At 40.9% G+C, this 72,089-nt stretch overlaps 4 protein-coding genes and 1 long non-coding RNA gene across 5 annotated transcripts in view; 2 read left to right on the top strand and 3 right to left on the bottom strand.

Annotated features, from left to right (window-relative positions):
- The window catches only part of LOC115129558 (protein SPMIP2), a 5,682-nt gene extending 3,226 nt beyond the window's left edge, over window positions 1–2,456 (top strand). The window contains exon 5 of the mRNA XM_029660036.2: window positions 1,277–2,456. Coding sequence (XP_029515896.2) covers window positions 1,277–1,285 — 9 coding nt within the window. The 3' untranslated portion in view covers window positions 1,286–2,456. The remainder of the gene's footprint in view (window positions 1–1,276) is intronic.
- A 10,943-nt stretch (window positions 2,457–13,399) lies between these two features.
- ppid (peptidylprolyl isomerase D) lies at window positions 13,400–23,077 on the top strand. Its single transcript, XM_029660017.2, has 10 exons — window positions 13,400–13,570; window positions 14,027–14,167; window positions 14,813–14,919; window positions 15,084–15,272; window positions 15,441–15,563; window positions 16,795–16,901; window positions 17,090–17,234; window positions 21,563–21,649; window positions 22,239–22,281; window positions 22,602–23,077. Exons 1-10 carry the CDS (start codon window positions 13,486–13,488, stop codon window positions 22,688–22,690), a joined length of 1,116 nt encoding a protein of 371 aa, XP_029515877.1. The 5' UTR covers window positions 13,400–13,485; the 3' UTR covers window positions 22,691–23,077.
- Window positions 23,078–23,105: 28 nt separating this feature from the next.
- Window positions 23,106–43,262, bottom strand: etfdh (electron transfer flavoprotein dehydrogenase). The gene is made up of 13 exons (XM_029660015.2): window positions 43,034–43,262; window positions 40,516–40,668; window positions 38,529–38,758; window positions 34,387–34,468; window positions 34,107–34,225; window positions 33,489–33,566; window positions 33,072–33,218; window positions 32,752–32,892; window positions 32,308–32,451; window positions 30,694–30,862; window positions 30,169–30,351; window positions 29,731–29,952; window positions 23,106–23,610 (listed from the first exon to the last, which is right to left on the bottom strand). Exons 1-13 carry the CDS (start codon window positions 43,062–43,064, stop codon window positions 23,447–23,449), a joined length of 1,863 nt encoding a protein of 620 aa, XP_029515875.1. The 5' UTR covers window positions 43,065–43,262; the 3' UTR covers window positions 23,106–23,446.
- A 1,377-nt stretch (window positions 43,263–44,639) lies between these two features.
- On the bottom strand, window positions 44,640–48,823 carry LOC135571737 (uncharacterized). Its single transcript, XR_010463887.1, has 5 exons — window positions 48,225–48,823; window positions 46,580–46,742; window positions 46,316–46,432; window positions 46,099–46,216; window positions 44,640–45,848 (listed from the first exon to the last, which is right to left on the bottom strand). It is a non-coding gene; the product is annotated as an uncharacterized LOC135571737 (long non-coding RNA).
- An 11,646-nt stretch (window positions 48,824–60,469) lies between these two features.
- Window positions 60,470–72,089, bottom strand: part of LOC115129553 (relaxin receptor 1-like) — a 23,821-nt gene continuing 12,201 nt past the window's right edge. The window contains 4 exon segments of the mRNA XM_065018722.1: window positions 60,470–60,962; window positions 60,965–61,102; window positions 62,238–62,456; window positions 64,962–65,372. Of these exon segments, the coding sequence (XP_064874794.1) occupies window positions 60,799–60,962; window positions 60,965–61,102; window positions 62,238–62,456; window positions 64,962–65,372 (932 nt within the window). The 3' untranslated portion in view covers window positions 60,470–60,798.

A 72,089-nucleotide genomic window follows, 5' to 3' on the forward strand; every position in this document is an offset into this window, starting at 1 on the left:
CCTCATAAAGAAGGGCAGTGATTGATAGATGGGTAACAATAACAAATCAGACATTGAATCTCTCTTTAAGCATGGTCAAGTTAATAATTAGGCTGTGGATTATGTATTAAACCACCCAGACACATAGTTACAGTCCTTAACTGAGCTGCAGGACAGGAATGAAACTGCTCAGGGATGTTACCATGACGCCATTGGTTATTTTTTTAGAACAAATACAGGGTGGGTGTGATGGGAGAACTGTGGATGGATCAACAACATTGTAGTGACACTACAATAATGACTTAAAAAGAAAATAATACAAAATACATGCGTCTTGTGTACAACAAGGCACTAAAGTAATACTGCAAAAAAACATGGCAAAGGAATATACTTTTTGGCCTAAATGCAAAGCATTATGTTTGGGGCAAATCCAACACATCACTGAGTAACTGCCTCCTCATTTTCAAGCATGGTGGTGGCTGTGTCATTATATGGGTATGCTTGACATCGGCAAATACTGGGGAGTCTTGCAGGATAGAAAATAAGTGGGATGGAACGATGTACAGGCAAAATCCTAGAGGAAAACCTGCTTCAGTCTGTTTTACACCAGACACTGGGAGATAAATTATCCTTTCAGCAGGACGATAACCTACAACACATGGCCAAATCTACACTGGAGTTGCTTACCAAGAAGACAGTGAATGTTCCTGACTGGCCAAGATACAGTTTTGACTTAAATCTGCTTGAAAATCTATGGCAAGACTTGAAAGTTGCTGTGCAACTGTGATCCCCAACATCTTGACAGAGCTTGAAGAATTATGAAAATAATAATGGGCTAATATTGCACAATTCAGATGTGTAAAACTCTAAAAGAACCAAGAAGACTCACAGCTGTAATCGCTGCCAAAGGTGTTTCTAAAATGAATTGACACAAGGGGCTGAATACTTATGCAACAGCATTTCAGTTATTTAATTTATATATTTGAAAAAAAATTATTCACTTCCACTCACATTAGAGTATTTTATGTAGATTGATGACTTTAAAATATATATATATTTTAATCCCACATTGTAACAATAAAATGTGAGGAAATCCAAGGGGTATGAATACTTTTGCAAGACACTGTATATGAAAGGACATAACTTTGGTCGGTGAATGAACCCATTCAAACCACACATCATGCTTGACCATTTCTGTATGTGGTGTTTTTAGTGAACAGTATTCAATAGGATTATGATATTTTTGCCTGACGTACCTATAACTCACAAATGCTTCTTTGTGTATTTCCCTTTCTAGAGAGATTAACTCGTTCAGAGAAACGCTGAAGGTGCTTCACAAATTAGTTCCTTGAAATAGTTTGGGTGAAGAACGGATGATGATACAATCAGCTGTGTTGTCCTGAAGACCTGACCAATTGTCTGAACAAATATCACATTTTCACCTACTGTAGTGTGTATACAAAAGTTAATCAAACCATTTTACTCTGTCAGTACTCAATTACAACTCTCATTAGTAATTTGCATGACCTATTTCACTGAAATGGTTTAGGAGCACTGCAAGTAGGCTACTATACCACACCCTTACACTGGTGTATTTTGCAGTTAGTTATGCAGCAACGTTTACAGTAAATTAGGAATCCTTTAAATCCTCAAACAAGGATTTGATGAGATTAAAATATCTCCAAGTTTTGTCTGAAAGATGAAAGTAAAGCTAAGTGTAAACAATACATTTTTTTGTTAAGTCCATTGGCTTTACTTTAAAATCTTTTTTTTTTTTTGCCACTTATCTAAAAGTACTCATGTTTTCTGCTCTGCTAGCTCTACATGGGGAACTGAGAATGAAAATGTCAATTCACCAAGGATGTCTCGGACACCAGTATTGCATTCTACAGGTCCAGGACCCAGGTCTTTCCTGTCTTGTGTCATAGATTCAAATTTTCGATAACAAGTGTGTGTGAAGATAATCCATCCCCTGAGCAAAAGCAATTACATTTGCCAAAGTCAAGCTCAGGTAACTGCTGCCGACTCAGATTGGGAGAGGAGTTTTTACTGCACCAGAGATTTCCAATTGTCATGTAATGAGGCACAGCAACATATTCTTGTTAGCTCAACTTCAATTTGGTGTTAATCTTGCCTCCATTTAATATCTGACCCTATCTTAGACCTCTTGTGGCAATACAGAAATTACTTTTTTTTCATCTATTTTTCTACAGTGATTTTCTATCAATACATGGCCAACATACTATCTTCCTCTTCAGCACATCCAGAAGAGGACTGGCCATCCCCCATAGCCTGGTTCCTCTCTAGGTTTCTTCCTAGGTTCCGGCCTTTCTAGGGAGTTTTTCCTAGCCACCGTGCTTCTACACCTGCATTGCTTGTTGTTTGGGGTTTTAGGCTGAGTTTCTGTACAGCACTTTGTGACATCAGCTGATGCAAGAAGGGCTTTCTAAATAAATTTGATTGATTATTCACATGCACACCTTTGGGACATATCTACTATCATATAGGTTATAGCAGTGGTTGATTGGAATGGGATTAGGCAAAAGGGTCCACTCTTTTAGGATTGGGGACAGAACACGGGATAGAAAATATATTTTTTGAAAAATCTACTAATTTTGGGTGCAGTAGACAGCAGTGTTGTTCCATGTTTTAAAACGTTTCAAAGCGTCTAAATATAATCCATTAAATATCGCGAGATTTAACGTGTATATAATAAATTAAATATCGCGATATCCAGAACTTGAATATCCTTAGCATCACGGCAGCAACATTATCATGCCGGTAGCAGCATTAAGACTTCCGTTTTTGGGATTTTGCCATCAAAATAACAGTCCACTGTAAAAACGCTAATTGCAGGATGATATTTTTTTTTGCATTATGTTTAATTATAGCTACACGGAGGAAACTGAACGAAAGATAATGACTTATATAAATAAGAAATAATATTATAAGGTAGAACAAATAAATTTGCATGGGGCCCCTGGACACTATACACAGGGGTGGTAATGTAAAGGATTACAAAAAACGATAACTGTAATCCGTTACATTACCAGCAAAAATATTGTAATCAGATTAGATGCTTTTGAAAAACTAGATGATTATTTCGAAGATTACTTTTAAATTCAGAAAGGATGCTTGCGATAAAAAAAAATATTTGACACTTCTGTTTTCTCAATGACATTCAAATCAGGGTTTTAAAAAGCGCAACTTTAAGTGTGTTCGATGTGAGTGAGTCTGACCACCAGTCAGAGACCACTATGATGAATCACCAAATGTGTTCGATGGATCTCGGGAAAATAGCAGGAATAGGTTTTGTAGGCTACAGTCCAAGCTATGTCTTCGAATAGTGCGACTGCCGTCGGCATCCATAGATGATCCAATTTGAATAAACGCTTGGAGGTAAGGATTACAGCAGTAATCGATCCGGATATCACTTATTATTGATATCTACATAGCGCATTGTTGTGAATCCCACTGCTGTTCTCTCATTTAACTATTTGCGCCTTACAGATTGTGGTTGTTGTGGATGGCTGTTCACAAATCTAAGTGCATTTGAACCCAATAATGGTTCAATTCAAGAAGTTTAAACTGCCTATCAATCATCGTTTTTGAAACCAATGAAAGATGTGCTATTGCAACAGCTGCATAGTTCGGATCCCAGCCTATGGAATAAAAGTTGGTATTTTATTGCTCAATCTAATTCATGCTGATAAAAATAAAAATAAATCCATAGGCCTAATGGACACATGCTCAAACTCGCACACGTTTGATAGACTTAAAAAGGGTCCGTCTGTCGCTGCTATATCCATTTAAAAAAATATATTAATGTAAAGATATAACTTAATCATATTATTGTATGTAATAGAAAGCGATGGTTTAGATTAGATAAAGCCTACATAACCAACCCATAAAGTAAAATGTAACATCCATATATGGCCAGCTATGTAAACTTTAACATTGATTTATCCTACAGTAGATGTAGTTCAATTGGTAACATACATTTTTGTCTTCTAATGCCTCTTAAGGGGAAATTAACTGAATGTAATCAGATTGTTACTGAGTTGAGGTAATCCAAAAGTTACATTACTGATTACAATTTTGTACTGGTAACTGTAACGGATTACATGTAGAAGTAACATACCCAACCCTGGGTTCAAATATAGCACTGTACAGGAAAAACGATCAATTGTATGTCCATAAAATCAGGGTTCAGTCTATTCACTAGAGTCCCTAGAATCCAAAACAGGTGAGGCTGAACAAAAATCAAGGTCATAAGTGTTGCTGGACTTTTAAATAGAGTCATGGACACCATATGGTACAAAAAAGTTAATTCAAATAACCAAATTCAACCTAGCTAATTTCCGATTTGTACCAAATTGTTTGACTACAGAGGTAGCAAAACTGTACTTCAAATCTATGATAATCCCCCACTTAACATACTGCTTGACTAGTTAGGCCCAAGCTTGCTGTACAACATTAAGACTTATTCAGTCTGTCTACAAACAGGCTCTCAAAGTGCTTGATAGGAAGCCCAATAACCATCATCACTGTTACATCAGACACGTCAGACACATCAGAAAGCATGAGCTCCTGAGTTGGGAAAATCTTGTGCAATACAGCGACGCATGTCTTGTATTCAAGATCCTAAATGGCCTGGCTACCCCTCCACTCACTATTTTTGTGAAACAGAAACCCCAAACATATGGCAGCAGATCCACAAGGTCTGCCATGAGAGGTGACTGTATAGTTCCCTTAAGGAAAAACACCTTTAGTAAATCCGTTTTCTCTGTGAGAGCTTCCCATGTCTGGAATACACTGCCATCAGACACACATAACTGCACCACATATCACACTTTTACAAAATGCTTGAAGACATTTTGATTTGTGAATATAATCCCTAGCTGTGTGTTGCCGCTTTCCATGTTGTCTGTAGCTTGTGAGGTGTGGAAACACTTTTATGAATTTTGTCTTGCTGCTTTTTGTTCTATGTTGCTATGTCTGTATGCTACGTCTTGCTTGTCCTATGTTGCTCTGTCTTGCTTGTCCTATGTTGCTATTGTCTATATTGTAATTGTTTTTAATAACCTGCCCAGGGACTGCGGTTGAAAATTAGCCGGCTGGCTAAAACCGGCACTTTTACTGAAACGTTGATTAATGTTCACTGTCCCTGTAAAAAATTAACTCAAACTCAATATAGCACCGTACAGGCAAACAATCAATTGTGTGTCCATAAAACCAGGGTCCAGTTTACTTTTACCTGGTGAGCACAAGGCAATAATGTCACACAATCAGAAAAACCCCAACCCACATCCCTGCTACTTTCAGTCCAAAATCCCAAATCCAATATGCGAACCTTTTGATTAATTGCGACCAGGATGGGTTGAAGAAAAGTGCTGTTAACCTCCGTGATAACCCTTGATAGGCTATAGGCATAATTGTGGTGATACTAACCTATATGATCTTACTATGATACTGCCTAAAAAAAAAAGAGATCTTTGCCTAGCCAAATCGCTTGACCTGATGCATGTTTTGCTATGTAAATGTATAAAGCCTGCAGCCTGCTCATCATCATTAGGATAATGTATGTCATTTACAGGTATGCCAGTCAGTTAACACCCCATCTACTGATAACATACAGCAGTTGCCATTGTTTCTCTGAAGCAGTTCGTTCTCACCTAATCACGTGCTAATAGTCTGAATCTTTCACCTACATTATAGGGCAAGCTATGGAATGCAAGTCTGGTATGGAATGATGTTTTATTTCACACTGGAAGCAAAACAAAGAGAAAGCTAGAATAGTTTATGTATTGTTTTGACATTTAGATATAGCCCTGAATTAGTCAGTCAGCAGTGAGTTAAAGTGACAGTACAGCAGTGCATAAGTACGATTTAGACTCGACGAGAGTTCACCGTCCTCATAGCGTCAGAGTAGGTGCTATTAACGAGCCTTGCTGTTCTGGCCTTGATGAACCTCATCAGTTTACTTGAAGGGAAAGGCTTGAAGAAGGGATTGGCTGTTTTGTATTTGAGTGATTTAAATGTATAAAAGGTACAGCTCATCATCATTAAGTTCATCTAGTTCATTATCAGTCCATGTTTTACATTGTGTCTTTAAAGTAACTAATCACCTATAGGCCTACAGTGTATTGCATTGCAGTGAATGGAGTGGGTGGAGTAGAAAGTGTTGCTGGGCATTTAGACCGCAGTCCACCATGGAATAACACCATAAATTCTACAGACCCTAGTGAGTAATACAAACCCCAATTTAACTTTGGCACCTAGTCATTTTCGCTCTATAAACCCATATGTATATGTAATTTATATGCCTATAGTGTATTGCATTGGGACCAATAGAGTTGGTGGAGTACAAAGTGTTGTTGGTCATATAGTACCTCCAGGTACCTCCAGGCTCTGATCAGGCCCTACACCCAAACAAGGGCACTGCGTTCATCCACCTCTGGCCTGCTCGCCTCCCTACCACTGAGGAAGCACAGTTCCCGCTCAGCCCAGTCAAAACTGTTCGCTGCTCTGGCCCCCCAATGGTGGAACAAACTCCCTCACGACGCCAGGACAGCGGAGTCAATCACCACCTTCCGGAGACACCTGAAACCCCACCTCTTTAAGGAATACCTAGGATAGGATAAAGTAATCCCTCTCACCCCCCCTCCCCCTGAAAAGATTTAGATGCACTACTGTTCCACTGGAGGTCATAAGGTGAATGCACCAATTTGTAAGTCGCTCTGGATAAGAGCGTCTGCTAAATGACTTAAATGTTAAATGTAAATATAGACCTCAGTCAAAAGAGAGAAATTTATTTTTAAACTATACAAGCTTCAGTGGTTACCTGTCATTCAGGGCCTCTGCCCCACCTGTTTAGCAAAAAAAAAAAAACTGTTTTTCATGTTATTTTGACATTCATATGTGTCATATATCAGTTTGCAAACTATGTAAATAAAACGGAACAATTGAGTTAATAAAGCTGCATACAAACATAGTCTCCCCTTGGGCACTGCCATAGAGTTACATTATAAGTGCCCATCCAAGAAGTCTCAAGGTCATTGGCCACAGATAATATGACGTCAAATCAAGTTATATCTACCGTAGCTTTGATTGGACTGATCATGTCAACATACTTTCAAAATCTCAGATAGCAAGGTAGACAAGCATTCATAATCATGACTCAGCAATCAGCAATCTACTGGCAAATCCTTTTCAATCCTTGTCATATGAAAAAATAAATAATGGATAAAACCTATCAGTGCTGATCGGCCATAAACATTACACAACAAGTTGGAAATCGCAAATTCAGCAATGAGGGGTTTGGAAGGAATCAGTGGCTAACTGCAAGCAATGCATAACAATCACTAGCTTGCTATTCAGTGGAGTGGATCTGGGTTTAAGGGTCTCTTTCCCAAGCTTAAAATAATAAACATTCATGCTGTCAATCCAGCATGACTTCTGCCGTGTTCAAAATAACTGGAAACTCAGAAATCTCAGACTTTAGTTAGTTCAAGACAGCTCGGAACTCTGAAAAGAATTTGCTCAAACTGGGAAAATACGTTTTGAACCGTCATCAAACTCGGAATTCCAAGTCGAGAAGTCGGGTCTCTTTCTAGAGCTCCAACCTGAAGATCACTGACGTCATAAATTCCAAGTTGTCTTGAAAGCAACATAAATCCCGAGAATACAACACTTTGATGACAAAATTTGCCCACAAGGACCGGCGCGCCACCTTCCTGTTTTTGTGACCACAGCACAAGGTGAGTCCAAAAATGTATTGTATGCTGCTGCATTAATTATATAATATGCTAGGGAGATATGTATCCTGTAGCTAAGAAACTAACAAGTGCACAGTGCATTTGGAAAGTATTTAGACCCCTTGACTTTTTCCACATTTTGTTACATTACAGCCTTAATCTAAAATGGATAAAACTTTTTTTTCCCTCATCAAATCTACACATAATAAACCATAATGACAAAGCAAAAAGTTTTTTAATTGTATTTTTTTAAATGTCTAAAAAATACAAAACTGAAATATCACATTTACATATTTACGTTTTCAGAGCATTTACTCAGTGCTTTGTTGAAGCACCTTTGGCAGCGATTACAGCCTTGAGTCTTCTTGAGTATAACACTACAAGATCGGGTCCAAGTCTGGCCTCTGGCTGGGCCACTCAAGGACATTCAGAGACTTGTCCCGAAGCCTCTCCTGGTAGTCTTGGCTGTGTGCTTAGGGTCGTTGGAAGGTGAACCTTCACCCCAGTTTGAAGTCCTGAGCTCTCTGGAGCAGGTTTTCATCAAGAATCTCTCTGTACTTTGCTCCATTCATCGTTCCCTCGATCCTGACTAGTCTCACCTGCCGCTAAAAAACATCCCCACATCATGCTTCACCGTAGGGATGGTGCCAGGTTTCCTCCAGATGTGACGCTTGGCATTCAGACCAAAGAGTTCAATCTTGGTTTCATCAGACCAGAGACTCTTGTTTCTCATGGTTGGAGAGTCATTCAGGTGCCTTTAGGCAAAATCCAAGTGTGCTGTCATGTGCCTTTTACTGAGGAGTGGCTAGCGTCTGACCACTCTACCAGAAAAGCCTGATTGGTGAAGTGCTGCAGAGATTGTTGTCCTTCTGGAAGGTTCTCCCATCTCCACAGAGGAAATCTGGACTCTCTGTTACCGACCATCAGGTTCTTGTCACCTCCCTCACCAAGGCCCTTCACCCCCGATTGCCGAGTTTGGTCGGGCGGCCAGCTTTACGAAGGCTCTTGGTGGTTCTAAACTTATTCCATTTAAGCATGACAGAGGTAACTGTGTTCCTGAGGACCTTCAATGCTGCAGAAATGTTTTGGTACCCTGCCCCAGATAATATTTTTGCTCTGACATGCACTGTCAACTGTGGGATCTTGTATAGATAGGTGTGTGCCTATCCAAATCGTGTCCAATCAATTTAATTTGCCACAGGTGTAATCCAATCAAGGTGTAGAAACACCAAGGATGATCAATGGAAACAGGATGTACTTGAGCTCAATTGAGTCTCATGGCAACGGGTCTGAGTACTTATATAAATAAGGTATTTCTGTTTAGTAATTTTTATAAATTTGCTAAAATTCTAAAAACCTGTTTTCGATTTGTCATTATGGGGTATTGTGTGTAAATTGATGAGGAAAAATGTAATTGAATCCATTTTAGAATAAGGTTGTAATGTAACAAAATGTGTGGAAAGTCAAGGAGTCTGAATACCTTCTGAATGCACTGTATGTTGTGTAGTAAGTTGTTAGTAGCCCATGTGCCTCACACTAATAATTTGGTCCCTTTACCCCTCATATGACCCCTTTATTTATCATATGGTTTGACTTGGTGTATAGGGAAAATACTGTAAGAACAGCCCATGTTCTGAATTCTGTGTGCTGAACAAATAGTCGATCCAGCTTGCTCATTAATGTCTTAATCAAAATTACGGATTGCCTCTCCTCTGCTCGCCGTCCCCTTATGCCATAGTTTGTACATCTCAATTGTCAGTAGAAACCAATTTTTTAAAGCAAGTCTGCCATATCAGTTCTTTTTTTAAAGGCAGTAAATTAGGCTGAATGAACTATTTCGCTGGCAGACAAGATTTTGCTGGTGTAAGCAGTTGTAAGTATTCACTCCATGGTGCTGAAAAGAAAGCTCTGCTGTTGGGACAGCTTTATGTAGGCCCCTGTTGGGCACCATTTGTAACTGTTATAGTGCAATGAATGTATTGTTTTGTGTTGTGTTGTGGCTTTGCCCCACCAAGATGTACATGCTAAAATCATCACTGGCAAGCTTACTGAGACGAGAGCCCAAACATTTATATTCAGCACAGGAGATTCAGAGAGAATTCTACTCCCTTGGGACTTAACCACCACCATAGTCCCAGAGAAGGAAACACTGGGAGAGTATGAAATAAAATAACAAAAAAACTAAAAGAGAGAGTAATTAGCTTAGAGCTCCACGCCAAAACGCTCAGCAAATACTACAACAGTAGAATCCCACGAGGCTAAGGTATTCAAAAAGAGCCTTTGCAGACACTGGTGAAATATATTTTATATATATATATTTTATATATATATTACTGTTCATCGGATCAAATGCTACACATCATTGACCATTCCTCTAGAGAGTGTTCTACTATAAAACAAGCTACAAATGAATGCAAAATTGACATTGATCAGACATACAGTACCAGTCAAAAGTTGACACCTACTCATTCAAGGGTTTTACTTTATTTCTACTATTTTCTACATTGTAGAATAATAGTGACGACATCAACACTATGAAGAAACACATGGAATCATTTAGTAACCAAAAAAGTGTTGAACAAATCAAAACATATTTAAGATTCTTCAAAGTAGCCACCCTTTGCCTTGATGACAGCTTTGCACACTCTTGGCATAAAAAAAATGCTTGATGACATAACGAATGATAACTCGATTAATATACAGAGATCAGATAAGGGAGGTGGGATTGTGATTTCTAATACCAACATGTTTATCGGAAAAAATAATAGAAAATGTTACAAGAAATTGATTTTCGATCCTACCTCCAACTATAAAATTGAAGTGAATAAAGCCCTCGATAAAGGACTACAAAATAAATTGTCGACATTACAGGAATATAAATATCTTTCATGTGTGCTAGCCATACTCCCAACATGCTTTATCTTCCCTTAACCTTGTTCTGACCCCCCACACCAGTGTGATTACTACCTCTGAGCGTTTCGGTAGTTTGAGGTAGTCACCTCATACAATTGGGAGTATGGTTAGAAGGTACACTGTCCTTCTCTCAGCACATATCCATTAATACAGGTAACGAGTGGAGGACAGAGGAGCCTCTTAAAGAAGAAGTTACAGGTCTGTGAGAGCCAGAAATCTTGCTTGTTTGTAGGTGACCAAATACTTATTTTCCACCATAATTTGCAAATAAATTCATTGAAAATCCTACAATGTGATTTTCTGCATTTTTTTTCTTCTAATTTTGTCTGTCATAGTTGAAGTGTACCTATGATGAAAATTACAGGCCTCTCATCTTTTTAAGTGGGAGAACTTGCACAATTGGTGGATGACTAAATTATTTTCTGCCCCACTGTATGTAATGGGGAACTGATAAAAATAAACAATCAAAGGGCAAATAATTCACACAATGAATGTGCAATAATTGGCAGGAGACAGTGGAGCACATTCTGGAGAGCTGAGTGCATGCATTCTGGAGAGAGATTCCTATAACTTTGCTACACACCCCTCCCCTCCTTGTTTTACCACTAAATTATACTCAAGACAGATTATCGTCACACATTTTAGATGGTTTTCACTGACAGCTGCAACTCAATCATCCGCTAGGCCTATTGCCACGAGTGCTCCCCAAATTGCTGGCTTCCCAAATAGGCATAGGCCTCTACACTTGTGATTTAAAAGAATCCAGAGTATTTAAAAAAAGAAGCTAATGGTCCTCTGTGGCTAAATCAAGCTCTCTGGTAAAGTATTTTGAATGATTTAGACAGGAGAAACAATATCATTTTGGCAAAATATCAATTTACTTTAGGTGAAGCCAACTTCCGAACAGGGCACTGTGCGCTCGCCAACTGTACTTTCTAAATAGCAAGTGCTGAAACCAGAGATCGGACAGAGAGGAGGTAAGGGCCCTGGGAGTGTGGTGCCAGGAAAATAACCTCTCACTCAATGTCAACAAAACAAAGGAGCTGATAGTGGACTTCAGGCAACCAGCAGAGGCACCACACTCCTATCCACATCGACGGGGCCGCAGTGGAACAGGTGGAAAGCTTCAAGTTCCTCGGCGTACACATCACTGACGATCGGAAATGGTCCACTCACACAGACAGTGTGGTGAAGAAAGCGCAACAGTGCCTCTTCAACCTCAGGAGGCGGAAAAAAATGTGGCTTTGTGAAGGTTTTAGGTGCCAAGCCTCCTGAGGTTGAAGAGGCGCTGTTGCGCCGTCTCCACCACACTGTCTGTGTGGGTGGACCATTTCAGTTTGTCCGTGATGTGTACGCGAGGAACTTAAAACTTTCCACCTTCTCCACTGCTGTCCCATCTATGTGGATAGGGTGGTGCTGGTTCCTGAAGTCCACGATCATCTCCTTTTGTTTTGTTGACGTTGAGTGAGAGGTTGTTTTCCTGACACCACACTCCGAGGGCCCTCACCTCCTCCCTGTAGGCTGTCTCATCGTTGTTGGTGATCAAGCCCACTACTGTTGTCGTGTGCAAACTTGTTGATCGATTTGGAGGCGTGCATGGCCACGCAGTCATGGGTGACCAGGGAGTACAGGAGGGGCTGATCACCCACCCTTGTGGGGCCCCAGTGTTGAGGATCAGCGAAGTGGAGATGTTTCCTACCTTCACCACCTGGGGGCGGCCCGTCAGGAAGTCCAAGACCCAATTGCACAGGACCCCCCCCCCCCCCTCCCCCTTATCTGAGATACCTACTGCAACCCTCATCCTCCACATTCAACAACCGTTCTTGCCAGTCACATTCTGTTAAAAGTCCACAAAGCACACACATCCCTGGTTTGCTCCTCTTTTCAGTTTTCTGCAAATAGCGACTGGAACGAGCTGCAATGAATACTCAAACTGGACAGTTTTATCTCCATCTCTACATTCAAAGACTCAAACATGGACATTGTTACTAACACTTACTTATTGTTGTCTCTTCCTTTTTGCCCTTTGTGCTGTTGTCTGTGCCTAACAATGTTTGTACCATGTTATTGGCGCAGCGGTCTAAGGCACTGCATCTCACTGCAAGAGGCATCATTGCAGTCCCTGGTTTGAATCCAGGCTGCATCACATCCGGCCGTAATTGAGATTCCCATAGAGCGGCGCACAATTGGCTCAGCGTCGTCCAGGTTTGGCCGGGGTAGGCCGTCATTGTAAATAAGGATTTGTTCTTAACTGACTTGCCAAGTTAAATAAAGGTTAAATACATTTTTAAAAGTAGTGAATAATCCCAACCCCGCTTTTACTTCGGCACCTAGAATCGTTTTCTCTTTAACCCAATATGTAAATTGTAGTTTATATTTAGTTTAGTTTATATTAACAGTTTATTTCATTAATGGAGTATAAAGTATTGCTGGCCATAAAGACCTCAGTCCCGCATGAAGGAACACCATACAGATCCTAGTTAAGAATCCTAACCCCACTTTTACTTCAACACCTAGAATAGTTTTCTCTCCATAAGAGTACTGCGTTGGGGGCATTTATTTGACCTTGGAACATGCTTTAAAACCCACATTAAATGCAAATGTCACTTAAATATGAACAAATATTCATCATTATTAATGTGTAGACAATGTTTCATATCGTGAATAAATACAGGTTAATGATACTTTTGTACTATTACGTGAGGGGGCTTTTATTTGTAATTTTTCGGAAATTCCGTGACCCGGAAGTTCTTTTTGAGTGTTGCTGACGAGGCGCTGATAACTAGGAGTATTGTGGAAGTAACTTTAGCTAGCTGACGTTTACACAATTTTAGAAATGTCTAACGCAACACCCGTGACCAAGCCTTCAAACAAAGAAAACCCCCGTGTCTTCTTTGATGTAGACATTGGTGGTGAAAGAGGTTAGGATATTTTCAATAAAGCGCTGTTAGTCATTCAACTGGACACGCTAGGCTAATGGCTAGCTAGCAGCGCCGGGTGGTTTCTAGAAAAAGCACATTCATGCTAGCTAGCATGATCTTAAATTAACGTTACAGCGACCAATGTATATTAAAGTACACATTTGTAATTCCTATGCTATTTTGAACCATATAGGTACTTGTATTGTTAGGTATTTCTTTACTGTCTAAATATAACAAGTTAGTCTAATTTGTGAATATCCATTCGCCTGATACATTAACGTTCCATTCGAAGCAACAAGCACGTGCTGTCATGTTTTTCGTAAATATTCTACACGCCAGTGTCTACCAGATTAGCTAGTTGAGGACTAAAAGGCTTGTTTTTGAGTTACATCTACTTTGAAATTGCATTTTTTAAAGACCAACTATCCACATAATGTCATGCTATGTTGTCACCAGTTGGCCGAATCGTGTTCGAACTGTTTGCTGATGTTGTCCCCAAAACCGCTGAAAACTTTCGAGCACTCTGTACTGGAGAGAAGGGAACTGGCAAAACCACAGGAAAACCACTCCATTTCAAAGGATGTCCTTTCCACAGGAGTAAGTATTGTGCATTTCCACTGTTTGTTAGCCAGCAGATCGTACCTGCTTGCTTACAGCCTGACTAGGGTCTAGTTAAGCAATAAGGCCTGAGGAAGTGTGGTATATGGATAATATACTAATGCTAAGGGCTGTTCTTTAGCACGACGCAACTCGGAGTGCCTGGACACAGTCCTTAGACGTGGTATATTGGCCGTATATTGAACACCAAAGGAGCCTTATTGCTATTATAAACTGGTTACCAATGCAATTAGAGCAGTAAAACTTAAAATTGTGTCATACCCGTTGTATATGGTCTGATATACCATGTCATTCAGCCAATCAGAATTCAGGGCTCAACCACCCAGTTTATGATGATCAATATGGGCTATTTATCAATGTTTTGTCAACAGGAGGAAGCAGCAACGGCATAATTTTCTAATTACGTTTTTGGACTATAAATAGAATTTTAAACATTAATTTCCAGTGCTATTGTACTTAATCGGGTAAAGACTGCTGAATGAGTCCAAAAACGTGTTGTGATTTATTTTGATGATATACCAGAAATCACCAAAACTGGTTTGCCCTGCCTACACAAAGCTATATATAGATCACATCTATATTGCGGTAATGACCACAAACATGTACGCTGTCAATCAATTTAAGTTATCAAGCAGTTCATGATCCAGGGAGGAGATTTCTCCAACCAGAACGGCACTGGAGGGGAGAGCATCTATGGGGAGAAGTTTGAAGATGAGAACTTCCATTACAAGGTAAGGATTTTCATAATGACTTGGAATAACATAGGAGATTTTCTTGACCAGTATAAAGTCTGGGCTTTAGTCATAGGAATAACTCCTGGCCCTTAGCATGACAAATTATTTCTGTTTTCTTGGTCATCATTGAATTAACATGTGGGTGTCTGTGTCCTCTCCAGCACGACAAAGAGGGCTTGCTGAGTATGGCCAATTCTGGACCCGCCACCAATGGCTCCCAGTTCTTCATCACCACTGTGCCCACTGCTCATCTAGATGGCAAACACGTTGTCTTTGGACAAGTCTTGAAGGGGTTAGGGCTGGTGAAAACACTGGAGGCCATAGAGACTAACGAGGACACACCTCTCAAGGTCAATCAATGAGAATAAATACTGCCACATTCAATAACATTAACGCAGCAGCAAGCTGTATGTTTTGCCTTGCAGCAGGTAGATTACCTAGTATTTTTCTGTAGTGTGTGACACTTGTGAAATGCTCATAGTGTATTTACAGTTTTGCTCTTGATTCTTTCCCCATAGCCCTGTGTAATTGCCGAGTGTGGTGAGCATAAACATGGAGACAACTGGGGAGTAGCCCCAAACGACGGCTCAGGGGACACCCATCCAGACTACCCAGAGGATGCCGACGTTGATTTAAAAGATGTTAGTAGTCCTACCTCATTTTCTCTCTAAACGCTTCTCTGAAGATACCCATGCTGACGTTCTATTTTTAATTTTGGTTATTGTCAGTCTCAAAAGGTGATCTTATGAAAAAATATATATATAGCTCCATTATCTTTTCCACGTACATTTATATCTGTTTTTAGTTTACACTGACATTTTACAATCACGGAAATTATAACGCCTCTTCATATCTTTTGGAGTGGCGGGCCGTCTGCCAAATTTATGTAGGGGAAACACTGGTTGCACCTGTATTACTGTACCTCGATTCCACCTCGCAAAGTTTGCATTTCCTTCTAAATTAACTTCTCAAAGTATTGCCATACAGTACTTTGCTGCTGTCGCTTGCCTTTCTCTGCCTTTTTCCCAACTGTTAACGACAATAATGTAGTGGCGGAGAGTCCACTCTAAAATAATACTGTCCTCAACTCCTTGCACGTCGACTCCCATTTCTGAGTGTCAAGATTGGATTCCGCTAGGAATCGACTACAAAGATTCTGTATTTTTTGGAACGGAGGAGACAGATTAGATGCCGAGAACACAAACACTTGCGTCTTTCATAGTGAGCTAGCGAGAGAGGGGAGGGGCACAGTATAGGCAGGTCGGCCACTAGCCAGACATTCAGAACCGTGCACTAGGCCTATCTAGAGGCAATTAAAAGGTGTATCTCGCAATGGAATGCTGCATTTCGCAATGTCTTGGCTTGCAATGTCTCGCAACTTCAGTAGGTTTTGATGTTCTTCATTAGCAAAGCGCAGGTGAGCCAGCGTGCGAGAGTGGAGGGGGCAGGCTGAAAGAACCGTACACATGTCTTGGTAATCTGTATCTCGAAATGACTTGTCTTGCATGTCTCGCACATTCACAAAAAATTGCAGAAAGTTAGCCTCTTCCTCTCTGGTTCTATTTAAATTACACAACTTTCTCCAGGCCTTTATAGCCTATTGTCTAGTTAGGCTATGACTAGGAAAAGAATATGCTTTGTGAAAACTGCACTGTGATTTTAATTTTATGGATTTTTTATTATTTTTTGGTTAGGGGTGTTAACGTTAAGGATCCCAATTTCGTTTAAATGTTCACACCCCTATTATGTGGATTTATTTATTTAGTCAAAATGAAGTGTGACATGAACTGCATTTCTGTGATTGTGAAATGCTGATGCAGCACTGATTGTGAAAATAGCATAAAAGTCTCATACTTGTTGTTTTTTGGTTAGGTTGACAAAGTCCTATGTGTTGCTGAGGATATTAAGAATATTGGGAACAACTTTTTCAAGAACCAAGACTGGCAGTCTGCAATCAAGAAGTACTCCAAAGCTCTCAGGTGAAATGTTTATCCAGGGTTCCTCCGCTCGCACTGTGATTTACAGTGTATGTGTGTACTAGGCCTGCTTGTGTCACAGCATGACATGCATTTGAATGCACAATGACCATAGGAGTTGTCCAAATGGCACAAACCGATCTGGGACCAGCCTAGCAAAGGACTAAATGGTGAAACGTGTCACTTGCCAGGTATCTGGCAGTTGCCGGTGATGAGCAGGAGATTGAGAAAGCCCAGGCGAAGCTGGAGCCCACTGCGGTGAGCTGCATTCTCAACACCGCTGCCTGTAAACTGAAGATGCAGCTCTGGCAGGAAGCCATGGACAGCTGTGACGAGGTAAGTAATTTAGGCCAATATGGAGTATTGCACAGTCCTGTGCAGACAAAAATAGCATATAAAGCCAACAACTAAAAACAGTACAGCCTGCAGGTAAAATAATATCCTAATAAAATAAAAAATCCTATAAATCACATTGGCTGTGCATGGCCTGTCTGAAATGAACTTAAAACATTGTATCAACTATGAACTTGGATCCGTCTGAAGATCCATGCAACATCGTATAACATATTCTGGGCACTCATAGTTTCCCGCGCCAGTGACCTCAGGACAGACACAGCTCTAGGCTATGTCCGCAAGGGATAAGTAATCGGGTAGGCCCATTTAATGATGTTCCCACTGGATCAGAGCATGACATTTCAGGCTGAGTGGTTATCGAAAGGGAGAGGGCTGGAAAGATTTTTCAAATACATTGAGGAATTGTCAATGTCTGTAAAAACAGACTGTTTGCTTGCTGTTTGAGGCGAAGAATACATTAATTTGAGAAGCTCTACAGCTTATTAGTGGTGGTGCATTAAGCCGATCATAAATACTATCAGATCTCCAAATGGGAGCATTTATAAGGCTACATTTGTGTGCCCTAAAAAAATATATATATATATATATATATATGCTACTGCTCGACCCAAAAAATCTTGGTTGACCAACAGCTTATCGACCAAGCAATTGACCAGTCGAATAATTGGTGTCAGACCTACTCAGTCACAGGAGAGGTGGTATGGTTATGGGATTTCTTTTTTTAAATAAAGTGGATTAGAAATTATGCAAACAATTTAAAATTGAAAGAAAAATATTTTAGGCCAGCTGAAATCCTAGATGCCAGCCCCATCACACTTCCACCACTCGACTACGGTACAACTGTTTATTAGTGGCAAAGATTCAAAGGCCATTCATGGTCAGCACTATAAAAGTCTTTATGGAACTCATTGTGAATGCAACTGAGGATATGTTTTTGTAGAGTACCATAATATTTCTAGTTAAATCTGTAGATAACATTCTTATTCAGTATTTATAGCGCCGGGGGGGTGGCTGCCGTTTTACTTGCTCCTAACCAATTGTGACCTGTTTCAGGAAACTAGGCGTATGTCGCAAGTCACAACTTCACAGGAGAGCCATTTTTTTGTAATTTTGTAATTTTATTTTTTACCCCGTTTTCTCCCCAATTTCGTGGTATCCAATTGTTTTTAGAAGCTTGTCTCATCGCTACAACTCCCGTACGGGCTCGGGAGAGACGAAGGTTGAAAGTCATGCGTCCTCCGATACACAACCCAACCAAGCCGCACTGCTTCTTTAACACAGTGCGCATCCAACCCGGAAGCCAGCCGCCCCAATGTGTCGGAGGAAACACCGTGCACCTGGCAACCTTGGTTAGCGCGCACTGCGCCCGGCCAGCCACAGGAGTCGCGATGAGACAAGGACATCCCTACTGGCCAACCCCTCCCTAACCCGGGCGACGCTAGGCCAATTGTGCGTTGCCCCACGGACCTCCCAGTCGCGGCCGGTTACGACAGAGCCTGGGCGCGAACCCAGGGTCTCTGATGGCACAGCTGGCGCTGCAGTACAACGCCCTTAACCACTGCGCCACCCGGGAGGCCAGGAGAGCCATTTTAACGTTATTTTATTTATCAAAATCCGTTTTTTGGCAGAAATGCCTTCTGCAACATCAATTTTCATGTGCCTTAATAATATACTTGTATGCCATCTGTAAATATGAATAAAATTGTTAAATTACTAGCCTTGTTGGTTAAGCCACAGAAGAAAATAAAACCTTCCTACTAGCCATGATTGGCTGAGATGAGTGGGCTGGACTTGCCGAGAGAGGAGTTTGGATTGGTCTGCCAATTTTGTCTATTTGAGCTGGTCAGTCTGTGTTGGTAATCCTGTCGAACTGTCGAACGCGGCTTTTTATAACAATGTGTAGTGGAGCTGTTTAAGTGTTGCTCTCCACTTTCTAGAGGATCAAGTTTTGAAATCAGTGGAATTAGAGTATGATAGCTAAAGAGATGGAGAAACAACTCCGGATTACATATTCAAACTAAGGGAAACCGTGGCATGGCATCCGTGACAGGGAGACACATCCATCATGCATGATGATGTATAAGATAAGATAGTAAGATAGTCTAGCGCTAGTTAGATACATTTTCAGATATTACACGTGTCTAATTTTGACCAAGTGGTTTCATTTCAAGTTAGTGTACTGTTAGCTAGCTAACTAACATTAGCTGGCTGACTCCCTAGCTAACGTTACGTGTATGACATTATTATTTGTATCCCAGAACTGTTTGCTTTGCTAGTTAGAGCCTAATGTTAGCTAGCTAACATTTGAACCTGGTTGGTTAGCTCCCAGCAGATTCATGCAGGGTAGTAACAACATGATTTGGCACTATTTCATTGTTGTTTAACTAGCTAACGTTAGCTGGTTGGCTCATTAGCTAACGTGACGTGTGTGTAGATGGACGTGGTACCTTCAGGCGTTTGGAAATTGCTCTCAAGGATGAACCAGACTTGTGGAGGTCTACAATTTTTTTCTTTTGATTTTCCCATGATGTCAAGCAAAGAGGCACTGAGTTTGAAGGTAGGCCTTGAAATACATCCACAGGTACACCTCCAATTGACTCAAATGATGATATCAGAAGCTTCTAAAGCCATGACATAATTTTCTGGAATTTTCTAAGCTGTTTAAAGGCACAGTCAACTTAGTGTATGTAAACTTCTGACCCACTGGAATTGTGATACAGTGAATTATAAGTGAAAGTTATAAGTTGTAAGTTGGAAAAATTACTTGTCATGCACAAAGTAGATGTTCTGACTTGCCAAAACTAGGTTGTTAACAAGACATTTGTGGAGTGGTTGATAAACAAGTTTTAATGACTCCAACATAAGTGTATGTAAACATCCGACTTCCAACTGTACATGTTTCAAGCAGACCACCATAGCCCGTTTCCAAGAAAGCTAAAGTAACCTACCTTAATGACTACTGCCCCGCATGGCTCACATCAACACTATCATCCCGGAAACCCACAGATGACGCAGTCACACTCCACACTGCCCTTTCCCACCTGGATAAAAGGAACACCTATGTGAGAATGCTGTTCATTGATTACAGCTCAGTGTTCAACACCATAGTGCCCTCCATGCTCATTACTAAGCTAAGGACCCAGGGACTAAACACCTCCCTTTGCAACTGGATCCTGGACTTCCTGACGGGCCGTCCCCAGGTGGTAACGGTAGGCAACAACACATCTGATTCTCAACATGGGGGACCCTCAGGGATGCGTGCTTAGTTTCCTCTTGTACTCCCTATTCGTCCATGACTTTGTGGCCAAGCACGACACCAACACCATTAACTTTGCTAACGACACAACGGTGGTAGGCCTGACCACCGACAATGAGACAGTCTCTATAGGCAGGAGGTCAGAGGCCTGACAGTGTGGTGCCAGGACAACAACCTCTCCCTCAACGTGATCAAGACAAAGGAGATGATTGTGGACTACAGGAAAAGGTGGGCTGAACAGGCCTCCATTCACATCGGCGGGGCTGTAGTGGAGCAGGTCGAGAGTTTCAAGTTCCTTGGTGTCCACGTCACCAACAAACTATCATGTCCAAACACACCAAGAAAGTTGTGAATAGGGCACGACGATGCCTTTCGCCCTCAGGAGACTGAAAAGAGTCGGCATGGGTCCCCAGATCCTCAATGTTCTACAGCTGCACCATCGAGAGCATCCTGACCGGTTGCATCACCTTCTGGTATAGCAACTGCTACAGAGGGTAGTGCGTACATCACTGGGGCCAAGCTTCCTGCCATCCATGACCTACTTGGTTGGGTCAGAGGAAGGTCAAAAACAATTGTCATGGACTGTTCTCTCTGCTACCACATGGCAAGCGGTACCGGAGCACCAAATCTATGTCCAAAAGGCTCCTTAACAGTTTCTAAGCCCAAGCCATAAGACTGCTGAACAATTAATCAAATGGCCAGTTGGACTATTTGCACTGCTGCTACTCACTGTTTATTATCTATGCATAGTCACTTTACCCCTACCTACATGTCCATATTACCTTGACTAACCTGTATCCCGGCACATTGACCTTTTACCGGTACCACCTGTATATAGCCTCAATGTTATTGTACCTTTTTTTTTTTTCTTAACTCTATTTTCTGAAAACTGCATTGTTGGTTAAGGGCTTGTCAGTAAGCATTTCACAGTTTGGTCTACACCTGTTGTATTCGGCGCATGTGACAAATATAATTTGATTAGGAAGGGAAAGAAACACTGAGAAGCGCAGTCACTATTTCGTTTGATTTATGTATGTTTGCTTGTTTTTTTTAGGCACTGGAGTTGAACCAGAAAAACACTAAAGCTCTGTTCAGGAGGGCCCAAGCCTGGCAGGGACTGAAGGAGTACAGTAAAGCCATGGTAAAGAAAAAAAGTTTATATACACTCTTATCATACCAATCATGACTTCAGAATGTGAACCATTTGTCCCAGCCTAACAAAAATGGGCTTTCTGGACTGGAACCCATGCGACAAGGATATTTTCCCCCACCGATTCATATGGGTTTATTTGCACTAAAACATTGCTTCCAAAGAGTTGGGGCGAAACAATGGTCACCCGGCCTGTGTATTGGTATAAAACTGAGGAATGGGCCTGGAGAAATATAACCACTCAAATACAGACAGAGCTATAAATTTACGGACTGACCATCCATGATATCATTTAACCATGTTCTGACGCTATACAGTGTTTTACATTGGTGTAAAACAAGCATGTATTTTGGGTTCTGATGGGGTATGACTATTGAACTAAGCTCATGAGGCATTTATAAATGATATTCTTCAAGAATGAAATGGGTATATCATTCTTTTGTAAGTCCAAAAATGGATGTAGCAACTGAGGATTCCAGCTTTAAATCTGGAATTGGAGGAAGTGGTCAATAGCTGGATCATTGGAGTTTGACTTGTCTGTCAACTCACTAAAATATTTCTCACCTTTTGCCATTTGCAGAGTGATCTGAAGAAAGCTCAAGAAATAGCACCAGAGGACAAAGGTTGGTACTGCTTCTTTATGGTATCAATCAATCCAGGGGATCATTTGTGTCCTTATGGCAGCATTTACACAGTCAGCCCAAGGATAATCTATTGCCCAATTAGTGGAAAAAATATTAATAATTGGGCTCCATGTGTTCTTTTGAATATTCTAAAGGCTAACTAGAACTTAGAATAAATGGTCAATAGTGAGAGCAGTATGATGCTCAAAGTAACTTATTTACAAAACTCCTTCATGACATATGCAACAGTTTTGCCATTTCGTTGTGATACGTTGTTTTCCTTGCCTGACAAGTGAATTTACTTGTTCATCCTTTGACAGCGATTGGAAACGAGATGAAGAGAGTCCAGTTGAAAGTGAAGGAGGAAAAGGAGAAAGAGAAGCAAATCTATGCAAAAATGTTTGCATGAAGATCAGACAATCATTTGATAAAGTCCACTCGCCAATAATGAGTTATTTCTGTAAGGCAGCTAGCTTCAATCAGGTCCCAATTGAAAACCACCAAAGTATAATATTGGCTGTTGTTGAAAGTTATTTGTGTGGCACACAAGGGTAGCTGAAAATTAAGTATGGAGGCAGCTTAACCCTGTCAGCATTTTGTCTTGAGTATTTCACTGTATTCATTTATTTGGAGTGTTATGTCAATGATACTCATGTTTACAAAGAACTACTGTAATATCCCTTTGTCTGAATGTTTAAGATAAGCCATAAAATTGTGGTTGGTTAGTTAAGACTCATTCTGGAATTTGCCTACTCCACCTGTATGCGGTGCAATTAAATTCTACCTGAACATTCAATGTGATCTGTGGATTAAGCTGACACGAGGCATGGCAAATATTTATTCACCAACATACATTTGTCCCACTAATGACATTATGTACAGTATCTCTCAGATCATACGCTGTTGCAAATGGTACCTGCAATAGCTAATACATTTAAGTGGGTTAAGTTAGTCTATTTTGAAGTTATGTCAATGCAGCTTTCTGCTTATGACGGGCATTATTCAGGACACCATACATGAACCAAAGCCTCTTGTTTTATAACCATTTTACAATTCCCATATTGAAAGAATATGGTGACATTCCATTTCATATCTAGGCACACAGTATAGTATTCTGCAAGCCCCAAATGTGTTTTTGCAGCCACCTCAACGAAGAGAATCAAAATCACAATCCGTTGTAGGCTGGTCCTCCACTGCCTTCGGGCACCACCCAGTTGATGTTCTGGCTGGGGTCCTTGATGTCACAGGTCTTGCAGTGGACGCAGTTTTGAGCGTTGATCTGCAACCTCATACCTTCTCCAGTCTCAAGGGGAACGTACTCATATACACCTAGTAAAAGGGGGAAAGAAGGGCGTCATTCAAAATGGAAACAGCAAGCAAAGATGTATTCCATCCACTGTACATTTAAATTGTTACAGGAAAGATAGAAAATAGGATGATGTTTGTGTTGCACCAGAATGCAAGGCCAAGCAGTTATGCTTCGTAGGGGACCGATTTTTTTATTTTTAGATTGGGGTACTCCATTAGAGATTCTAGTCTTAACCCAGTAGCTCATTTGGCAATGATGATTTAGTCTCCCTTGCATGCTTTTAAATTTCTTCCCATTCTGACTTGGGTATTAGGCTATAGGCCTAGTGAAGTATGTACAGAAAAAATTGAAGTTGTAAATGCCAATTACCATATTTAATTCAAATATAACTTGTACTTTTCAGGTTAATGAGAACGTATTCACCTCAAAGTTCTTGATTTATTAATATATAATTTGTCTGAGTATCATACTGTATATGTAAGACTAAATGCCATTTGTAATATGTTTTAGTGCAGGTATGTAGTTAATATACATTCCATAGAATTCTACAAAAATACGACCGTTCCCTAAAACTGCTATAACTCATTCAGTTAAATGTATTTCTATTCGGATTTCAAACCTTACAAAATAAGGAAGACTTAATATGCTCCATCTTCATTAGGAAGTGTGGGAAATGTGTGTTTTCACCATGTGATGCTATTGTGTGCCCTATCATTTGAAAGGGCTGTTTCTCAGCTTTCAAAACATGTATCATGTTTTAATTTGGTTCGACACCAGCACATTTGGCTCATTAATGCACAGAGTTCATGGTCTTACAGTTTTGTGATTCAGATATTTTTTGGGAAAATCTTGCCAGTGATGCAACAATGGCAATATGGCGATTTACAGTTAGCTGATATTCGTAAAGCCTATTGTTTACATACCCCTTTAAGAAAAGCAAATTGGACACAACCCTAACACGGAACCGCACGTACACTATCGTGCATCAATTTATTTTGTCCCCCCACACCAAACGCGATCATGACACGCAGGTTCAAAATATCATAAACTCTGAACCAATTACATTACCGTGTTTCCAGCCAGCTTAACTACTCACAGGACCCCTATGATCACTCGGCTACGCATGCCTCTCCCTAATGTCAATATGCCTTGTCCATTGCTGTTCTGTTTAGTGATGGTCTTATTTCACTGTAGAGCCTCTAGCCCTGCTCAATATGCCTTAGCTAAACCTTCAGTTCCACCTCCAACACATGCGGTGGCATCACCTGGTTTAAATTATGTTTCTAGAGACAATGTCACTATGTCTAGGTTTACATCCACTGTATTCACATCCTACCATAACTTTGTCTGTACATTATGCCTTGAATCTATTCTATTGCGCCCAGAAACCTACTCCTTTTACTCTGTTCCGAACGTACTAGATGACCAGCTCTTATAGCGATACCCCTATCCTACTCCTCCTCTGGTGATGTAGAGGTTAATCCAGGCCCTGCAGTGCCTAGCTCCACTCCCATTCCCCAGGCGCTCTCATTTGTTAACATTAGAAGCCTCCTCCCCAAGTTTGTTTTATTCACTGCTTTAGCACACTCTGCCAATCCGGATGTCATAGCCGTATCTGAATCCTGGCTTAGGAAGACCACCAAATATCCTGAAATTTCTTTCCCTAACTATAACATTTTCCGACAAGAAAGAACTGCCAAAGGTGGCAGAGTGGCAATCTACTGCAGAGTTCTATCATACTATCCAGGTCTGTGCCCAAACAATTCGAGCTTCTACTTCTAAAAATCTACCTTTCCAGAAACAAGTCTCTCACCGTTGCAGCTTGCTATAGACCACCCTCTGCCCCCAGCTGTGCCCTGGACACCATATGTGAATTGATTGCCACCCCCATCTATCTTCAGAGCTCATGCTGCTAGGTGACCTAAACTGGGACATGCTTAACAGCCCGGCCATCCTACAATCTAAGCTTGATGCCCTCAATTTCACACAAATGATCAATGAACCTACCAGGTACAACCCCAAAGCTGTAAACACAGGCACCCTCATAGATATCATCCTAACCAACTTGCCCTCCAAATACACTTCTGCTCTCTTCAACCAAGATCTCAGCGATCACTACCTTATTGCCTGCATCCGTAATGGGTCTGCGGTCCAACAACCACCCCTCATCACTGTCAAATGCTCCCTAAAACACTTCAGAGGCCTTTCCAATCGACCTGGCCCGGGTATCCTGGAAGGATTTTTGACCTCCTCCCGTCAGTAGAGGATGACTGGTTATTCTTTAAAAGTGCCTTCCTCACCATCTTAAATAAGCATGCCCAATTCAAAACATTTTGAACAAGGAACAGATATAGCCCTTGGTTCACTCCAGACCTGACTGCCCTTGACCAGCACAAAAACATGCTGTGGTGTACTGCATTAGCATCAAATAGCCCCCGTGATATGCAACTTTTCAGTGTAGTTAGGAACCAATAAACACAAGCTGTTAGCTTTCCTAAGGCTAGCTTTCTCAAACAGAAATTTGCATCCTGTAGCACAAACTCAAAGTTGTGGGACACTAATGTCCATGGAGAATAAGAGCACCTCCTCCCAGATGCCCACTGCACTGAGGCTAGGACATATTCACCACTGATAAATCTACAATAATCGAGAATTTCAAGAAGCATTTTTCTACGGCTGGCCATGCTTTCCACCTGGCTACCCCTACCCCGGTCAACTGCCCTGCACCTCCCACAGCAACTCGCCCAAGCCTCCCCATTTCTCCTTCACCCAAATAGCTGATGTTCTGAAAGAGCTGCAAAATCTGCACCCCTTCAAATCAGCCGGGCTACACAATCTGGACCCTTTCTAAAATTATCTGCCAAATTTGTTTACAACCCCTATTAGTAGCCTGTTCAACCTCTTTCGTATCATCAAAGATTGGAAAGCTGCCACGGTCATCCCCCTCTGCAAAGGGGGAGACACTAGACCCAAACCGCTACAGACCTATATCTATCATACCCTGCCTTTCTAAAAAGGTATTCGAAAGCCAAGTTAACAAAACAGATCACAGACCATTTCGAATCCCACCGTACCTTCTCCGCTATGCAATCTGGCCATGGGTGCACCTCAGCCCCTTTCAAGATCCTAAACGATATCATAACTGTAATCAATAAGACAATCCTGTGCAGCCGTATTCGTCGACCTGACCAAGGCTTTCGACTCTGTCAATCACCACATTCTTATCGGCAGAGTAAACAGCCTTGGTTTCTCAAATGACTGCCTCGCCTGGTTCACCAACTACTTCTCTGATAGAGTTCAGTGTGTAAAATGGAGGGCCTGTTGTCCGGACCTCTGGCAGTCTTCTATGGCGGTGGCACAGGGTTCAATTCTCGGGCAGACTCTTCTCTGTATACGTCAATGTCGGCGATTCTCTGAACCACCTCCACGCAGACGACACCATTCTGTATACTTCTGGCCCTTCTTTGTTAAATGTGTAATTAGGGGACAGGTTAAAAAGCATTAATGTAATTGGTTCAGAGTTTGTTTTGATATTTTAACCTGCATGTCGTGATCGCTCGCATTTGGTGTGGGGGGACAAAATAAATGTATGCACGATGGGGCACACGCACAGCCGGTTTGGGTTCCGTGTAATACCTTTTTCTACTACTGTAGGTCTGCTCTCGAGTGACTCATATTTGATTATCAATGAACCTGGTTTTGCAAAGAAAGGCCACTCCTTACATTCCTGATCCTACATGCACAACATGATCAAGTATGTGGACATCTGCTCAAACATCTCATTCCAAAATCATGGGCATTACTATGGAGTTGGTTCCCCCTTTGCTATAACAGCCTCCACTCTTCTGGGAAGGCTTTCCACTTGATGTTGGAATATTGTCGCAAGGACTTGCTTCCAGAGCATTAGTGAGGTTGGGCGATTAGGCCTGGCTCGCAGTTGGCATTCCAATTCATCCCTAAGGTGTTCAATGGGGTTGAGGTCAGGGCTCTGTGCAGGCCAGTCAAGTTCTTACACCGATCTCAACAATGGACATCGCTTTGTGCACGGGGGGATTATGCTGAAACAGGAAAAGGCCTTCCCCAAACTGTTGCCACAAAGTTGGAAGCACAGAATTGTCTAGAATGTCACTTTAATGCTGTAGTATTAATATTTGCCTGAACTGGAACTAAGGGGCCTAGCCCAAACCATTAAAAACTTTACAGTTGTCACAATGCATTGGGGCAGGTAGCGTTCTCCTGGCATCCGCCAAACTCAGATTCATCCGTTGGACTGCCAGATGCTGAAGCGTGATACATCACTCCAGAGAGCGCGTTTTCACTGCTCCAGAGTCCAATGGCGGCAGGCTGCTCGGCCATGGAAATCCATTTCATGAAGCTCCTGATGAACAGTTCTTGCGCTGACTTTGCTTCCAGAGGCAGTTTGGAACTCGATAGTGAGTGTTGTAACTGAGGACAGACGATTTTTACACACTTCAGCACTTTGCGGTCCAGTTCTGTGAGCTTGTGTGGCCTACCACTTCATGGCTGAGCTGTTGTTGCTCCTAGACGTTTCCATTTCACAATAACAGCACGTACAGTTGACTGGGGCAGCTCTAGCAGGGCATACATTTTATGAACTGACTTGTTGGAAAGGTGGCATCCTATGACGGCCATTCTACTGCCAATGTTTGTTTATGGCAATTGCATGGCTGTGTGCTCGATTTTATACACCGGGTGGCAACGGGTGTGGCTGAAATAGCCGTATGCTCTAAATTGAAGTGGTGTCTACATAATTTTGTATATATAGTGTAGGTTAATGATAGATTTGTGAATATAGCTATGCAGCCAGAATCATGATTGTTGTGTGCAGTGCAGCCCTCCCAAATAGCCATTCTGTGTCCCTACTTATTATCCATCAGATTACCACCCATTTGAAAATGTCAAGTTCAACAATGTATGTAATAGTTATATTATGGATGGAAAACCATAAAAGAGATGAACAAAATAAATAACAGGTTCTCTGATATAGGACACTTAACCCTTTTTTTAGCCACTAAACTACTTCCATAAATACTGCCATTAATTTTCGAACTGGTACTGGGCTACCTTTTGGCGAGGCTTGTGGGCGTCCTAGAGCAAAACATGTACGTGTCCATGAGAGAGTCACCTTTCTATAGAGGGATCATATTAGTGTGTAGCCCAAACTGTTGGGACGCTACAGACAGAAGTTGGCAGATCAGCGGTACCGAGTTCAGACGAGTCCCGTGACGCTTGTGGGGGTTGTAGAGCAAAACATGTAGGTATTCGTAAGAGTCTCACCTGTCCATAAGTGAGTCGTAATAGTTTTTAGGCCAAACCATTCCGACGCTACAGACATTTGTGAGAGAACCGATTTTCGGGATGTCTCATGGTCTGAAACACAGCTGTAGCTCTGCCACTTTTCACCGCCAATGTGTTGTATTGAGCATATGCAAAACAGATATCTCTAGCTTAAAACAGAGATTTTTATGGGGATGTTTTTATGCTAATTTCATTTCAGCAAGGCCGCGTAAAATAACTAGGGTTAATCACGATTGCTGCTGACAGACATGATGGTCTATCAATCAATGTAGCCTATGTCAAATTGGCTAGCTAGCTAATAACAGATCACATCTCTTAACAAGCCAACTTTCAGGGGATAAACTAGATGGCTATATCCAAATATTGTTTGATTTGCTTGCCATCTATAGTGGTGATGACAGTAGTCCGACTGACAACTTTACCAGGACGAGGACTTGCCGATGTCAAGCTCTTTTCAAAAGTCTAATCCGATGAAGCAACTAAATGCACATATCTGAAATGACATGATCAATTCATGTTTACTGATCATAAAAAGCACTGATGTACTAGCTAAATGTGGAATAATCGGAAATGTGTAGTTCTGACTATGCTCTTCGAGGTGTGACTATATTAAAGTCAAATAGTTGGCTAGGTAGCTATAACATTTATTTAACAATCCCTTAAACTACGCGTAATTGTCAAAGATCGAATGCTCTGCACTGTATTGTAACATTTTATTGATAATGACCTATTGCTTATACCTATCCAACCCTTTCAGATCTAAATTAAGTGCCTGTGTTGTATGGGCTAAGGATGGATTTGTAATTGTGCATCAGTGGTACCTGCTGGACAGAAGCGCTGCTCGGGCCCATCGTAAATGGCCAGGTTGTTGGCCACAGGGATGCTGTCGTCCTTCAGGGTGAGGTGGGGGGGCTGGTCCCCCTCGTGGTTGGTACCGCTCAGGGCCACAGAAGAGAGCAGGTCGAAGCTCAGCTTGCCATCAGGCTTGGGGTACTCGATGGGCGTGCACTCCTTAGCCGGTTTCAGTTGGGCTGAGTCCAAGCCTAGGGTAAAAGAGTTGGGAGTTATCAAACCTCAGTTGGTTGCAGGCCAGATAAAACATTTGTTTGTTCCTTGAGGCAATTCTTAGCATGAGTGAATGATTTTGATGTGCATATAGCAAAACTGAGTTGTTGCCTTGTCCAATAACAACTTGGCCGAACCAGGAACGGACCATCTTTCCTGATGAATACGTCATACAAATCATCAATATGCTGTACCTGCATGTTTCAGTGTCCATGGCTCCTTCCCTCTAAGTATCCAGTAGAAGACACCAGTGTAGACCATGCCCCCGTACAGTCCAAAGTAGTTGTGGAACGACGGCCTGATGTTCCTCACTGCATACAGCTCTTTCCAGATCCAAGACTTCTTCAAATTGTCCTCATACTCCGGTATGTGAAGTCCTGGAAGACAAATTACCAGAAAAGTATAATTCTATTCAGATATGTTAGAGATGATCTTGCACCCACAAATTAAAATTGCTCATTTACTTTGTTTTTTTCATCAAATAAAATTCCATTAATTTACTTACAAAAATGACACACTGGAGAGAAGCAATTGACATATCCCCCCCCCAAATTAGCATTAGCGATAAATGTCTCAACAAATTACACTCTTTAATAGTGTATTCATTGCATATTTTATAATGTAGAAATGTGCCTTTGGCTTCACTTTACAATCAGTGAGAGGTGTGTGTGTGTGAGCATTTAAATCAAAGGAAAAGGTTTTGGTCTGGTTTAACCTACCTGCCGTTTCAGATGCTGGGTCTTCGGCTGTGACTTTGGGGAAGATGGCCTCTGCGGCCAGCATGCCGCTCTTCATGGCCGTGTGGGTGCCTTTGATCTTTGGTACATTCATGAAGCCCGGACTGCATCCGATAAGCATCCCCCCAGGGAATGTCACTTTAGGGAGGCACTGGATGGAGGAAGACCGGTAAAGATTATAATCATGAATGTAATGGGAAAATGCTTTCATGGAATAAGAACCAGTGGAAAACCTGACCTAAGATTCACGTATTTCCCATTTTTGATGCCGAGACACACATTAAAGTTACAAAAATGTGGCGCAGGACATTTGACAGGCAGCATTTTTATTTACCGGACCTGATTAGGGATTCCATCCATGGTGCTCAGAATGAGAGAAATCCCATTTAGATTATAAAAAGAATATGCAAGTCGAGGATGCAACAATATGTGGTCCCTCTTACCGAATTCAGATGTGCATTTTGAAGATGTTAGAATAACTCTCCATGTGTACTTTTCCTCAGCCAACAAGATGAGTAACGAACAGCAAAAACACTAGCCTGTCAATCTACTATCCCCCATAGTAGAAAAGTGTACCTATTGTATTGGTCAGCTTTTCGAGAAAGAAACAGCCTATTCAAAACAGACTCTGGAACAGTTGTGGGATGATAGATCCCAAATTCATGCAACCAGTGGGCCCTTGGCTACATAAAAAGAAACCTTAAAAAGCAATGAGTCTGATCTGAATGTTTAGCTTAAACAGATCTGAATGTTTAGCTTAAAAATGTTGATAAGCTGTAAATTTCTTTACATAAAACGTAGCAACGCGCACAAGGCAGTAAGGCAACGTGCAAATGTTTGTTCCATAATGCAATTCATTGGAAAACACCCTTGTGAAAGTGCACCAACACATGCAAGTGGTTTCATGTGACAAAGATGAAAATATCTGTTTGAAATGTTGAAAGAGGGGAGCTCTAATATGCGACAACTAGCATGGGCTGCTAATATGACTAGGATTTTGCCTTTGGCTACTGGACAATGAGAGAAAGTTGATAGAAGAATTGCCACCACGGATATGGTCTGATTTTAGCTAGGCTACCTTGAAGCAAGGTAAGACATGCCTAATAATATGTAGTAAAACGTTCGGGTTTCAAACAGTTAAGTATACATTTTCAAAATGCATACTGCCTCCAGCTCATTGCAAAGTGGTGTGTGACGAGCTGAGGAAGCCTGCCTTCCGTTGCCTGTGCATTTGCTGTTTGAGTGTCTGACAGATTTTCCACTCAAAGGCTCTGTATCTATATGCTGTACGCATGTGATAAATAAGATACAGAAATACTGTACATGCGCTAATTTAATTCCACATAATTATGCATTTAACCTATAGGACGATAAGCATGACCAGTCCAATGTATTTCCATCGACTGGTATTTCCATCAATGAATAGGTTTAAAAGCATTATTTTGCAATGGGATTTTTTTTTTCTTCTTCTCCCGGGCAATTTACAGGCGCCAATTTTATTTATCACCGAAAAGCTGGCTATTATCGGCTAACAGAAACCTTGGCACAGAGCCACACACATACCTTTGAGTAGTACATCAAAAAATACACACACACCTGATAGCCTCCCTCGTTGAGCGCCCTGGCTCCGTAGGCGATTCTGTCACCCCCCTCCAGGGTCTTGGCAACGAAGGGGTGGTGCTTCCAGCGCTGGAACTCTCTGAAGGGGCTTAGGTAGGGGTTGGTGTAGTCAAGACCAACCTGGAAGTGGGGAAATACACAGCATAACGTTTTTGGATACAATCGGTCATTGACCTCAATGTATGCTCTTCATAAAAGTTTGAATTATCACACATCTCAAGTTGTCCCTTTAGGCCCAAGTTGGCCTAATGAAGATAAAGAGAAGGGTAGAAGTATAGTGCATTGTCATACACTGACCTCTGTTTTACAAATGTTATTTCATTTAGTGTTTAGACCGTTGCCAAGTGTTAGCATGGCTGGTAGTTTGGCAGTTGACATCCATTGCAAGGAGCCAAAATGGCTGCCATAACCAGGACTCACCACAAAGCCCAAGGCCACCAGTGGCTCGCCCTCGTTCAGGTGGTAGAGGAAGGAGCCGCCATACGTGTTCCTGTTCAACGGCCAGCCCACCGAATGCTCCACTCTGCCCGGCCTCCACTTCTTCTCATCAATCACCCACAGCTGGTTAGACAGAAAAACAACATTTCATGTAAGTCGTTGTGCATAAAGCATCTGCTAAATAACAAAAATGTAATGAATATGACATTCTGATTTGGCAACATGAAGATCTGTATTGTATGACTGATTAAAAACAGATTATTTGGTTATTCGGTCCAAATACAGTTGCTTTGGGATTTTACCTCTTTCAGGCCAATGGCGTAGGTCTGTGGTTCACAGTTCTCCCTGAGTTTGAACTGCCTGTAGAGCTGCTTGGCCAAGTGGCCATGGCAGCCCTCTCCGAACAGGGTCACTTTAGCATGGAGCTCCATCCCCCTCTCAAACACATCCTGCAGAGGCAAATTGAGAGGAGAATGTTATTCTGATACACCAGGGATGAGGCTACTTGTCGCTTTCATAAAACAAATTATATTCTATTCAGTGCTGATTCTTCCTCGTTTTTATTTATTTATAAAACTCAGTTTTTACAGTCAAACTCTATACTGTACAAAGTGACCATATATAGGAGAAAAACATTTGTACTTTGTCCAATGAAAATAACTTAGACTTTCCATACAGTGATGAGTCCATTTTATTGACACAAATCTGCATAAGTTTACCTTTGGCGAACCATCCTTAGCGATGCCCACGTCATTGGTGGCAATTCCTTTCACACTTCCATCTTCATGAAACAAAACCTGAAAAACAAAATCTGAAATTAAAACACTTTTGAAAGTGGAATGACACCTCAAGCAAACATGATCAATGAGAGCCAGTCGCGATACGTCAACGCATCAGTGAAATCGATCTCAGGCATGAAAACAGAGCTGGCTCAAAATATCAGTCTATATCTCTGCCCTACCAAGAAAAAAGGCAGTAACTGCTCATTTGTTTGAAAATGAGTTAGTCATTTTTGCTACATTAAATACATGCTTAATCATGTGGACAAGTATCCTGCCTCTATTGTACTGTGTTCAGGAGAAAATGGGGGTCATGTTAGCAGTAACTGCATAAAGTTACTGTGAAACCAAGGTAAATAATAATAAAATGAGCAGTTACTGCCTTTTTGCTTGGTAGGGCAGATCTGGTCAAAGGCATACAATTATGTAAATGTTTACTGAGAAAAAGCTGACGTTCCAGGAAAGATCAATGTAGCTTGTCAATGGTAATTATCACGCCAATATTAGTAAGATGGCCTGTGTTTTCTGAAATTGTCATGAATGGTGGGCGGTGCTCACCTCAGCAGCAGCGTAGCCTGGGTATATCTCCACTCCCAGCTCCTCAGCTTGCTCTCCCAACCAATGTACAAAGTGACCCAGCCGCACAATGTAGTTCCCATGGTTGTTCATGGGCAGACCTGTGGGGGGGGGGGGGGTGAAAAAATTAAATAGAATGAAAAACAGACTGCACAGTTAAAGCTAATACCATAATAGCTTTATGTTTAGGACAGAGCTTACAGGTGACAAGCTAGAGTTGTCATTTGAAAAGATGTCCTGTAAAACATGCATGTGACTTTACCTGGCAACATTGGGACAGGGATTCTATACTTCTCGGTTAGAATACTAAACAAATCCTCGGTCACTGGTGTGTTCAAGGGTGCCTAAGAGAAGAGTACACAAATAACAGAACACTTCATTTTTTTTAGCCTAGGTGTTGCTTGCAAGATGTTCCCTTGGGCAGGATCATGGTGTTGTCTAGGACTGTGATGTACTCTCAACGTTATGTCTGTGACAGTTATGTCTGCAGTTAGGTATGGCGGCAGGTAGCCTAGCGGTTAAGACCGTTGAGCCAGTAACTGAAAGGTTGCCGTTTCGAATCCCTGAGCCGACAAATCTGCCGATGTGCCCTCGAGCAAGGCACTTAACAATAGTGACTTACAGGAGCCATTTGGGTTAAGATCATCTGCTAAATTGCTTAAATGTAATGTCTGAGACAAAAAAAAAAAGACAACAAAAAGAAAATGCCAGGTCCATATCCTGTGTGTATCTGTGAATTATGCTGCATATTTCCCCTCACAACCTTTCCATAGACTGGCAACCTTTCTTAGACTGACGTGCTCAATACTTAGAGAGCAGAGTTGTGGACAATTTCATTTGTATTCTCTCTCAGTGGAAAGAAACTCCTGCAGAGTGAACTCAGTGTGAAGATGCTTCTTTCCTCTGGATGACATTTGAACATTTTCAACGGACCTGCTGAAGCAGCCCTCAGACGGGAGTGCATTTCATTTATAAATCTATCCCTCTCTCCATAGAACTAGATAGGGCACATCTCTGCAGGAGTGTAATTCAATTCATGAATGTCTATGGCCCACTGACTCCAACTCTGCTATAACTAACAGAATAATGTAAGGAACATCCAAATATTAGCACATAGATCAAAGTTTTTGCAGAAATATTCAAATTTGCCCTGGGTGCATGTCACCAGTAGAGTAAGTTTGCCATGATAGCCCTAAAGGCTTGCCAGCTAATTATTGATATCACTGCCCATCTCCATTACCCAGAATAAGGAATACACACATTAGCAAGCGAGTAGAGTAGGGCTGTCCCAGGGAAAAACGGGGGTTTCTTTATTTTTTTTTAGAGTTGTCTGTTCTTTCGACCAATCGATGGGTCAACATTTTTTTTGTGTATTTTTTCCATATATACACACACACATCATCTGTGTTTTAATCTAATCAACTATATGCACTGAGCTTGTCTAATGCTTTAAGCGCACGGTTTGATGAAATAATTAAGACACATAACTAGAGGGAGTCTGACCGCAATTGATTTGATTGTGCGGGCTGGGCCCAGACTTGCTGCGCTGTATATACACTTAAAAAAATTTAAGACAGCGAGTGACGGACTAAAACCCGTTGTTTCTCACTCCTCCCTGCTGCAGCGGCCACCACAGAACATCAACATAATAAAAAAACAGGGGGGGAAATGAATTAATACATTTTAGAATAAGGCTAATGTAACAGTGTGGAAAAAGTGAAGGGGTCTGAATACTTTACAAATGCACTGTATGTCTAATGGTGGAACAAACTCCCTCACGACGCCAGGACAGCGGAGTCAATCACCACCTTCCGGAGACACCTGAAACCCCACCTCTTTCAGGAATACCTAGGATAGGATAAAGTAATCCTTCTCACCCCCCCCCCCCCCCCCTTAAAAGATTTAGATGCACTATTGTAAAGTGGCTGTTCCACTGGATGTCTTAAGGTGAACGCACCAATTTGTAAGTCGCTCTGGATAAGAGCGTCTGCTAAATGACTTAAATGTAAATGTAAATGTCTACAGAAATAAGACATCCTGCTTCTATTGCCTGTTTGAGTGTTTCAGTAGCCTACTGATTTCCGTGAGCACCAAGCCTCACGCCACCACATGTAGGATAAACAATTTCACAAATCTGACTGTTTTTCATCTTCATTATGCTGTAATGAAGGCTTTATGTTTTTTTTCCCCGTTAGAACAGCCTCTCTGGTATTACTTTTCATTTTGTGTTTACACTGTTTCAAATGGTCAGAAAAATGATATTAATAATAACCCTCCTTGTTATTATTACTATTATGATCATTATAATAAGTAATATCATTATTATTATTAGTAGACTTATTATAGCAGTCTTGTATAACCACCATCGATGGAGCTGTAGTCCTAAGAGCGCATTCTGTTTTGTCTTAATACTGTAACTTTGGCCTATGATTCATACAGTAGCCTATGTAATGAAATAATCATTCATTTGTTCAAGTCATCATACAGCATACAGCAGTTCATGATTTGAAATGCAATCAAGCATTTTAGTTTTAAAATAAAATAACCACAACATTTTTGGGAATAATTAGCTGTAAACAATAAATAAACTCTTCTATTTTGGCAGCCGCTTTCACGAATGCTTGCGACTGATTAGTCTTTGCTGTAATAAATGCTCTACAAAAAAAAACATTACAACACTTATCATTTGTTTAGAACAATGTCAACACTAAATAATCAAACTATATTGCTCCTTAACTTCTTTTTCTTGATCTCCAGTATTTTCCACAACTAGTCAAATGTATTCCACACACCTGACTTCCCCTTTATGTCCTGAGCAACCAGTAAACAAACATTCCCCTGTTTCGAGTTGTCCTCCGCATCCATTTTGCTGTCACGTGTTAATGTGTTCAGAGTTTGTCAACCATTTTATTGATGTGATTATGATGTGCTATAGGTCAGGCCCTATTGGTCACGTGCATGTGATGCATGCATGTGTCATGGAAAGAGAGCAAGAGTTAAGGTAGTAGGGAATGTTTTTCCTTAACAAATTAGGGATTTCGGTAACAGAACTTTTCAGGCTGTAAGAAGAAGGGAGGGAGAAGGGCCTTGGTGAGGGTGGTGACCAAGAACCCAATGTTCACTGACAGAGCTCCTCTGTGGAGATGGGAGAACCTTCCAGAAGGACAACCATCTCTGAAGAACTCCACCAATCAGGCCTTTATGGTCGATTGGCCAGGCAGAAGCCACTACTCAGTAAAAGGCACATGACAGCCTGCTTGGAGTTTGCCAAAAGGCACCTGAAGGACTCAGACAACGAGAAACAAGATTCTCTGGTCTGATGAAAGCATTCTTTGCCCTGAATGCCAAGCATCACGTCTGGAGGAAACCTGGCACCATCCCTACGGTAAAGCATGGGTGGAGTGGGGATGTTTTTCAGCGGCATGGAATGGGAAACTTGTGAGGATCAAGGCAAAGATGAACAGAGCAAAGTACAGAGAGAATATTGATTAAAAACCTGCTCCAGAGCACTCAGGACCTCAGACTGGGGTGACGTTTCACCTTCCAACAGGACAACGACCCTAAGCACACAGCCAAGACAATGCAGGAGTTACTTCGGGACAGGTCTCTGAATGTCCTTGAGTGGCCCAGCCAGAGCCCGGACTTGAACCTGATCAAACATCTCTGGAGAGACCTGAAATAAGTGTGCAGCGAAGCTCCCCATCCAACCTGACAGAGCTTGAGAGAATCTGCGGAGAAGAATGTGAGAAACCCCCCAAATGCAGGTGTGCCAAGCTTGTAGCATCATACCCAAGATGACTCAAGGCTGTAATCGCTGCCAAACGTGCTTCAACAAAGTACTAAGTAAAGGGTGATTATGTAAATGTGATTTGAGTGTCATTTTTAATACATTAGCAAACATTTCTAAAAACCTGTTTTTGCTTTGTCATTATGTAGTATTGTGTGTAGATTGAGATTTTATTCTATCCATTTCATAAATAAGGCTAACGTAACAAACTGTGGAAAGAAGTCAATGGGTTTGAACACTTTCCGAATGCACTGTATCTAGCTGTGAATTCCATACTGTAACTGCTGCACAACAGTGAGTGACTCAAGGTGCCGGTCTCTCATTGTGTGCTTGTAAACAAACAACGTGACTGGGGACTACATGTAAGCTTCATAATGAAAAACCCCTAATTAACGCAATCTTCTTTATCTCCTAATGTATTGCAGGAGTTGACTGCAGGTATTTACTTAAAGTAGCTACAAATATTCACATTTCTAAAACAAAATGTAAAGGAAATAGTTTCAACAGTATTTAAAAACCATTGCATGGTATACTGCCCAAGCCTAACAGATACAATTGAAGCTAGAGACAGATAGCCTATAGGCCCTATACACACACACGAGATGACACTAACATACCCCTCTTTCCTTCCAGTCTGGGAAGAGTTCGTTGAGGGCGCTGGGCTCCAGGCAGGCCCCGGAGAGGGTGTGTGCTCCGATCTGAGACGCTTTCTCCACCAGGCACACACGCAGCTCCTTCTCCTGCTCTTTGGCCAGCTGCTTCAGCCGGATGGCTGCCGACAGCCCCGCGGGACCCCCTCCCACTATCACCACATCAGCCTCGTCAGCAAACCGCTCCATCTCCACACCTGGACAGAAACAAAACGCCACACACAAATAGGTATGTGTCACCAAGTGGGTTTGGAACCTTGTTCGTCTGAGCAGCACAAGAATGTACTAGCCCACTGAGCTACAGCCTAGTCATTAGCTTGGGGGAGATCACACAAATCCTCAGGTTTCGGGCACGGTTACACAAGCCTCCATAAAGACCAACTGGAATATTAGTATGTCGTACTATATGAATGTCGAAAGTAGGAACTTGTAGTTTTGACTTCAGCGTTCATTTGCAACAGCATCCCATAGATGCACATTGAAGGACAATTAGTATTTTCCACAAGCACAGAGTACCCAGCCAAATAGAAAAAGTTGACAGCCAGGATCCCCCAGGATTGCCGAACAAGCTCTATTTTTCGTGGCCTCTGGTACATTCTAATGCCTTGCTTCAATCTGAAATACAAAGCAATTATTTAATACTTTATTAAGTTTACCTCCCTGATTGGAAACAGTTGTGGTATTGTGTTTACAATTTAAATGACTGAAAATGTATGAATTCAGTATTGTTATAGAATTTTCTAGGCCTTGAAGATCAGGCCTATTTTCGAAGTAACTTTTTTTATTTAAATATTGTACATTTAACCTGTCTTCGAGATTAAAGTATTTTACTGCAAGATATGAATTGAAACAATTATGTATTTTCTTCAAATAGTTTATCAAAACAGAATTTGGGCTATTTACTTAATTTATTAAATTAAATCAAAGGTTCAATTCAAATTGTGTGATGGGCACTTTCTAAAAAGGGTCTCTAAAATAAACAGAACAAATGCTCAAAAATAAGCTCTGGGTCCATAGGTGTTAAGAGATCAGTTAAATTAGTGAAATAATTAAGTGTTTGCAACTCTTTGAATTGCAGTATGTCATTAATAAAATAAACTTGTTTTACAACTTCTTAAATAATCTTTTAAGAGTCTGCCGACTTCCAAAGGCTTCAAGCTTCCTTTTGAGGCATTTTCTCAGCTATCTGCAATAAAAGGTATGACTGAAAAATGAAGCAGGTGTTAATCATGGGCTTTGCTACGCAGAAAGCAGCAGTTGATTACTCCATTGTCAACACTTGGATTAAATCAGTAGACTTATATAAATAATCTTTGAAAATACTATATACAGTGCCTTCATTAAGTATTCAGACCCCACTTTTTACACATTGTTATGTTAGTCTTATTCTAAAAAGATTTGCAAATGTAGAGGGCAGCAGGTAGCCTAGAGGTTAGAGCGTTGGACTAGTAAACAAAAGGTTGACTCAAATAGATAAAGGAGCATCATGCTCTCTCCCTCAGTGTAAAGAAATTTGACTTCAACCGCAGCATACACAACACACACACACCGGGAGGTGGGACAGACAGCAGACTGTTAAACCAACAGTGTTTCCCTGTCATCGCTCACTTTGACTGATGGGCGCCTGTCCTATGAATAGCTCGCTAGAAGATGCATATTGTTTATTCTAGCGGGACTGAGCTCAGCCAACTTTTATTCTGACTTACGAATTGTAAAAAAGTACCTGGCTGAAAAGGAGTGGTTAACTGGCTGTATAGCCAACACGAGAGGAAAACACTGCAAATATGTTTGTTTTAGGAAGACAAATCTAATATTCCCCACCCACTCACATATGAGATCAGTTAAAATGTTATCAGCATTGGTATAAAGTGAAGAAAAAAAAGGTGTTTGGGTCTTGCATAATATAACACATTCCATTTCAGACAGTGTGTCAAGGGTGAGAATTACACAGTACCTTCCCATCGTGGGTCTTTGTCCCTGGGGAAGATTGTGTAGTGTGATGTTATGCGAGGCATCACTGCAGACGAGCAATTCCGTCTCCATGTGTAGTGCTGTGGAGGTGCATGTTCCGCTTGCACTGTTTTCAATGCTCGTATACACCTCTGGGCTGCAAAGAACAAGGCAGTGCCGACGGACTGGTGAGGTCCAACTGTATACCTTCAGTGTGTACACATGTTACCTTATGCACAGTACACAGTCAGACAGTAAAAAGGACACTCAAGACATGACTTTGTTTACAGCTATCTTGATGACTCAAGTTATTATGGAAGTTTTATTGTGGTCATACAGCAGAACTGTTACGCTGTACAATACATTGCAACTGAACGGGTCACTATTCTTCTGTGTAGCAGCCTATGAGATTTGTATGGGCGTATGTAGCAGTGGAGGTTTATCAGGAGGTAGGGGAGGACCATCCTACTCAGCAGATTTCATAAACAGTGAAACTTTAAAAACAAAAGTGATCCTTAGATAAAACTATAGTAAATATATTCATTTCACCAAATAACTGATTAAAACTGTTTTGAAAGTAAGTTCTACAGTAGCCTCAACAGCCTCTAGGGTTACACCATGGTGTAGCCGGTGGGCAGCTATTTCCCATTGTACATTGACTTCAATACAAAACCCAGGAGGCTCATGGTTCACATCCCTTTTCCATAGACTTACACAGTAATTATAATCGATTTCCGGGGGACGTCCTCCAACCTATTATAGCTCTTGCAGTATGCAGTATCCAATTAAAGGATCAGATAATTAATATAGTACTGAAAGCATAACCTACAGCTAGTGAACGCTGCAGTCCATATAATGCGGTGAGTAGTTGACTCAGAGAGAGAGAAAGACAATAGCTTACCAGTTGAACAAATTAATTTCTTCAAAAATGTATGAAGCAGCAGAGCTATATTTTGTTATTTCTTCTCTTCTTAGTTTACCTTTCACTTAACTTATGCAGCTAATTTAGCCTACTCAACAACCTGACTGAAAAAGAGAGGAATGTTATTTATGTTAGCTAGTAGGCTAAGGCTATCCACCACTGCAACTCTTCCAAGTTAAGCAAAGCTTTCGGTTTTATTAATTTATTGCCATTGGGGTCCGCCGGTGTAACTGCTAAACTACTTGCTGTACACTGGACTGCATGATTGTACACCTGGTTTGTGGGTTTACTACATGTTAGCTGTTAATATGGTAACATCGATGTAGGCCAAGTAGTGGTTATGGTATGAAGGTTTGGCTTGGAGAGGTTTTTGCACCTGGTCAGACTGCGGTTGTGTTGTGCACTGAAGTCCACAAGCAAAGGGAAAAGGTGAAAGGAGAAGAGGGCGTAAATGTGAGAAGGAATTAAACGCGCAAAGTGATGTTGATGCATGCTTTGTGGCTGCTATGAGAGTGAACTGTGTGTGCAGGTGATCTGGGGGGAATTCATTCTGCTGATTCTGTTGCAAAACGTTTCTTAAATGGAATGAAACAGGGAGGGACCTACCGGAATTTGTCCAATACAAACTCTGATTTTTGACTAATGATTACACCCCTGATCAGCTTGATGCAGGCAAGAGTGTGCAAGGTCTGTATTGTAAGTTTCACTGTCATCTTGATTAATCCAATTTGTCTCTTGAACTGTGCACCTACATTATTAACTTTCATTTGTAGGCTAGGTTGTAGCAACCTCATGATGGGTATAGGGCAAATTTTAGTATCCCGTAGAAGCGTAAACCCATCTATGTTCGATTGAGCTGGGTGAATGGTACAGTATATGAATGACAGTCATCTGTAATAGAAATAAGGCCATATACTTATTTTGTTCTCCCTAATTTTGAATGGCACCAACCGCCACTGATGTGCAATTGTCAATAGGCATGTAATCCACGTCCATTTAGGTCATGAGATTGTCAGCAAAAGAGTACTGGTATCAGCCAGTTATCACCTATAGCAGTCAACAAATACTGCTAGCTTTCCCGAGACAAACAATGATTCGTGCCTTGGCTTGTCAGTAGATTGACGCCATGAGACGTCACAACTGTCAATATTGACACTCACGGTCAAGCTAGCTAGCTAGTTAGCTAAGATAGTCAGCCAATTACTTTTGAAAGTGCATAACTAATAATATTACTTTAGTTCAATATTAGTTAACGTACAAAATACTTAATATATTTCTGCACGTACTAAACTAACATTGGCTGACCAAAGGACAATCGTTAGTGACCTATATTATAACAGTATTTGACTTCAACTTTGCCCTATATTTAGCTTAGCTAACTAGCTTAGCAAACCGGGAAAAGGTACCAGACTGGAGCTAGCGTTTCAAGATTCCAAAGATAATGTCAAACGTATTTACTAAGTAAATGTTAGTCCATGCCACTGTCAAATTATAGATAACTATCATTTACAAAATAGGGGAACATATAAAGTGTCAAAAGGCAAGACCGAGAATATATGGAAACTGACAGGCGGTGTGAATAGCTGGCTACCTAACTTACCTTGAATTGAATATCTGCTAGCTGGAAACATCGTATGAAGGTCAGCTAGTGCTAGTTCTCTAGCTAGTAGCAGTCCTCTTTAGGTACTGACAAAGGGCTCTTACAGCTCAGCCACCCCAATGATCATGCAAGTCTGTTGGGACAACAAAATTCGTCTCATAACAGACCATTGAAGTTGTCGGTAACTCCACACAGTGCGCATATGCCTCAATGTTCTGGCACGTTCACGTGAGTCAAATGAGGCGGTACCTGGGTAAATGTAGATCTAAAAACCGGAAATGAGTTATGGGGAAATAAAGTTTTGGGATAAACCGCAACAATTAGGTCTGAGGTTAACGCAGGCTTAGGAAATCTTATACGTTTTGTTTTTTATACGTTTTTTAAAATAGTTTTCAGTCCGTTTTTATTTTCGGCGTTTATCCAAAAACCCGACAAACTCAATTTATTTCCACATAGGCTTTGACCAACAAGCCATGGCTGAGTTAATGCCTACACAAAGATGCCATTACTATTGCTTTCTATAGAGCTCCACAGTGGACACATCATAATACCCATAAAACTTTGCAGTCAAACACATAAATGGTTCTAATCATCTTCCACCATTCATTTTCCACATAGTGAGTTTTACAAGCACTTCAAATGTGGTACGTGTTTGGTGTAGTTTTAACTTGGTGTGATGTTTTGATAACTGTACTTCTCTCTTGGACAAGGTGAGTTGTATCAATATATTCACCTCAATTTACTCAGAAATTTTTATTCGCAACTGAGAACCTCAGCAAGGCAAAAAATCCTGCAGGAAGTTCCAGCACTTCATCTTTAGCCGACGTAGTCAGCTACCATTCACCAGCACGATCAGAGAGAGACCTGTGCCCAATCCATGATGAATCCATGTGCTGTATTGAAATTACTTGAATTAAGTGTTGAACTTCTTCCATCCCCTTTCTGTGTCTTCGCTAGCCACTGACTACACTTTAGCTAGCTAGTTGGCAGAGCAGTAGATCAATAAATCAGCCTAGATAGTTGTTTGTACAGTATATCGACTTTGGTGTCTATTTAAGACCTTATAGCATTTTTCAAGGATGAGCATAAGAACATTAAAAGGGGAGAAGACCACTATAAATCTGGCAATGTGGACAAGTGCAGCATGAGGGATAAAGTTTATCCTGTGTCGGGGAGTTTATCTATTAAGTTAAGTTTGAGCATATTAGCAATACAATGTGTTCTATACAGCTGTCAACGTTCTACAAGGAAAGAGCCACTTAATAAACTATATAATCATTAACCAGATTACCTCGGATACCAGACTTAGGTGAGTGATAACTCAGTTCTAGAATGTTGTCATTGATGAGAATTAATCTAAAAATCTATTGACATTCAGAATTGACTTTGTTTAGAAATTGAGCCTGTATTGTACTTGCATTACCAGAGACAAATCTTCAAAGGCACATTTATTTATTTACAGTCTTGATTTATGGGATCCTTCCCACTTTATGATTTATGTCATGTCAAGTGATAAAATCCCAAATTATTAATTACACATTTATGGGAAAACTGCACTTGTCCTCGAAAATTACAGTTTATGAAATATTATACACCTTCTAATGTCATCAATCAAATCAAACTTTATTTATATAGCACATTTCTTATTACAAATGAATTTAAAGGTGTTCAAAGTCATGCATTGAAAGACGTGGCACTTAATATCCTTCATCTTGGCAGGTGTCTATAGGTGACCAGGGGATTCTCTCTACCCCATGCGAATGCCTCCGTGGAGCTCGTAAGTGTAGCCATATAGCCTAAGCCAGCCGTGCCCAACTAGGTGCAGTTAGTGGTGGACCTGTACCCGGCCGAAGACTGCAACCCTCTGTCCAGGGGATCCCACAGAGGACGATCTTCAGTGGCTAAGGAACCGTCTCCAGGGCAAGTTCAATGGAATGGCATATCTCCATGAACCTGAGCCAGAACAACCGCTACCCTTTCTGTCATCCCTGTCTGTACCGGACATTGTTTAGAAGCAAGGGAACCTGGGGCTTGCAGGCATCCTGGCTGGCATGGCGCTGTCGGTGGAGCAGCAGGAGGCTTTACGGCAGCACACCAACCCCAGCACACCAAGCTTGACAGCGCACCGACCCCAACTGGCACACCATGAGGGGAGGGAGGTTGACGGCCAGCAGTTATGGAGCAGTGGTTAGGGCCAAGCCCGTTACTCTGTTGCTGCTAAAAGGGTCCTCCGATCACAGTCATTGGATAGGTTGTTGTCTGTAAAGTGGGGCATAGATATCAAAGACGAGGGCAATAAAAATGGCTACAGGGATGGATCTGCAGGAGTCAAGGCTTTGTGTCATGGAGTCTGGGATCCTGGGTGCCTCGCCGGATGGCCTGGTGGGCACCACAGCAGTGGTGGAGGTCAAGTGTCCCTATGGTGCAAGGGATCTTACCACTGAAGAGGCAGTGAAGTCGAAGGATTTCTATATCAAGGAGGTAGGATCTTACCACCTCCGTAAAGACCATTCTTACTGGTACCAGGTCCAAGGTCAGCTCATCATCACTGGAAGGGACACCTACTTTGTTGTGTGGACCACCAAAGCCTCCGTCATCATCCCCATCCAGCATGACAACCTCTGACAGACTCATATTCCAAAAATATTCCACACAGTTCATACAAACACACTAGGCTCCCATAATAGGTTATATTACATACAAATACATTTGTGGTTAACTTTATCATGGGCACAGTGGGAATTTATACATGTGATTTCCAAATTATTTTTTACCCCTGTGTCTTGATGAAGGCCCCAGTCATCCCTGCCTGTACCTGGCATTGTTGAAAAACAAGTGAACAATGAATAAAGATCATACACAAACAAAAGGTTCCTAGAATAGGTTATATTATATTCCAGTTTTGCTCACAGCAGCCAACTAAAGTAATATAGTTAACTTAAGTTCAATCACAGGCTGGTCTGAATGCATCTCCTCAGTTTCATTCAGTAGTAAAACAGTTGACATTGCATTTTATCATGGGCACAGTGGGAATATATTTCTGTGATGTTTAAATGATGTCTTACCCCCAGAGGGAGTGAGTGAGAGAGTACATCACTTCCAGCAGATCTTGCTGAGGATGGCGTTGATCATGCACTGCTTCTCGTGGAGTGAGCTTGATGTTCTGCATGTCACGCCTCATGTCTAAAACATGGGGGAAATGGGACATGAAGTCAACATTCCGATGCATCTACAAATTCAATGTTTTACACAATATTGCGTCACATTTGATGAGTTACTGACCTGTCCGTCCACAGGCTCGATCTGTTGTAGTCTCCACAACTAGATGCTCGCGCTTGGATCACAACTGGTACAAGATGTCCATGCACCGGATTGTCTGAGGGATACACTCCTGTTGGACTGGAAAACAGAGGCATTTGGTCAGTGTTAGGTATTTTTCAATGCTGTATCCCCATCTTTATCTGGACAGAAAACACATTGTCCAGGGTGTGTTTGTGTTATGATAAACAATGTGACAAATGGTCCCTCAACACCCAATTGTCACACCTCATTGTTTGTTCTTGTTTCCCAATCAACAGTCTGGATCTTCCTCTTCTGCCATGGGGGATGAGCTACCTTTTTTCTGGTAAATACTGGGCCATTTATCTTTCCCAACAGAAAATGGCAGCTGCAGACCAGTGTGTTGTCACTGGGTTTCCAGTCCGCCCACCTGAAAGTAGCCAGCTAAAATAATTACTAAAATGGTAACATCTATATTAAAATACCATAACCCACAGACTTGACTCTAGTAACGGTAAAATAGACTGGGTTTTGATCTAGCTGCACATCTAAAATCCTACTATGTGGATAGAACATTTCTGCTGGGATGGAGGAATTATCTGGAATGCTCAACTAGATGATCAGGACAGTCTAGGGTACTATTTTCCTGAAGAGGTGAAGTATTGCTATGAGCTATAAGACTGTACGTCTGATTCTAATTCTCAAGAGGAAAGTTAAATCCCTCAGCCTGAGGTCACTGAGGACCAACAGTAGTAGGGGGATCATCTGGACTGAGATGCAGGGATGGAACATAAGGATTTGGGGTAATGGCCAGCAGACCATGATTTCTACTAGCATGTAGGTCATATCTGTGGCATGCGATGTTTGTAAAGGCAACATTTCACTGCTGTGTCAGGCTAGTTTGGCACATTTTATACTAGACATTTCACTGCTGTGTTAGGATAGTTTGGTACATTGACCACTAGCCCAGTCTGAAAAGTACTAGCCTCGGGCTAGCTTAATTTCCATCCCTGACTCCACAGGCCATTTGATCAGTCATGTCCAACAGATGCACTAATGGAACAAAACCGTTTGTGTTATGTATGGAAAAACATTGAGCCCACACGTCCTTTGTGAGCTAGCTGGCCAGATAGTTAACGTTAGCTCACCGTTCGTGTAGTCACACTTTTGACATGCTAGCTAATGTTAGCCCACCAGGATATTTAGTGAAAGTTTAACTAGCTAGTTACGTTAGCTCATCGTTCGTGTAGTCAGATTTTTCCCCGGACCCCAGTGGTGGTGACATGCTAACTAGTCCACCAGGGCAGGGATATTTAATGTTTTCGCTAACATGTCATCCATCGCCTGTTGGGAAAGTCAGACTACACGACAGTGACATACGGTGCAACGTTAGCTAGTTAACTTTAGCTAATGTAGCCAACTAGGCAACCAAGGTGCCTAACCAGCTAGCCCACCAGGCAATATATAGCTGGATATATCCTTGCTTTGGTGGGCTAGCATGTCACCACGTGAAAAAGTATGACTACACAAACTGTGTGCTAAAGTTAACTAGCTGGCTAGTTCACGAAGGACTTGTCAATAATAATAGGTCACAACAGTCATTATGCTAGCCTATGCTGTTTTTTTTTTTTTTTTTGCTTGTAAGTAACATGCTTTGCACACGTAACTACAGTCGGTGGTTGTCTAGCACATTTTTAGTGATGCACCGACATTACATTTTTGGCCAATATCTGATATTTTCCTTGCCAAAAAGAACATACCGATAACCGCTATTAAAATTTGTAGGGCCTTTTAAGTATTCTAGTACAGTTAAATAGTTGAAACACACACTGACCAAAATGTTATTTTGTTGGCATTTACGTATGTCCCCATTACCAGTAAAACATAATCAAAACCTATTTCTTTCACTTACTTGCTGTGCTGTTTCGTTGTTCATTTGTTCAGTCATTTCAATCTCAACCAGGATTTGATCATACATGTCAAGCAGTGAAGTTTCAGCTCTCTGTCCATGGTCTCTTCTGTCGTGGGTCCTCTTCGGTGTGCACTGTCACTGTGTACGTTTCCATATTGTTCAGCTGTGTCAAACATTTCAGTTAAACCCTGTTTCTTGTCTGCATCAAAGTAGCGGCCCTTGTATCTAGCATCGAGCATGGCGGCGACACCGCAAAGAATGCCACCGAATCACTTGTTCACAGCCTCTAGTAGAGTACTTTTGCGAGTTTTAACCCCACGGTCTGTTTTGACAGTTTTGTTGAGCAGGTCTTTCAAGTGCCATGACGGAGGATATCACGTCTGCTGCAGACGCAGTTGATGAGCTTATTTCTCAAGTCAGTTGTTCGAATGGAGCTAGGAGTGTGTTCACATGTTCTCAAATGCCATTGAAATGGCAGAAGCGTTATGAGAACCAGCACATTCTTGAGCATGCAATACGGCTTTCCTAAGGGACGGAATCCTCGTCGACCCACTGTGCTGTCAGACACAGCATGCTCATTGGGCTGACATCGCTGGTTAAAATGTCAGTCGTGAAGCTAATAGCAGTGACGCCCATATCAAGTAGCTAATTAATGTGAGTTTCAACAATACTGTGTAACTCCGGTAGTGCAACATCTGAAAAATAGCCCCTACTTGGTAGTATGTACCGGGGCTCGAGGTGCTTGACCAGTCGAAAGCCAACATCATCCACGACAGAGAACGGTTGATTGTCAAGCTCAATGAATTCCATTATCTTGGCATTAATGGATTTCACCTTTGAGTTGTCTCGCTGAAATGTTTTTCCTCTTTCAAATGACTGCTCGACTTGAACTTGTTTAGTTGTTGGAAGTATGTGTTTAGTTTTTTTCTGCTTTTGTCCTGAGTATTCGCTGAACATCTGGGGATGATGCATTTTCAAATGAGTAATTAGGTTTGTGGTATTAAATGATTTCATTTTCTCCCCTCCTCTGGAAATAATAGGAGCACAAACGTTGCATATGGCCTTTTTGTTATCTTTGTTTGAAACTTCTAAATAGATCCCCACAGCAGAAATTGTGGTTAGGAATGCTGTGTTGCATGTATAGCGTCAGCTTTGTCATCAGTTTTGCGCACAGCGTTAAACTAGACATTGGGCCGATGTTGGCATTTTTAGATAATATCGGCCGATTCTGATATGCTTACCAATATATTGTGCATCCCAACTAATTTTCATGAGTTTCTAGCTAACCACAAATATTTGATCTAACCAAAATAGCTTGTTAGTGTAATAGGTTGAAAAACTGTCACACAAAATAGACACCCCCTAATTGTTTTTTAAACCAAATTGTATGTGTCTTAATAAACTTTGGGCCAGTAACCGAAAGGTTGCTGGATTGAATCCCCGAGCTGACTATGTAAAAATGTGTCATTCTGCCCCTGAACAAGGCAGTGAACCCACTGTACCCCGGTAGGCCGTCATTGTAAATAAGAATTTGTTCGTAAGTGACTTGCCTAGTTAAATAAAGGTTAAAAAACCCAACTCTTTTCTACACGCTTTAGCAGTATTTAGCCCATCAGTCCAATAGATGGCGCTGTTTCACTGTGGCAGTGAGGAAAGCAACAAGTTCTGACCAAGCGCACATAATTTCCTTAGAATAAAAAAAGTGCCAGAACTGTAAAGACTAACTTTTGTGCCCGTTTCTTATTATCACTACAGGTATATAACAGCACATTTGAACTTTCTAATATCGAAAGAGCATCATAACATGCTGGATGACAAACCAGTAAAGGGATTATCATGTTTGTTGAAAGTTTGCATGTGTTATTTTTGTATCAAACTGAGTGAGTGAAGAACGTGACAGAATTAATGAGTGTATGTTAGCTTTTATGCTAGCTGTGGTGCAAACTATTTTACAAGTCACATAGAGACGTTGGTTTTCTGAGTAAATGTACATGATTTCCTAATAGTAATTTCGCAAATAATCAATTTATTTGAGGTTTCTGAGTTGGTTTTACGTGTTATTAGTCTTGTGTAAAATTGTGCTCCCTGCCTGTGTCAACGGACTTTAGTATAGGCAGTGCGAGAGAGAGATAGAGACAATGCCATTGTTGCACCACTGTTTTGAAGCTGAATGTAATGCTTATCTGTTTTCTGCATGTGTAGCAATATTCAGACACGTCAGTTGTTTATCTTTATCCATAAGTGTTTCGATTGTGAATGAGGGAATCTACTGTAGGTAAATTGCATTTATGTTTCAAGTTAATGTGTCCACTTGTATGTGGATGAATGTTTTGTCATCACTTATCAATCCACAGTGGTGTAAAAAGTACCCAATTGTCATACTTGAGTAAAAGTAAAGAAAGATATGTTAATAGAAGATGATTCAAGTGAATGTCACCCATTAAAATTGAATTATTTGGTTGTAAATATACTTCACTATCAAAAGTAAAAGTATAAATCATTTAAAATGTTATGAAGCAAACCAGGCAGCACCTTTTTTCATAGTTTTTATTTTTATTTTTTACAGATAGCCAGGGGGACACTCCAACACTCGGACATAATTTACAAACAAAGCATGTGTTTAGTGAGTCCGCCAGATCAGAGGCCGTAGGGATGACCTTAGATGATCTCTTGATAAGTGTTTGAATTAGATAACCAGACAAGCATTCAAAATGCAACTAGTACTTTTGGATGTCAGGGAAAATGTATGGAGTAAAGTTTTCAAAAATATAAATAGTAAAGATACCCTGAAAAACGACCTTAAGTAAAAATACTTCAAAGTACTACTTAAGTACATTACACCACTCTTAATCAATTTAAATTTCATTGAAAACCAAATATTTGAAATTAGAGAATGTAATTTAAAAATCATATTAGAGAATAAAGAATGTGCCAAAAATCACTTCAGAGGCCACCTTCAAAGTCATTCTGAGGCGGGTAACATTAGAAGCTAGCAAACAGGACTTACTTGCCTTATCACACAGCTCCAGCGACATCTCTCGCTTACAGAGATCAGAAAATGATCAAATGGAGAAATGTGGAGGTTTTTCCTACCCTGCGTCTTGAAGAATGACATCAAAGCTTGTGACAGGATGTGTAGTTCTGTATGATAGCCACATTGGCAGCTAATTTAGTTTTTGGTGGGTACAGGCGAATATATTGATAAAGGTTACCTTGTCCAAGAGAGATTTCTGCAGTTATCAAAACGTCATGCCAAAGAAAGCCTACACAAACAGGCCATATATGAAGTAGTTCTAAAATCCACTATGGAAAAATGAATGGTGGAAAAACGATTGGAACCATTTCCGAGTTTTACTGCTAGGTCTTATGACTATTACTCATACTATGGTACTCAATTGACCCAGAGCCATGTACAGTATTTTATATATTGACTCATAATGCAGGTTTCAATGTGTTTACTCATCTAGAAACATTTTTTTTTATACACAATGAAAAGGATAATATAACAAGAATGATATAAAATATTACATTGCTCACGTTACATCTAGAAAGCAAACAAATCATGCATAGTTTTTTATTTCCAAGCTTGATGCTATGTAAAGCTTTACAAAAATTGTTGGCCAATATCATACTGTAATATATGGCATTTACGTAACAGGTGTTTTTATCCAAAGTGACAACAGGGAGTCCACACATTTTTGTATGGGACCCCAGAGTGGTAATTCTGATACTAGCGATCCACCACTCTGGGGTTGCTAGTGCCATGCTCTTACTAATTAAGCCACACAGGACCACTACAATACATGATTACAATACAGGTGGAAGGTGTATGATCGCCACCCCCTTGAGCGTACCACCCTCCCAAGGCCTTGGATGAGGTATGCAATGACATCAATCCAGACCTGTCAGGCTTGGATTCATCATGCCAAAAGGTTTTCCTCAGGAGTATGAACAACCCACGGCCAAATGCTCAAGACAGATTTGAACTAGTGCCCGCTAAACATTGTTTCCTTCATTCATTTAATTTGTTTCTAGTACACCTATGATGTCATATTTGAACAATACATTTATTTTTTGCATCAATGATTAGGAAAGATGTCTTCAATGATCACGACTTTGATTACACATGGGATTTTCACATTTTTATGGGTCAATTTTGTGTATAGCAAGTGTATGCCTAATGTGAAAACAGTTTAATGTACTGTCATTTACAGTACTGTAGCATATTACATTCAAATTGCAATTTTGAAACATGTATCTTGCATTTTTTGCTATTGGATTAACTGGTTGTTAAAACAACTAAAATTGAGAAGATATCATTATGTTGTGTTTTGGTAATTAACCCAAATATCTCTAACTGCCGCCCGTGCGCAAGTTATTATTTTTTTATGCGCGTGATGTCAGAATGATCTCATTGTTCCAAAATATGATTGTTACGCAACAGGACAGTGACCTGCGCTGCCCTCAAACCAAGGCACGCTGCCTGCTAATTATCTATAGGCTGTTTCGATTTCAAATGATTTTCTAGCTAGTTTTATTTTCTAACAACAGTTTGAATTGAGGTGTGTTCCGCCTCCTTGTTATGTCACATTTGAGGCTTTACTCAGCTGGACAAACTTCTCTCTTAAAGAGCCCCAAGCACTTCCCTTGTGTTTCCCGAGATCAAGTATGAAGACATTGTGCATATCTAGTCAGAACAGTCCTTGCACAAATATTTTCCCCTGGCACATTATCTGACTGGCATTGCCTTCATCGTTGTTTTCCTTACAAATTGGACTTCGGAACGCACACATGTCCAATCAAAGTAAGGGGCTTATTTTCTGTATATCGTTTCTGCTGTAGCACACCATATGTATGTATGGATCATAATGTATTTATGGTTTTATTCACTGGTGACAAATTATGCATTCCGATTCTTGCATAGATTGTAATGGATACACATGATGTGTGTAAAATACTTTTTTGAATGTTGTACTGATTACGATGAGCTAATGCTAAGCTATGTGTGGCGCCATGTTTGTTGACATCATACAATGCATTCTGGTTGTCATGTCAGACCAAAGATGTTATAACGAGAGAGTTCGCTCGACTGACTTATGGTGCTTTCAAATTTGGAGGTCTAGAAAGAGGCTTTGTTTCCAAGTTGGAGTGTTCAAAGCCATTTTTCCCATTTGGAAGTTCCCAGTTGTCTTGAACCCAACATCAGATTGTAATTTAGGTATCTCAGGGTTGCCAGCTCAGACCCTCCCTTTCCAGTTTAAAAAAATGTATTTAACGTATAAACTCTTGTGTTTGTTCCCCATTTGTTGATAAATCCCCCATCATAGGTAGGCCATCATTATAAATAAGAATGTGTTGTTAACTGACTTGCCTAGTTATATAAAATAAATAGTAATATTTCCTGCAACATATCACCCCATGATACCGTCCCCCATTTTTATGGACTTAACCCCCCCCCCCCACAAAATGAAATGAACCCCCCCTAAAATGGTTTCATCCCTGTTTAGCTTTCACACTACAGTTAGATTAGGCAGTAGGCTTGTATTTGGTGTGAGGTGATTTTTTTATATATATTTTTTTGCTTTGGGATTTGTCAAATGGTAAACGACTTGTCAAGTCATGTGCTCCGGTTCTTCTATACACTGTAACAAGTACATCAACGATTTGTAATATGCTGAAAATTGGATAAACTAAGTATATATTTCTCAGGCAATGAGCGCAGCCATCTTTGACTTTGTTTATTTGTGTTTTATAGTGAATGGCATTCTGGGATTAGGAAGTTTTCGGCAGGTCAAACATAAACAAACATGGCTGCCACCATATAGAATTTAGTTGCTGTTAGCTTTGCTGACACGCATTTATTTTCTAAACAACATTATATTAGTTTCTTGTACTCACCAGAGATGTGGTGCGTCGTAAACTAGTCTAGCTGTCAGGTCGCTAATTTATGTTTTTTTTTTTTGTCAGCGCAACCTGTTATTTAGACTGGTTTATGGAATGAGTTTGACTGTGGATGTGTTCCATGTGATGCTTGGATGATGAAGTTAGCATTTATCTTTTACAATAAAAGGTACAATTGAGGAATAAAGTTTAAGACCTTTATTTTCCATCCGTACAAAAATATTTAGATGCTGTTCAGACAACAATGCTGTATAAGATGCGTTTGTTACATAATACGTTTGTTCGGTTGCTACTGTTCCAATCACATATTTGAGATTGTACGCTTCAGGGACCACTCAACAATGATCAGAAATACGTGATCATACGTGTCAAAGGGTTAAATCAATGTTCTCATGGTATTTTACAGTAAACATATATGGGCCAAAGGTCGTGTGGTGAAAGACGTCTCCAAACAATTAAATGCACAATAAAAGGTTTTTAATGTAAGACTTGCTGCGTTACATGTTCCAGTTTGAAGTTTTGTACTAAGAGTTTCACAAATTCACCACATACAGTACCAGTCAAAGTTTGGACACACCTACTCATTCCAGGGTTTTTCTTTTTTACTTTTTACTATTTTCTACATTGTAGAATAATAGTGAAGACATCAAAACTATGGAAAAACACATGTGGAATCATGTAGGAATCACGTCACCCCGCTCCTCCGCTCTCTCCACTGGCTTCCAGTTGAAGCTCGCATCCGCTACAAGACCATGGTGCTTGCCTACGGAGCTGTGAGGGGAACGGCACCTCAGTACCTCCAGGCTCTGATCAGGCCCTACACCCAAACAAGGGCACTGCGTTCATCCACCTCTGGCCTGCTCGCCTCCCTACCACTGAGGAAGTACAGTTCCTGCGCAGCCCAGTCAAAACTGTTCGCTGCTCTGGCCCCCCAATGGTGGAACAAACTCCCTCACGACGCCAGGACAGCGGAGTCAATCACCACCTTCCGGAGACACCTGAAACCCCACCTCTTTCAGGAATACCTAGGATAGGATAAAGTAATCCTTCTCACCCCCCCTTGAAAGATTTAGATGCACTATTGTAAAGTGGCTGTTCCACTGGATGTCTTAAGGTGAACGCACCAATTTGTAAGTCGCTCTGGATAAGAGCGTCTGCTAAATGACTTAAATGTAAATGTAAAATGTAGTCACCAAAAAGTGTTAAAATACATCAAAATATATTTGAGATTCTTCCATCCAAGTAGCCACCCTTTTTCTTGATGACAGCTTTGCACACTCTTGGCATTCTCTCAACCAGTTCATGAGGTAGTCACCTAGAATGCATTTCAATTAACAGGTGTGCCTTGTTAAAAGGTCATTTGTGGAATTTCTTTATGTGTTTGTGTTTGAGCCAATCAGTTGTGCAGTGACAAGATAAGTGGTATACAGAAGATAGCCCTATTTGGTAAAAGACCAATTACATATAATGCTAAGAACAACTCAAATAAATAAAGAGAAACAAAAGTCCATCATTAAAAAAGTCCTTTACGGGATTGGTGTCCCTATACCGGGATGGTTGAGCTAATGTGATTAGCATGACGTTGTAAGTAACAATAACATTTCCCAGGACATTGACATGTCTTATATGGGCAGAAAGCTTAAATTCTTCTTAATCTAACTGTCCTGACCAATTTACAGTAGCTATTACAGTGAAACAATATCATGCTATTGTTTGAGGAGAGACCACAACACATTTTTTTATCACGGCAACTGGTTTGGTACATTCACCTCTGAAGGTAAATCATGTACTTACATTCAGTAATCTTGCTCTGATTTGTTATCCTTAGGGTCCCAGGGATAAAATGTAGCATAGTTTTGTTTGATAAAATCCATTTTTATATTAAAATGTAGGTACTGGGTTCTACAGTTGGAACCCCTGCTGTCTCTGTCTCCCCTCCTCCCCACCTGGCCATCTAGATCTGTAAAAATTAGTGTGTAAGCTAATGATCCATCATGTTTGACATTTTGGGAGTGTGTAAACTTAAAAAAAATATGACCATATAATTTTTGTATGTTATGTACTTGAAAATGTATCAACTGACCAATTCGACCACATTTGGGCAGACTTGATAATAAATATTGTCCAGTATTGCAATGCTTCACTGAATCAATCTGAAACTTTGCACACACACTGATGCCATCTAGTGGCCAAAATTGAAGTTGCGCCTAAACTGCAATATTATGTTTTGGCCTTTCTCTTGCATTGTTCAATATCTTATTACCAGATCTAATGTGTTATGTTGTCCTATATACATTTCACATTTCCACAAACTTTAAAGTGTTTCCTTTTCAAATGGTATCAAGAATATGCATATCCTTGCTTCAGGTCCTGAGCTATACAGGCAGTCCGATTTGGGTCATTTTAGGCGAAAATTGGGAGGGAAAAAAAAGTTCAGATCCTTAAGAGGTTATTAAGACATGCAGGTCAGTCAATCCGGATAATTTCAAGAACTTCGAAAGTTTCTTCAAGTGCAGTTGCAAAAACCATCAAGCGCTATGATGAAACTGGCTCTCATGAGGACCGCCACACGAAAGGAAGACCCAGAGTTACCTATGCTGCAGAGGATAAGTTCATAGTTACCAGCCTCAGAAATTGCAGCCCAAATAAATGCTTCACAGAGTTCAAGTAACAGACACATCTCAACATCAACTGTTCAGAAGAGACAGCATGAAATCAGGCCTTCATGGTCGAATTGCTGCAAATAAACCACTACTAAAGGACACCAATAAGAATATGAGACTTGCTTGGGCCAAGAAACATGAGCAATGGACATTAGACCATTGTAAATCTGTCCTTTGGTCTGATGAGTCCAGATTCAAGATTTTTGGTTCCAGATGCCATGTCTTTGTGAGACACAGAGTAGGTGAATGGATGATCCCTGCATGTGTGGTTCCCAATGTGAAGCATGGAGGAGTAGTTGTGGAGGAGGACTTGTTATGGTGCTTTGCTGGTGATACTGTCTGTGATTTATTTAGAATTCAAGACAGACTTAACCAACATGGCTACCACAGCATTCTGCAGCGATACGCCATCCAATCTGGTTTGCGCTTAGTGGGAATATCATTTGTTTTTCAACAGAACAATGACCCAACACACCTCCAGGCTGTGTTTAGGCTATTTGACCAAGGAGAGTGATGGAGTGCAGCATCAGATGACATGGCATCCACAATCACCTGACCTCAACCCAATTGAGATGGTTTGGGATGAGTTGGACCGCAGAGTGAAGGAAAAGCAGCCAACAAGTGCTCCGCATATGTGGGAACTCGTTCAGAACTGTTGGAAAAGCATTCCAGGTGAAGCTGGTTGAGAGAATGCCAAGAGTATACAAAGCTGTCAGCAAGGCAAAAGGTGGCTACTTTGAAGAATCTCAAATATAAAATATATATTTATTTTTTAACACTTTTTTGCTTACTACATGATTCCACATTTCTACAATGTAGAAAATATAACATTAAAAAAAACTTGAATGAGTAGGTTTCCAAACATTTGACTGGTACTGTACTTGTGAAAATAGCACCAAAGAGTCATGTAGTTCATGAAAATACATCCTCAGCAAAAATCAAACAATATGTCTGCAAAATAAAATCCACAAAATCAATACATCAGAAATATTTTAAGACCACTCAACTCTGGCATCAGTTGATTTTATTACATATAATTACTACAAATAAAATATTGAATGATAACACACATATTGTAAAGTGTGGGAGAGACAGTGAAAATATTACAATAGCTCATCCTTCCTTACAAAGAATGAATGACACAGTAGCACTGTTATCAGCAACTGTAAATTGACACCTTTGAACATCCTGTAATTTCTAGCCTCCTGTTGTCATCAAAGATGGTCAGAAACCCAAGGTCAACCATCTTTGGAACAAGGGATATCTTTTGTGTTACAATGGCAAATACAAGTCACCTCTGCAGTCTGCATAGCCTGTACCTTAAAATGAGAAACATGAATCCTTTGGCAGTTCACTGCTCCTCTCATAGATGACTTCATCATTACAGTGCATTCGAAAAGTATTCAGACCCCTTGACTTTTTCCATATTTTTTTTTACATTCTAGCCTTATTCTAAAATGGATTAAATACACTGCTCAAAAAAATAAAGTGAACACTAAAATAACACATCATAGATCTGAATGAATGAAATATTCTTATTAAATACTTTTTTCTTTACATAGTTGAATGTGCTGACAGCAAAATCACGCAAAAATTATCAATGGAAATCAAATTTATCATCCCATGGAGGTCTGGATTTGGAGTCACACACACTTTCCACTTAAAGTGGAAAACCACACTACAGGCTGATCCAACTTTGATGTAATGTCCTTAAAACAAGTCAAAATGAGGCTCAGTAGTGTGTGTGGCCTCCACGTGCCTGTATGACCTCCCTACAACGCCTGGGAATGCTCCTGATGAGGTGGCGGATGGTCTCCTGAGGGATCTCCTCCCAGACCTGGACTAAAGCATCTGCCAACTCCTGGACAGTCTATGGTGCAATGGTGGATGGAGCGAGACATGATGTCCCAGATGTGCTCAATTGGATTCAGGTCTGGGGAACTGGCGGGCCAGTCCATAGCATCAATGCCTTCCTCTTGCAGGAACTGCTGACACACTCCAGCCACATGAGGTCTAGCATTGTCTTGCATTAGGAGGAACCCAGGGCCAACCGCACCAGCATATGGTCTCACAAGGGGTCTGAGGATCTCATCTCGGTACCTAATGGCAGTCAGGCTACCTCTGGCGAGCACATGGAGGGCTGTGCGGCCCCCCAAAGAAATGCCACCCCACACCATGACTGACCCACCGCCAAACCGGTCATGCTGGAGGATGTTGCAGGCAGCAGAACGTTCTCCACAGCATCTCCAGACTCTGTCACGTCTGGAAATTCACTTTTTATAATAAAAAGCATTACATGCATAATTGCATTTGCAGTCACTTTTGATAATGGTGTTTTCCGCTAGTGCAACATTCACGCTTATAGCCTACTGCCATGTGTGCATTGCTGCGCTTATAATGTGAAGAAATAGCCTAATAGTTTATTAACATTTTAAGCTAAACGTTCTGATCTGTTGCGTCAGCCACATTGCATAAAAAAAGTATTTTTGATGCTAGTGGTTGTATTAATTTGGGATCTTTCGCATCCCACAACTGTCCCAGACGGTTTGGAATATTTATTTATCGCACAGAATGGAATAGGTCAACCTTTGTACTATGGGGGATAGTAGATTGACATATGCTAGTGCTTTTGCTGTTCGTTAGGCCTACTCATCTTGTTGGCTGACAAAGTAAATGTGGACATCCAATATCTTCAATATGCTCCTTGGAATTGGATAAGGACGCGTGCAGTTGCGTCCCGGATGTGTGTTTCTTAACTTGTAGCCAGTGAGAAAGACCCGATCACGTGACGGAAAGCCGTGTACACTCAGGGAGAAGGGCATAACAGAGCACTCCGGGCCGCAAAAAGCATATATTTTTTTAGGGTGCATACGGCCACAAAGGGGATGCCGCTGTGAAATTACAGGCATTATCAAGTGCTTGTCAAATTGTGAATGAGACACCATTAGCTTGTGTACAGCCTTCGTAAAAACAAAGCAGAGCTCATGCCTTTCAAGTGACTTTCATCATGCGGCCTTACAATGTATTAAAAATCCAAACATATAGCCGAACGTTTGTAGAACAACTAAAGTTACATTAATAACTCTAAATTAAGCATATAGTAGTACTTATTTCTTTGTTAACCACTCAACACAGAATAGCCGTATGTGCTCACTCCCTCAAATCGTTTGGAGAAAATATTTATATTTTATTCAGCGTTGTTCTATTGTATTCTTCATACTATTGTCTGTAAAATCAACTAGTGTAGCCCACAGCCATTTGGCATAGCCACATCAGGACAACTCAGAGTATGCTATTATTTTCTTCTGGAAAAGACTAGATTTTCTTCATATCATGTTTCATTAGACCTGTCTAAAATACATACCTTTTGTGAAGGTGTAGGCTATATTACATGGATTTATTACACATTTTAAAAGGGCTTGTAGGCTATGTGTGGAAGCCAGAGTGTGCAAAGCTGTCATCAAGGCAAAGGGTGGCTACTTTGAAGAATCTAAAATATATTTTGATATAACACTTTTTTGTTACTACATGATACCATATGTGTTATTTCATAGTTTTGATGTCTTCACTATTATTTCACAATGTAGGAAATTGTAAGAATAAAGAAAAACCCTTGAACGAGTAGGTGTTCAAACTTTTGACTGGAACTGTACATGACAAATCCCAGTCTAGAACAGAGAATGACAGTGATTGCTTTATTCTATACAATACTGTACACAGTCTGTAGGCTCCAGTACATCAGGAGCAATCTACTATACATAAATGAATGCTGATGGGTGTGATTTATGTTTTTAGGAATAAGTATGTTAATAATCACATCAAACCAAAGGCATTCACAAAGCCAAAGTCTAAGCATCAGCAGAGTAGAATTGCACATAGTCCAACATGTACAATGAGATCCTTTGTCTGTACAAATCACAGTGCAAAATGTTAATTGACTCTACAACCGTCAACATGCTGTAAACGTACCATTCACATGAACCCACATGAATTGTTGAAACCGAAGGGCATTATACACCGTTTGTTCTTTCCACGGGCAGTAGCTGAGACGTGCAGGATATTTTTGAGGGATTCGCCAGGTAGTCGCCAGGCGAAGTCAGGGTCTGGCTGTTTTCTTGGAGAGGCCACATCTCCTGCAATGTGAATGAGGTTGGTGGGCTGTGTGGTTGCTCATCAGAGGTCTCCTCTGCCTGTAGTTGGCCCACACCTGGAGGATGGTCTCTTTGAATGGCCGTGTGGTCAGGGTGTACAGGATGGGGTTGAGGGCGCTGTTGATGGGCAGAATGAAGATCACCACCCAGGAGCTGATGGTTCCTATTCGGGAAGAAGATTCCATTATTGTCCATTTACTACATGAGCAACGCAAATGTGTTTTTTGTAATCCCATTCTCCCTGTAGACAATATGCATAACATACAGGCAGGGATGGAAATTAAGCTAGAACTAGCCCGTCAGGCCAGTGAAATGGTGTCTTCTCAAATATTGCACGGCAACACATGTGTACCCTAATGTTACCCAGGCTTGTTGAAATCATGTTCTACTAGCCCAGCGGGCTAGTGCTCAAAAGTTCCATTCCTGTATACAGTACATACATAGAAAGTAGGGGTGAGGTGGGTTGGTGGGCTGAAAGAGAAGATGATGGATGGAGGATGTTCTGTGATGCCAGTCCATTTGTAAACACGCAAACACCCATCCGCCTGGAAGTTTGCTATTCAATTTACAACCAGAAAATAGGATTGATTATGGAACTAATCTGAATGATGCAAATATAACATCTGTAAAAGAGACAAATTTAAATTATTATATGTTGATTTAAGATGGCACTGCATAGTAGCTTACATACATTTTATAGGCTACAAATTGAGCCTGTCTGAGTTTCCAAATACAATGTATGAAATTATAAAAATTGTCAGATTATGACAGTACTGAAACTCCAGTACTGAAAGTACCGCTCCTCCGCTCTCTCCACTGGCTTCCAGTTGAAGCTCGCATCCGCTACAAGACCATGGTGCTTGCCTACGGAGCTGTGAGGGGAACGGCACCTCAGTACCTCCAGGCTCTGATCAGGCCCTACACCCAAACAAGGGCACTGCGTTCATCCACCTCTGGCCTGCTCGCCTCCCTACCACTGAGGAAGTACAGTTCCCGCGCAGCCCAGTCAAAACTGTTCGCTGCTCTGGCCCCCCAATGGTGGAACAAACTCCCTCACGACGCCAGGACAGCGGAGTCAATCACCACCTTCCGGAGACACCTGAAACCCCACCTCTTTCAGGAATACCTAGGATAGGATAAAGTAATCCTTCTCACCCCCCCCTTAAAAGATTTAGATGCACTATTGTAAAGTGGCTGTTCCACTGGATGTCTTAAGATGAATGCACCAATTTGTAAGTCGCTCTGGATAAGAGCGTCTGCTAAATGACTTAAATGTAAATGTAAAATGTAACTCCTACCTGGAATTTCCACCTGCAACAGTGATAGAATCTTGAGGACAAATATGGGTATCCAGCAAAGAGAGTCGGTGATGACGATGGAAAAGAACCTCTTGGCTATGGTCACTTCCTTTTTGATGTGGTTACTATATTTTGTCGTCTGTGTCCCTGTCCTCTGGATGTTGTAGAACATACTCCCGTAGGACAGTACGATTATAAGGAATGCAACCAGGTTCAGGCCTGTTGAGGAAAATAAATTAATCAGCTCCTTGGAATTTATTCAATTGTAGATAATGGTAGGTCCATTATTATACAGAGTAAAACATGAAATTGCTTTTATAACACAATTCAAATAATTACTGCAGTTTTACACACATGGGATAAAAGCCAGTGTGGCTACTTTAATGAGACAAAAGCAATGCATTTGTTTTAGCAATGCATTTGTGGTACTTCCTTTGTAACAGATAACAAGATGACTGGAACGAAATGAAACATTTTCGATAATGGAAAATTGTCTTCTCCACCAACCCCTCATTGAAAGGCTGATAGTGGAACACTGCCACCTACAGTGTAGTAACCCTGAGGCAAATTGCTCAAAGGCACAATGGAAGTATACACTGAGTGTACAAAACATTAGGAACACCTGCTCCTTCATGACAGACTGATCAGGTGAATCCAGGTGAAAGCTATGATCCCTTATTTATGTCACCTGTTAAATCCACTTCAATCCGAGTATAAGAAAGGGGAGGTACAGGTTAAAGAAAGATTTTTAAGCCTTGAGACATGGATTGTGTGTGTGTGCTATTCAGAGGGTGAATGGGCAAGACAAAAGATTGAAGTGCCTTTGAACGGGGTATAGTAAAATCAAATCAAATTTTATTTGTCACATACACATGGTTAGCAGATGTTAATGCGAGTGTAGCGAAATGCTTGTGCTTCTAGTTCCGACAATGCAGTGATAACCAACAAGTAATCTAACTAACAATTCCAAAACTACTGTCTTATACACAGTGTAAGGGGATAAAGAATATAGTAGCAGAGAAGGCTGATGGGAGGAGCTATAGGAGGACAGGCTCATTGTAATGGCTGGAATGGAATTAATGGAACGGTATCACTTAGGTGTCTGGTTAGACTGTAAACTCTCCTTCCAGACCCATATCAAACATCTCCAATCCAAAGTTAAATCTAGAATTGGCTTCCTATTTCGCAACAAAGCATCCTTCACTCATGCTGCCAAACATACCCTTGTAAAATTGACCATCCTACCAATCCTCGACTTTGGCGATGTCATTTACAAAATAGCCTCCAATACCCTACTCAACAAATTGGATGCAGTCTATCACAGTGCAATCCGTTTTGTCACCAAAGCACCATATACTACCCACCATCGCTCTCGTTGGCTGGCCCTCGCTTCATACTCGTCGCCAAACCCACTGGCTCCATGTCATCTACAAGACCCTGCTAGGTAAAGTCCCCCCTTATCTCAGCTCGCTGGTCACCATAGCATCTCCCACCTGTAGCACACGCTCCAGCAGGTATATCTCTCTAGTCACCCCCAAAACCAATTCTTTCTTTGGCCGCCTCTCCTTCCAGTTCTCTGCTGCCAATGACTGGAACGAACTACAAAAATCTCTTAAATTGGAAACACTTATCTCCCTCACTAGCTTTAAGCACCAACTGTCAGAGCATCTTACAGATTACTGCACCTGTACATAGCCCACCTATAATTTAGCCCAAACAACTACCTCTTTCCCAACTGTATTTAATTTATTTATTTATTTTGCTCCTTTGCACCCCATTATTTTTACTTCTACTTTGCACATTCTTCCATTGCAAAACTACCATTCCAGTGTTTTACTTGCTATATTGTATTTACTTTGCCACCATGGCCTTTTTTGCCTTTACCTCCCTTCTCACCTAATTTGCTCACATTGTATATAGACTTGTTTTTTTTACTGTATTATTGACTGTATGTTTGTTTTACTCCATGTGTAACTCTGTGTCGTTGTATGTGTCGAACTGCTTTGCTTTATCTTGGCCAGGTCGCAATTGTAAATGAGAACTTGTTCTCAACTTGCTTACCTGGTTAAATAAAGGTGAAATAAATAAATAAAAATCAAACGTATGGAAACCACGTTTGACTCAGTTCCATTGATTTCATTCCAGCCATTAGAATGAGCCAGTCCTCTATAGCTCCTCCCACCAGCTTCCTCAGGGTAGTAAGGTGCCAGGCTCATGGGTTTGAGTGTGTGAAGAACAACAAAGTTGCTGGGTTTTTCACGCTCAACAGTTTCCTGTGTGTTTTCAAGAATTGTCTACCACCCAAAGGACAAGCCAACTTGACACAACTGTGGGACGCATTGAGGACGCATTGAGGATCACCAATGCTTCTGACACCTTGTAGTCCATGCTCCGACAAATTGAGGCTGTTCTGAGGGCAAAAGGCAGTGCAACTCAATATTAGGAAGGTGTTCCTAATGTTTTGTACAATCAGTTTATACGGTAGTTCGGATTCTGACAACAGCAGCCTTCTTGTTGTCAGTTCAGTCGCCAGGCTTGGGAGTTGAACCAGGCAGCAACCCTCCGGCTACGGGCATAAAATGTCTAATAAAATGTAGGCTACATCTATTAAAAAAAAAGTAGGCTACATCTAATAAAAGCAGCAGAGAGCCATTGGAACAATTGTCATTTCAGAATGACATTGGAAATAGACTCATTTGACCTTGAATTAGATAAGACACCCACCCAGGAAGATGACGATGGAGTACACCTGCGCCCCCGTTGTCTCAGGCTGCTCTGAGTGTAACGGAAAGCACACGCCGTTGGTACCATAGAAGTTCCTGAACAATCCTTTGAATACCAGGGGGAGGAAGGCGATGATGAAGCCAATAAACCAGATGCTCAGAAGGATCGAGACAGTGCGCCGGCAGCCGGGGGTTAAATACCGGAAGGGGTAGACGATACAGATGTACTTCTCCAGGGTGAGGTAGGTGAGAAGGAGGACAGAGACCTCGGTGGAGAGCATGGCGAGGGAGCCGATCACCTGACACTGGACGCTGTCCATCCAGGCCTGGGCGTGGCGGTTGTATTCACCGCGGAACTTGAGGTCGTAGGCACCAATCATGAAGAGGTAAACGCCCATCAGTCCGTCGGCACCTGGGTGGTGGAATTGAGTTGTTAGAGTAATTACTATTACCAAATTGAACTCAGTATGTGCATCAATACTATCTGCTCAACTTTTTAGTGAAACGTCATACATCGGTTAACGCTAATTTCTTTTCAATCTAACTCCTTGGTTACATGGATTTACTCCATAGTCAATTAATTCTACATTCATTTGAGAGTCATAAAGTGCAGAAAATAGAAACTGCATATTTGGAGCAATGCCAACTTCAGTAATGTAATGGGCCAAGCTTTTAGTCTCAGTAGTAGGCCTTCAGAGCATCTACAAGTGGAATGTAAGTACAGCTCAACTTCGACACTTCTGAGGTGTAAATTTGAAGGACAAATTGATTTCAGAGTCAACAATCCATTCAGGGTTAATAATATTGTCATGTACACACCTTGTACTATAACCAGTGCTTAATTTGAGCCGCATCCTGCCAGAACAGGATCTGGCACCTCTCCATTTTGGACTGTTTTGTTCCGGAACCTATTTGACCAGATCCGGTACCTCTCGTGCCATGAAAAATAATTTTCACTGTTTGCAATGTAAAAATTCTAACAAAAGCTATATTTTTTTATTTATCCGTTATTTTACCAGGTAAGTTGACTGAGAACACGTTCTCATTTGCAACAACGACCTGGGGAATAGTTACAGGGGAGAGGAGGGGGATGAATGAGCCAATTGTAAACTGGGGATTATTAGGTGACCGTAATGGTTTGAGAGCCAGATTGGGAATTTAGCCAGGACACCGGGGTTAACACCCCTACTCTTACGATAAGTGCCATGGGATCTTTAATGACCTCAGAGAGTCAGGACACCCGTTTAACGTCCCATCCGAAAGACGGCACCCTACACAGGGCAGTGCCCTGGGACATTGGGATATTGTTTTAGACCAGAGGAAAGAGTTCCTCCTACTGGCCCTCCAACACCACTTCCAGCAGCATCTGGTCTCCCATCCAGGAACTGACCAGGACCAACCTTGCTTAGCTTAAAAAAAAAGCTTTAAAAAAAACAATGTGAAAAGTAGATTTTCAGCCCAGGCCTAATATTCTAAGAGTTGATTCGGGTTGGGCCGGCCCTGGTTTAGGGTTTGAGCAACATTGTAACCTTGGTTTGCAACACATGTCCATGGCTGTGTGAGAAGCACGCCAGTATCTCTTACATAACTAGAATGAGATTCACTTCATATGATCTATCTGCTCTGATAGACATTTCATCTCTCCAGCGTTGCACTATATAATTTATTTCCTTATAGAATTACGCAAAGGATTCTGAAGGAACTGCAGCACCACTGATAGATTTAAATACATTTTCCAAAGTTATGCTGTCTTCAGAAATAAATTTAATAATTCAGAATTGTCTACTTCACCATGAGAATGCCTATAATTTAGCCACAGAGGATCAATAGCTTCTTTTTTAAAGTAGCTTAGCTGTGGATTGTAGCAAAATAACAATGAATAGCTTACAGTCGAGAATGCGTGGCAAATATGTCAGTGAAATTTTTTAATTGGAAATCACAAGCTCCTGCTGTAGGCTACCAAAATACAGTATTTGATCAACTTCGATATATTGTTTTACTAAAAACAAGAGCGCGAAAGGATTTTGGCACGAGCGCATCAGCCATCACCAGCGAGTGAGCTGCACATCATTGGTTTTTTAGGACCATAATTTCCTCATATTGTAGCCTACAATATTTGTCTCCACACACCTAGGATTGGGCTAATGATGGATTCAAGACAAGGTCGTTTTTATTGATCTCATATTCTCAGTTTGTCAGTGTCAAAGTAACCTGCCATTTCGATCATTTGTGCGGTATTAAAAAAGGTTTTGCCAAAGTTTCCAGTTATGTAAAATGATGTGGAATTGCATGAAAGGTGTTTATAAAAGGCCCAATTTTTCCTGGACCCTAGGATACTAAAAATATTCCTCTTCTGTGCAACTTCTGTAAGAGCCTCTACTCTTCTACTGCTCTATGCCACTTTTTTCTCATGCGTTCCTGTCACCCCCCTCTCACTCTCACTTTTTGTTCCCCGAGTTACAAATGAAGCACTGAATATAACTGATGTTATGAGCAGCAATGACAAACTTCTCTGGTAATATATTAACTTTATCTTAAACCTCCATATTTGCAAGTAAGCTTTAGCCAAACTTTGAAGTCTGTTTGACTCTGCTGAGATGTCCCCTTTTTCAGTAAGCCTTCAATCAACTTAGAGATGATATATTTGCACAGGGAAATCAAACAGAAATGTCACGTAAATTGAATACATATGACATTTCGGTAGAACACAAATTCATCTGGCTGGTGTTTGACTGCAGTCATGGTGATGCCAAAACAGACCACATACAGTATTTACCGCTCACATTTCCTCTGTATGGCACGAGGCTCTCTGTCTCTTACATGACTCAGTGACTATAGCATAGCTCTAGACCGTGTCCTTGTACTTCCTTTGATGTAGAAAGGTACCAAATGTGCAAATCAAAAAAGCATTTTATCTGAAACATGCCAACATTAAAGTGTAAAGGATGGTGGGGGGTATGCCAAACACATTCTGATCATCACAAGGATAAGTCCGAAACACATCAAGAGCTTGGGACTATAGGGTTCTACCTGCATTTTTCCCAAAGTTGAATTATTGACAGCCTTGTTCCGTTCAATGTTCTCTACCTATATAATACTCTTAATACTCCAATTAATGTTGTTAAGTTCAAAAGAATACAAGATAAAAATTGCTGACATCATTCAAACCAATGAGGGTTCGGAACTTTAAAGCCAATTCATCTTTTTGCAAATAGATCCTTATAGTCCCAAGCTCTCGATATACTCTATACCTCAAGGCTTTTTTTATTTTTTTGGGGTGGGCAGATCAGCTTTAATATTACCTCAAGCCTTGCATACTATATATCAAAGCTTAGTTAATTTGAACAGAAAGGTGTGTCTTACATTGCAGGGTACAGATACAGGGAAAATTCGAGTAATATCGCTATCCTGCTGACTTCCAAGGAAGTAAGCCATTAACATGTCTCTCTCATTCCCTGCATCACCGTATCTGACATAGCTAGTTTAACAAAGCAGAAAGGTGGGCCTGGCTTGTAGCAAAGGCACAAAGACATGTTATGTAGCCAGATAATGTAGCTCTCTCTCCGACTCCCACGGTAGTAAGAAATAAATATACTATGTATCAATGGTTTGGTGGTGGCCACTGTGAATGTCGACAGTTCAAAAGCTAAAGACCGCAATTCATTTGTTTGCTGAAAAGAAACCTGCAGTGAGGGTTCACTAAGAATGTTCACTCTTGAGTTGTTCACCACGTCTTAATCAACACACCCAGAACATTGTCCCTCTCACAGACATTGCCACTGGATATTGACACATTCTCACCTTCCCTTACAATAATGCGTTGAAGCTTCAGTGTGGTTTTTCATTATTTGAAGTCAATAAGGGCTGTCCCCGACTAAATTTTTTTTGGGGTATACCGAAAGTTGTCTGTTCTTTCGACCCATCAATTGGTCGACAGTTTGTAAACTTGTATTTTTTCCCTATAAAGACACGACCTACAGTGCATTTGGAAAGTGTTCAGACCCCTTGACTTTTTCCCCTTTTGTTATATTACAGGCTTATTATAAAATTGATTAAATATTTATTTTAATCATCAATCGACACACAATACCCCATAATGACAAAACCAAAGTTTTTAGAAATGTTTTCAAATGTATAAAAAAAAATGCAAATATAACATTTACATAAGCATTCAGACCCTTTACTCAGTACTTTGTTGAAGCACCTTTGGCAGTGATTACAGCCTTGAGTCTTCTTGTGTATGACGCTACAAGCTTGGTACACCTGTATTTGGTTAGTTTCTCCCAATCCTTCTCTGCAGATTCTCTCAAGCTGTCAGGTTGCATGGGGAGCGTCTCTGCACAGCTATTTTCAGGTCTTTCCAGAGATGTTCGATCAGGTTCAAGTCTGGGCTCTGGCTGGGCCACTCAAAGACATTTGGAGACTTGTCCTGAAGCCACTCTTGCATTGTCTTGGCTGTGTGCTTAGGGTTGTTGTCATGTTGGAAGGTGAACCTTCACCCCAGTGTTGGATCCTGAGCACTCTTAGTGGTTCCAAACCACTTTCATTTAAGAATGTTGGAGGCCACTGTGTTCTTGGGGACCTTCAATGCTGCAGACATTTTTGGTACCCTTCACCAGATCTGTGCCTCGACACAATCCTATCTCGGAGCTCTACGGACAATTCCGTCGACCTCATGGCCTGGTTTTTGCTCTGACATGCACTGTCAATTGTGGGACCTTATATAGACAGGTGTGTGTGCCTTTCCAACGGATGTCCAATCACATTTAATTTACTACAGGTGAACTCCAAGTTGTAGAAACATCTCAAGAATGATCAATTGAAACAGGATACACCTGAGATCAATTTCAAGGCTCATGGCAGAGAGTCAGAATACTTATGTAAATAAGGTATTTCTGTTTTTTTTAAATTTTGTAAATAAATTTCATTTCTAAAACCTGTTTTTTGCTTTGTCATTATGGGATATTGTTTGTAGATTGATGAGGAAAAAAATAAATGTTATACATTTTAGAATAAGGCTGTAACGTAAAAAAGTGGTAAAAGTTAAGGGGTCTGAGTACTTTCCAAATACACTGTATGTGTTTTAGGAAAATCATCTATATATTTATTAAGCTTGTCTGATGCTTTAAGCTCACTGTTTAATGAAATAAGACACACATTACTCAAAAGGGAGCCAGAGATCGAGATAACCAGAAGAACAAAAATCTTAACCTGTCCCAACCGTCATTCACCCGCTCCTACTGGCTTTCACAGATTCTGCAGTTACTCTCCTGAAGTTGCCGGTAATAGGCTACACGAGGAGTCAGCTAACTTTCTTATGTGGAATGCCAATTTATCTTACCATTTCTACAGATCTGCGTGCCAGTTATGGTTTTCATATGGTTTTCATTTCTAATTTCTTCCCATCTCGAAATCATTGTCATGTGGTTAATTAAAATTCGATCCAAATCTAAATTAAAATGATACAAACCTAAAAAGTCACTTCTATTGCCATTGCCAACTATGTAAAAATAGCCTCATAAAGCCAACAACAACAAAAAAGTGTAGCCTGCAGGTAGAAAATATCCTGATATGAAAAAATCCTATAAATCACATTGGCTACGCATGGACTGTGTGCAATAAACTTGAAACATTATATCAGCTTTGGGTCCAGGCTATAGATCCTTGCAGAATTGTATAAAATATTCTGGCCCCTTAGAGTTTCCTGTACCAGTGAGCTCGGGACAGACACAGCTGTAAGCTATTTTCGCAAGGTAAGTAATTAGGTAGGTCTATTTAATGATGTTTCCACTGTATCAGAGCATTACATTTTTCCCTTTCATACTGAGTGGTTATCGATAGGGAGAGAGCTGGAAAGATTTTTCAAATAGATTGAGGAATTATTATCATTCTCAATGGATGTAAAAACAGTCGTTGTTTTTTTTGCTTTTTAAGGTGAAGAAAACATAACTTTGATCAACTCCACAGCTTATTAGTGGTAGTCCATTAAGCCAATCCGAAATACTATCAGATCCCCAAATGGGCACATTTATAGGCCTACTTCTATGTGTAATCAGGTATATATTAAAATAATATATTGAATACATTAACAGACATTACCGTAACCGAACAAACATTGTAGATTAGGAATTAACGGTAAATGTACTGCTGGTGATATATGTAATGGGAACTTGATAGATATTAACAATCAAATGCAAACAATTGAATGTGCACAAATTGGCGGGAGAGAGCACATTCTGGAGAGAGACGTCTTGAAGGAGTTCCCACACATGCTGAGCACTTATTGGCTGCTTTTTCTTCACTCTGCAGTCCAACTCATCCCAAACCATCTCAATTGGGTTAAGGTCAGGTGATTGTGGATGCCAGGTCATCTGATGCAGCACTCTATCACTCTCCTTGGTCAAATAGCCCTTACACAGCCTGGAGGTGGGTTTTGGGTCATTGTCCTGTTGAAAAACAAATTATATTCCCACTAAACTTAAACCAGATGGGATGGCGTATCGTTGCAGAATGCTGTGGTAGCCATGCTGGTTAAGTGTCCCTTGAATTCTAAATAAATCACTGACAGTGTCACCAGCAGAGCACCATCATACCTCCTCCTCCATGCTTCACGGTGGGAACCACACATGCAGAGATCATCCGTTCACCTACTCTGCGTCTCACAAAGACAAGGAGGGTGGAACCCAAAAATCTCAAATTTGGACTCATCAGACCAATGAACAGATTTTCACCGGTCCAATGTCCATTTCTCGTGTTTCTTTGGCCAAGAAAGTCTCTTCTTTTTAATTTGTGTCCTTTAGTAGTGGTTTCTTTTGCAGCAAATTAACTTTTAACAAGGCACACCTGTTAATTGAAATGCATTCCAGGTGACTACCTCATGAAGCTGGTTGAGAGAATGTCAAAAGTGTGCAAAGCTGTCGTTAAGGCAATGGGTGGCTACTTTGAAGAATCTCAAATATAAAATATATTTGATTTTTTTAAACACTTTTTTTGTTACTACATGATTCCATATGTGTTATTTCTTAGTTTTGATGTCTAAACTATTATTCTACAATGTAGAATATAATTGAAAATAAAGAAAAACCCTGGAACGAGTAAGTGTATCCAATCTTTTGACTGCTACTATATT

The sequence above is a fragment of the Oncorhynchus nerka genome, linkage group LG5 (assembly GCF_034236695.1).
Source record: "Oncorhynchus nerka isolate Pitt River linkage group LG5, Oner_Uvic_2.0, whole genome shotgun sequence".
Taxonomy (NCBI): Eukaryota; Metazoa; Chordata; class Actinopteri; order Salmoniformes; family Salmonidae; genus Oncorhynchus; species Oncorhynchus nerka.

What these genes read in the sequence shown, in the direction of transcription:
- ppid (XM_029660017.2), top strand. Translation starts at nt 13,486, where the DNA reads ATGTCTAACGCAACACCCGTGACCAAGCCTTCAAACAAAGAAAACCCC. An exon ending in AGACATTGGTGGTGAAAGAG is followed by an intron (nt 13,571 to 14,026) that starts GTTAGGATATTT and finishes TGTTGTCACCAG; the next exon opens with TTGGCCGAATCGTGTTCGAA. An exon ending in CCATGGACAGCTGTGACGAG is followed by an intron (nt 17,235 to 21,562) that starts GTAAGTAATTTA and finishes TGTTTTTTTTAG; the next exon opens with GCACTGGAGTTGAACCAGAA.
- etfdh (XM_029660015.2), bottom strand. Translation starts at nt 43,064, where the DNA reads ATGTTTCCAGCTAGCAGATATTCAATTCAAG. An exon ending in CTAAGGATGGTTCGCCAAAG is followed by an intron (nt 33,219 to 33,488) that starts GTAAACTTATGC and finishes TTGCCTCTGCAG; the next exon opens with GATGTGTTTGAGAGGGGGAT. An exon ending in CCCAGCATCTGAAACGGCAG is followed by an intron (nt 30,352 to 30,693) that starts GTAGGTTAAACC and finishes TTTGTCTTCCAG; the next exon opens with GACTTCACATACCGGAGTAT.